The sequence below is a fragment of the Salvelinus namaycush genome, chromosome 42 (genome assembly GCF_016432855.1).
Source record: "Salvelinus namaycush isolate Seneca chromosome 42, SaNama_1.0, whole genome shotgun sequence".
Classification (NCBI taxonomy): Eukaryota; Metazoa; Chordata; class Actinopteri; order Salmoniformes; family Salmonidae; genus Salvelinus; species Salvelinus namaycush.
Genome location: NC_052348.1, coordinates 14452611 through 14514744, shown reverse-complemented (window position 1 = coordinate 14514744; position 62134 = coordinate 14452611). Strand labels below are relative to the sequence as shown.

The window sequence follows — 62134 nt, the reverse complement described above, 5'->3', positions numbered from 1 at the left end:
GATGTAACATTATCAACATTCTCACCATAACAACTCTTTGAAAAGGAAATCCTGGGGAAGTAGTACTGAACTCCATAGCCATTGTATGTCTTCCAATGACACTCACTAAATATCTTCTAGTGCTCTAGTCTATCAAGTCTATATCAGGGACATATGTCTCTCTCCCTAGTCTTGTTTATACCTGGAGCTAACAGGCGTCCTGTGTCCTGATCTTGTCCACATTTTTTCAATTGTGACTCTTATCGGTCTCCTGTGTCCGTATTGTGACCATATTTTCCTGGTCCTTCCCTGTATGCAAATGATTTGACAGATATTATTTCGAACAAATATGTATTTATTTATTTGAATTCACATATTAATGACAGTCAATGGTGCCACCTGTCAATGATTTTAGAGGGGGGGATAATAACCAGTTTCCCTGTCCAGATCCATCTATGCAATGCGTGCTTGACTTCCTCCGGAGGTGGGCTGGAAGATCTGATCACAATGTGTCTTGATAGTTTACACCTGTCTAAAAATGTGGGCACAATCAAGCGGTACCGATGTACCAAGTCTAGAGCCAACAGGAACCTGAACAGCTTATATCCCCAAGCCATAAGACCGTTAAATAGTTAAATAGTAATCAATAGCTACCTGGACTATCTGCATTGACCCCTTTTGTACTAACTCTTTTGACTCATCACATATGCTGCTATTACTGTTTACTATCTATCCTGTTGCCTAGTAACTTCCCTACCCACATTATATGTACATATCTACCCCAATTACCTCATACCCCTGCATATTGACTCGGTACTGGTGCCCCGTGTACACTGAGTGTACAAGAACACATTGATCTTTCCATGACGTAGACTGACCAGGTGAATCAAACCAAATCAAATTGTATTTGTCCCATGCTTACTTACAGGTGAAAGCTATGATCCCTTATTGATGTCAGTTGTTAAATCCACTTTAATCAGTGTAGATGAAGGGGAGGAGACAGTTTATAGAAGACCCGGAAGTAAAAGCCCCGTAAGTAAGCTCTTAGTCAATACCTGTTGTTCACAAAGCATGTGACATACAATTTGATTTGATTTAAACGGGGCGTCTCTCTCTTTCTCCCTCCCTCTCTGAACAGTAGCTTAACAGACTTTTCAATTCAAGTAAACTTTAGGGAAAACTTTGGCCGAGGATCCACATTGGCCCTTGTGCTGGCTTTCCCCAAACATTTTCTCAACATCCCTCTGTACACTTTACCTAGCTAGAGAAAAAACCTTCTGTGACGGTGGACATTTGGTGAGTCAAATCAAATTTTATTTGTCACATGCTTCGTAAACAACAGGTGTAGAATGATAGTGAAATGCTCAGTGACGTACATGAAAAGAAGCACTTCCCAGCACTGGGCCACAACAGACAGACAGACAGTGGGGGCAACCTATGTCAATGGATAGTGTTCTTTTACTAAGCAACCATCACTTGCTTATACTGTTAATACTAATAGTGGAAGGATGTTACGCTATTGATTTACACTCGTAGAACAGTAGAAGACTGTCCGGCTCGACATGTCAATCTCAGAAATCTAGAAATCTAAGGCCAAATAGACTAGCTCCTGTAGACAACCTCTGTGTGCTCAGATCTAACATTACGAGGATACATTTAAGGTAAGGTCACTGTTCCACACCCTGGCAGAAGGCCTCAATCTGTCTCCATTTGTAATCATCCTGCAACAACCTATCATTTCCTTTCCTGCTGAATCAAGGATTGTTAGTCACATAGAAATAGAATGAATAGATTCTATGACTATTTTCTACGGGTTGTTATTCAAGAAGAAAAATTCTGCTCTATGCTACATCGTCATCCTAAACGTTATCATCAAACAGACACTGTGACGAGGTTTTCAGACATGCTATAAACTTTAATAGACATATAGATATTTCTGAAAAGAAACAAAGATAGCCCTAGGTTTTATTTACAATACATGATCAAAATCAAAATCGTCACATACAGCGGCAAAAACAATTGTAGAGAACTTAAATAACTTTGTTTGCGTAACTACTTAAATAATGAAAACGGTTACTCTATTTTATTCACACCACGCCGTCTCAGCAGCTAAAATGCAAGTTTCACATTAAGTGCTAAAATTATAATATCGACTTTACAGCATGAGTTCCATTTGACGCATTATAGACCAGAGAGAACACTGGCGAGACAGAGGTTCAACAACTGCTGTCATTGAAGTTACAGAGGAGAAAACAAAACAGAGAGAGAGAGAGAGAGTGAGAGGAATTGGAAAACCCTGAACACTTCTAACCATGCTTAGAACGGGAACTCAAAACAAAATATGATCATAGAAATAAAGACATTCCAATTGTGTGGGGGGCAGGCACTTAAAAAAGACAACATTGGCACAAGATGTAAGAGGTTGCTTTGCTCTTTGCTCAACTACTGTCAGGAGACTCAAGATTAATATGGTATCAAGGAATTTGCAATGGCACTATATCAAATGAACCAATCCTGATCAACGTGTAGATTAGTGGCGTTATGCGATGTGTTTTATACAGTCTTCAGAAGAAAGACAACACATCGATGGGCTCCAACATAATTAGAGTCTTTTTTTAATTGTCGTTTGGCTTGCCGAAGACGGTTTACATCCCTGGCTTTGAGATGAGCAAAGTCTTCTTTATGCTGTTCATTTGTTAAGGGATCACAGTTCACCACAAAGTGGATCAAAGAAGTCTGGGTTCATACTTGACACATTTTATCATTCCATCTGTCTTATCTGAACGTCTCACAGTATGTAGAGAAGAGCGTCTGGTGTGAAACCATCTTTCATCTGATCTACCTGGAGGAACTCTTCTCATCCGACTGTGAACAGGCTCCAATAAGTTGGTGGCCTAGCGAAACTTGGATCATTTCTAAAACAAAGACCAAACACCGACCATTATGCTGCAGTTGAACGCCACAGACAGAGGCGTACTACGGGAAGGAAACACAGAGCGAGCCTTGTGTTGTGTCTCAGTGATCGGTTCCAAACTCTTCCATTCAGGTGTAGACATGCATGGCCTTTAACACACGGTGCTGATCTGTACTGCACGTGTCGCTGTGTGTCTTTATACAGTGGAAAAACACTGCATACATTTCGTGTTAGCAAAAAAAAAGACATGAAAAAAGAAAACACGATTTTTTAAAGCTTAATGCAAAACCACTTTCTACAAACACCGTCCTCTCCCATACATTATCACAGTTAAAAAAATAAACCCTCTATCAAAACAATAGTAATGCTATATTATTTAGCAAGGCTAAGTAGTACTTAGTTCAGCTCTTATTGTATGAAATATACATCAGCTTCTGTCCCTTTATAACTACCAATGAAGTTGTGTAGCGAGTGTGTGTGTGTTCAGTGTGAGAGATTAAGAGTGAGATTTGACCTGCTGCGTGCCACTGTGTTAATGTGCGACAATGTCACTGCTGTATGACACCGTACTAGTCCCAACATAATCGTCTGCCCTTGATTGTGAAACACAAAAAACATTACATTACAGTGCGTGGAGTTGATGACTCCATTTCAAATGTATGAAACTGCCGTTGACATTGGGAGTGCAAAGCTATGAGCTCTATCCTAACAATGTCATAGACTCTGTCCCTAATGGCACCCTTGTTCCGTATGTAGCTCACTATTTTTGACGTGGGCCCATAGGGCTCTGGCCAAAAGTAGTGCACTATACGGGGAATAGGGTGCCATTAGGGACACAGACATATAAACTCTATAGATCTATAGACACCTGTTGTGTTCAAAGACACTCATTCTTCAGCTATGGATCCATTCTGTACATTGGCAGCATGTCAAGTGAGCGATGAACAACAAATCTATACCGCTGTATCATAACGTAGCTTTTTCTATGAAGATGTGCCCACAAAACATCACCCGGAGAAAACAGTGGGTCAAAATAACAATCATTATTATTACTGTGACATTGGTCTATTGGTCGTTCATATTAGCGCCTTTAAACAAGATAGTACAGGACTCTGTATGGGGCTCTATACACGGCACAGTAAGATTATCAGAAACTCTTCAGTCAGTGTCAGTATTATTGCATTGCTGATGCTGAAGAGATTGGCATGTTCATTTAAAGGCTGTATATAGGCTGTGTTTTGTTGGTGAAGGCAGACCCAAAGCTAATCCTCAGTATTGGCCTGTCCACTCTCCAGTCCTGGGGGATAAGTTAAGTCACCACGCCTCCGCCCGCCTCGCCGTGTTTCAGCTCAGCCGACTCCCCTTCGCTCTCTGTAAGGCTTCAGTCAAAATGGCCGCTGTTTATTTGTTGTTGTGTGGAGAGAACCGCGATGGGGTCTCCCTCTGTTCTCAGCAGGGGTGCAGTGCTAATATCAAGTCATCTGCATGGGGCTTCCCTAGAGAGAAGGAGAGGAACTTTCTCCTGGAGAAGAAGAGTATAAAAGAGCTTATGTAGCCACAGTGGAGGTCCAACCATTAGACCATCACGTTGCTGTGTCTGTCTGTGTGATGGTCTCTGGAGGGATGCTTGGCCTGGATGCCTGGTGTACGTAGCCTACCGGAGCTTATGGGCAGGAAGATGACCAGAGTCTGGGTGTTGACGGGGACAGGGTACGTCCAGACAGGGGGGTGTGTCTCAGGGGGGAATCACGGAGGAGGGAGGCTCTGCTTGGGCTTCTCCGGTGGTTGAGTAAGGGGGCCGAGGGGGGTGCGGTGGGAGTGGACCCCCTCCCCATGCCCCTATACCATGTAACTAGTGAGGTTCAGCAGGTACGAGGTCATGTCTATGATGTGGTCCAGGATGCCGTCCTTCTCCTGGTCGCTAGGCATGCCCCGCTCGCCCTTCTCACACTGGGCGCCCGAGTATCCGCTCTTACACAGGCAGTTGTGGGGCTCAACACACACGCCTCCGTTACGACAGGCCGGCTCGCATTTAGCTGTGAGAGAGAGCGAGAGAGAGAGGATATCTTGACAAGCGATAACAAAACATCCATAAACACTTTGTGGGTCCACTATGGATCCAAAGTAGTCAATTTGATAAATATCAATATTACTCAAGATATACAGTAGAATTCTTCACATGATTGTGTAACTCTTGTTATACAGTAGGTCTCAGCTACTCTGCAGAGGGTTATTATGTAATGTTATACTAATATTCTAGGTTATGGTTGAACACTTCAAACAGCACTTTCCTCTGACTCACCCACTCTGCAGAAGGGTCCCTCCCAGCCGGTGCTGCAGCAACACTTCCCGGTGGGGGTGCAGTGTCCGTTCTTACACTGCCGTGAGCAGGCCGTTCCCAGCAGCTCCGGGGCCTCCACCTGTCTCTGACACTCCTTAGGGACCGCGGGCCTGCAGGGGCCACACAGGGAGGGCAACGGTCACACACTCTAAAGGCTCATGCACACTGTTCTGAGGCATTACATACGGATATGTGGCCTTTCTTTCACACACCATATTCTCACACATACACACACACACACACACACACACACACACACACACACACACACACACACACACACACACACACACACACACAATAGAGGCAGCAGCAGTGGTGCCATAGCAGCAGAACACTTAACCATACACAACAGGGAAGAGGAAACGGCTCCACCAGAATGTGCCTTTACATAACATTGATGTGATGGAAAGGAGTCATGGGGAGAATGAATGTTTGAGTATGGAGAGACTGTGTGTGACAGGGTTCTTTCTGGAATATTCAGTTTCTGGAATGTTGTTAATGAGTTTGAGTATAATAATTCATTTGGAGCATCAGAGGTTGGGAGGCTGGAGGAATGGTGGACTGACTGAATGGCTGGACCAGGGTTTTGTTTCCACTGAGGACGTGTGTGTGTGTGTGTGTGTGTGTGTGTGTGTGTGTGTGTGTGTGTCTAGGCCACCGGGAACAGGCCACCGGGAACAGCCATTCGCTGCTGCAATTCAGCATGACAGGAGACTCAAACACCCCACACACACAGATGTAGCACACACCCGCAAACATATCCAACCACACTGCCAACAGGCAGCATACTAAACAGACATATTGTGATCATCTCATAACAAGACAAACATTGAAAACACGCACTGGCCCAAAGGAGGCTTAGAGTATGATCATTTCATATCACGCTACAGCCCGGGCTCAAAAACGTGTTCTACGTGATGGAATTCAAATGTGAAGTGCCTGTTAGCTTGTGTGCGTTTCTCTGTGTGTTCATCGACTAATGAAGCAAGACAAGCCTCAGCCAGGCAGTGTATTGACATATCCATCAGACACACACACACACACACACACACACACACACACACACATACACACACACACACACACACACACAATGGTAGTGGTATGGAAAACAGAGAGCCTGGTGGGAGTGCTGTGGAGTGGCCAGTGCATGTGTGTAGAGTCTGTTATGATGATAATGATGCTGGACTCTCTGCCTGCTGGACTCTCTGCCTGCTGGACTCTCTGCCTGCTGGACTCTCTGGGCGCTGTAGAGACCTAATGCTGTAGATAAATAACGCTGAGAGAGAATGCTGTAGAGATAATGCTGTAGAGACATCTAATGCTATAGCGAGATAATCCTAGACAGAATATAATGCTGTCGCGAGATAATGCTGTCGTGAGATAATGCTGGGGAGAGCTCTAATGCTGTAGAGAGAATGCTGGGGAGAGCTCTAATGCTGTAGAGAGAATGCGGGGGAGAGCTCTAATGCTGTAGAGAGATAATGCTGGGGAGAGCTCTAATTCTGTAGAGAGATAATGCTATAGAGAAATAATGCTATAGAAATCTAATGACCAATGGACAGACAGGAGCCACAACTGAATGTGATATTGGGGTCTGGTTGTGAATGAACTGACTTACTGACTGTGGTTGGTTAGGGCTCAAAGGAGGTGCTCCTGGCCTGTGTTGTGTTGTGTGAGTGAGTGAGTGAGTGAGTGAGTGAGTTAGGGGGTCCTGGTCAGGGTTCTGGGGGTATGTGAGTGGGGCGTCGGACACCGTGGCTGGGAGAGTGTTGTTCTGACAGCCACATTGACTGATGGCAGTCCCGGGGCAGTACCAGAGCCTAGAGGGGGTCTCTAGGGGGGTGGAGGGGTGGGGGGCGATTCCCATGCTCCGCTCCCCTCAGCACCCACCCAACCCTGTGCCTTTTCTCATCCACACTCTGGGCCTTTGTTGTGACAGGCTGCACGTAGTTAAAACTGAGAGAAGGAGGGACAGAAAGAGAGAGGGTGGGAGAGTGATGGAGTTGGGAGAAAGAGACCAGGGTGAGAGAGAGAGAAAAGGGGGACAGCTAGTCCCTGGAGGATTGGGGTACAACACTGTTAATAGTGTCAGGCGGGCAGGGGTCAGCCACGGCTATTGCCCCTCATCAGTTTGTATTAGTGCCATGGGTGGCCATGGTCCCGGGTGAAAACAACACCTGCCGGAGCGCCACTTGACAAAGGCAGCTGGGTCAACAGGCACTGTGGGAATGTAGAAACTCGACGAGGACACTTGCATAAAACACAGACTGATGAAGACTGATAAATTAAAGGAGGGCCGCTTATTAGTTTGAGTGTCCACGGGGCTGGTCCCAATGATTTATATATACACTAGATGACTGATAGGGGGCGCTGTTTTGAAGCCCCCTGAGCCTCCATCTTGGCACTCCCTCACGTTGTATTTTTTTTGGGAAGCTTTAGAAATGCATTTATTAATGTCTACATTCGTTTTTGCCACATTCATTCTATTACAGACACCTTAATGCATAATCTTAAATTATATTATGTGAGCTAAACATAAAAATTTAAAATTTAAAAATATATAAAAACATTTTCCTTAAAGTATATATATTTTTTATTACTAATGTTACTGTCCCCGCTACAACAAAAAAATACTTCAATACATGTAATTTTGACCTTAAAACATTTAATTGAAATACTGTAGAATTCCATTAATTCCTATGGAGGACTGCTCCTCCTGGGGGGAGTGCCAATATGGCCGACCGGTGGCTTCAAAAACCTCTCAATGGCCAATACATATCATCAGCCATCTAGGGTTTGTATACATTATTGGCTGGTTTCCAACACTCTTAGAAAAAAGGGTTCCAAAGGGGTTCTTCGGCTGTCCCCATAGGAGAACTCTTTTTGGTTACATGTAGAAACATGTAAGGTTTATTTTAGAATCCTCTGTGTTCTACCTGGAACCATACAGCGTTCTTCAAACGGTTCTCAAATGTGGACTGCCGAAGAACCCTTTTAGATTCTAGATAGCTTCTTTTTTTCAAAGTGTAGTCCTAGTGGCAGAATGGAGGAGGGAGGCGAGGTGGTGGTGGGGGGGAGGGATGTATGGAGCTCTGCTTGGCTCAGCTGCCTCCCTTCCCACCTCCCCCTTTGTTCCAGAACAGGAGACATCAGCCAGGGACCATATGCTGAGCCTGTTCCCTGATCAGCTCCCTCTTATTCACAACACAGCCCTCTTTATAATATCTCACCGCCTCAAAAGTCACCCCAGATTAAATCATACAGCTGATTGATATAGGGGATGCTATTAGTGAGGGATACTCTAGCGACTATCAGATTTATTTCACTTAAAGCTTTGATAGTGATGGGTGGCTGGTAGCCTGGGAGTTGGTGGGGAGGGTTTTGGGATGGAATGTGTTGGGGCTATGTGCTGGGGCTTGCTTGATTGGCATGAGGTGTATGTGAGAAAAAAGCCCTGGAGTGGTGTACATTGTGCCTCCCAACAATGGCTAAATCAAACGGCCCAGTGTGAGTCCTTTGGCTGTTTTGTCATCCGGCTCCATTGTTTGGGGGCTTCTTTGTGGTTTCATCCCTTGTTTTAATTGTGTCAGAAATGTACTGTGTATTGTAGGAGCCAGGGCCATTCAGTAGAGCTGTGGAGCAGCTTTGTCAAGGGCAGGACCACAGTAGTGCAGCAGCAAGATTTAGGAGGGACATCTGAATAAAAGAGCTGGCTTTTTTAGCCAGAATATATGGAGCTGGGAGCTATCGTACCACACACACTGAACACACACACACACCTCCCTGCTCCTTCTCCCCAGTACTTCCTGTAATTTGTGACTTCCATAGTGACTTCATAAAGGAGGTCCCAGAGCCCTATTCTATGTCCACTGGGTCTTCTCAACCTCTTTACTCAACACAATTCAATCAGAGGACTGCACCTGACTCAACTAAACCCTAAATTGTGTGAAAAGTATATCATGACACAGGAGAACCATTTCCTCCCTCTTTGGATAAAAGCCTGTTTAGGTGGAAAGACAACTGCTTTTATTACCGTTATCAGCAGGAGTTCTTACTGTTTCAACTGTCTCTCTACGAAAATGATTTCTCCCCCCATTCAGGTTCCAGATGGAATCGTGAGGACTGGATAGAATTTGGTTTTGAATAAAACGTGGTTCTGTCCCTTCCCTTCTTATACGCGATAAACAACCTGGCAGTTACATACTGTACAGCTTTACAATGTGGCCAGTGACATCCCCCACATAACCAACCCACCCAAAACCTGGAGGCGGTGTGTGTTTGTGTCTCTCCTCTCTCAAGGAATAAATCCTCCTCCTCCTCTGCTTCTAAATGGATGTTAGCACCAGAAATAAATAAAAGTCTCTCTCTCTCTCTCCCATGGGGACCTCTGACTGCGTGTGGCAGGGCAATTGAGATAAGACATATTCAATGAAGCATTGCATGTCTCAATCAGACATTATACTGATCTAATTATAGAAAGAGGGGAAAAGGAAAACATTAAAAACAGAGCTGAAACCCGTTGAAGCCTTGGGGAAGACGGCATATCGTGTGTGTGTGTGTGAGTGTGATGCATATGGACTAGGTTTGAATCCTGGGCAAGGCCGCAAGGTATTTTTAAACAGCTCTGTCTCCTTCCACAGTAGAGCCAGTAAACAATGCCACATGATCCTACTCTGCCTTGCCTCTGTGTTGTATATTTAGAAATGAAATCTCACTCAGTACAGAATTTCCACGACAGTGTCCACATGGGACAGAGACAACGTATAATGATGTTACTGAGACGCATGGTGGCCTATTTATTATTGGACGGTACCCGACTGACAAACAAATACCTACAAATGAAGTCAGCGCGCTGCCGTGACGTGTGTTTACCCCAAAACATTGCAGAGGGGTTTAGGTGATTTTCCTCTTTCACTCCCCTCCCCAGCCTTCTACCTCCTAAAGCCCCCCTCCTCTTCCCCAAACATACATGTAATGAAAACACCATGTGGGTGGATGTTGTGGGACCCCCGGACCACCACAGGCTCGCCTCTCAGAAATACAAGTCTTCTGTGAAGGAGGAGGGTGAGGGGGCGCCAGGTACCCCAGAAGGGGTAGAGGAGGACGGGTGGCCCACCAGACGTGATAACGCAGCAAGGTCAGAAACGTTAGCTGCCCCCTTCCCTCCCCCTCTCCATCCTCCCTGTAATGAGATACTAATAGCGAAGTGAGTGTGTGTGTGTGTGTGTGTGTGTGTGTGTGTGTGTGTGTGTGTGTGTGTGTGTGTGTGTGTGTGTGTGTGTGTGTGCGTGCGTGCGTGTGCGTGTGTAGAAGCTGGACTCCCAGCACCACACAGGCCACTATACAGACTAAACAAGCCCAAAATATGGGTGGAAAGAATTGTTGTTTGGGAAAAATGTGTCCATGCCAAAAAACATAACTAAAACGTTGAGCGGGGCAGCAAGGGGCCGGAGAAACATCTGTGGCGTAATTAATTGTGACTTGGTTGGTATTGTCATCACCTTAGCAATAATTAGCCAGGGATCTGTTTCTATTGTCCCACACACGCAAGCGCACACACACACACACACACACACACGCACACACACACACACACACACTCCAATAAAGTGAAATGGACTTAAGGAAACATTATTCTATCGCCTTCCTAGACTTAACTCCCACTGTAAGCCCAGTGAAATGTTTTTAGATGCTCCACATGCCTCCCTGCCAACTTCACTTAAGCTGAAGAACCTACATGAGGATCTCTAGCTCTCCATTCCAGCTGAAAAGGGGGACTGGATGATTTCTGGGTGGCTGAGGGTGGAAAGACACAGCTTGAAGAGCGATTGGTTTGAATTAGAACGTGAGAGGATCTGGTTGTGTTCCATGTCATTTCTCATAATTCAGACTATATATCAGTGACATTCAAGGCCTACACATGTCTCAGATGTTGGCTACGGTGGAGGGGGACTTCATACACCCCATATACGTGTGTATGGTGTGCTGGGAGAAATGTTTTTCACATGTACTAGGGTTGACGCAAACATCATTTGTTAAAGATTCATGATTATCGAAAATATTGAATAGAGTAAAACACATGGTAAAATGTTTAGCACGCATACAACAATGATTAACAGGCAACCATCTCCTCTAGTAATATTTATCACCAGAAACTCCAGCACATTATCAGCTGTGTGCGACCTGGATTGTTGGGACGCAGCGGGGCACATTTTTGGGACACAGCATCCCTTCATTAAAACCCAAACCACCAGATATTCCAGTCACATGTAACAAATCTCTCCCTACGACTATGAGGAAAACATTACCACTCGTCGACAGGTGCCCTCCGTTCTCTCCAGGAGTGTATAAGCAGCCCTGTCAAACGCTACGAAAATACCCAGCGAGCCACGTGTGCTCGCTTTCTCTCTCTCTCCTCGCTCTCTCTCCCCTCTCCTCACTATCCTCTCTCTCTTTCTTCTCTCCTATCTTCCCTCTCTCTCTCTAACAGGGCCCGCTGGTAGTGCTGGTGTTAGAAACGGTATGCTTACTCTCCAATTACCCCGCTGAGATTTGTGTTGGCCCGGGGAACCGGCCGTTGTGTGATGATTTGTTTAAGGGGATAAGAGCCCTGGTGTGTGCGTGCGTGTGTGTGATGTATTGGAGAGGTGTAGAAAACAAGGGATGGAGGGAGGTATGACATTCCCTCTCCCTGTGAAGTTGTGATCCTGCACTACCACTATATCTGCTATGTGTAGGTATATGGGCAGGCCACAGACACACATGCACACACACACAAAGAAAGTTGTGTTCTTTACCTTTTAGGGTCCACTAGCTTGTAGAGCTTCCCACTGTGTGACTGTGCCATGCTTTTACTGGTGGCCAGGATGTACACTTCACCTGGGGGTGAGGAGAAGAGGGGTTACATGGGAAATGTAGTCCAGGCATCAGCCCTATCTAGAGAGAGCAAATAAGAGAAGAGGAGATAAAGTGAGAGAGGGAGAGAGGGAGAGAAGAGAGAGAGCGAGAGAGAGAGAGAGCGAGAGAGAGAGAGAGAGAGAGAGCGAGAGAGAGAAAAAAAAGGGCAACCAGTTAAGAAGCCCTGTTGCCACAAGAAAAGGGCAACCTGTGAAGACCAGCATTGTAAATACAACCCATATATTTATGTTTATTTATTTTCCCTTTTGTACTTTATCTATTTGCACATAATTTGATATTTGTAATGTCTTTATTATTTTGGAACTTTTGTGAGTGTAATATTTACTGTTAATTTGTATTGTTTATTTCACTTTTGTTTATTATCTAGTTCACTTGCTTTGGCAATGTTAACATACAGTTGAAGTCGGAAGTTTACATACACCTTAGCCAAATACATTTAAATCAGTTTTTATAATTCCTGACATTTAATCCTAGTCAAAATTCCCTGTCTTAGGTCAGTTAGGATCACCACTTTATTTTAAGAATGTGAAATGTCAGAATAATAGTAGAGATAACTATATATTTCAGCTTTTATTTCTTTCATCACATTCCCAGTGGATCAGAAGTTTACATACACTCAATTAGTATTTGGTAGCATTGCCTTTAAATTGTTTGACTTGGGTCAAACGTTTCGGGTAGCCTTCCACAAGCTTCCCACAATAGGTGGGGTGAATTTTGGCCCATTCCTCCTGACAAAGCTGATTTAACTTAGTCAGGTTTGTAGGCCTCCTTGGTCGCACACGCTTTTTCAGGTCTGTCCACAATTTTTCTATAGGATTGAGGTCAGGGCTTTGTTGTCCTTAAGCCATTTTGCCAGAACTTTGGAAGTATGCTTGGGGTCATTGTCCATTTGGAAGACCCATTTGCAACCAAGCTTTAACTTCATGACTGATGTCTTGAGATGTTGCTTCAATATATCCACATCATTTTCCTCCATCATGATGCCATCTATTTTGTGAAGTGCACCAGTCCCTCCTGCAGCAAAGCACCCCCACAACATGATGCTGCCACCCCCGTGCTTCACAGTTTGGATGGTGTTCTTCGGCTTGCAAGCCTCCCCCTTTTTCCTCCAAACATAACGATGGTCATTATGGCCAAACAGTTCTATTTTTGTTTCATCAGACCAGAGGATATTTATCCAAAAAGTACAATCTTTGTCCCCATGTGCAGTTGCAAACCGCAGTCTGGCTTTTTTATGTCGGTTTTGGAGCAGTGGCTTCTTCCTTGCTTAGCGGCCTTTCAGGTTATGTCGATATAGGACTTGTTGTACTGTGGATATAGATACTGCTGTACCTGTTTCCTCCAGCATCTTCACAAGGTCCTTTGGTGTTGTTCTGGGATTGATTTGCACTTTTTGCACCAAAGTACATTAATCTCTAGGAGACAGAACGTGTCTCCTTCCTGAGCGGTATGATGGCTGCGTGGTCCCATGGTGTTTATACTTGCGTACTATTGTTTGTACAGATGAACGTCGTACCTTCAGGCATTTGGAAATTGCTCCCAAGGATGAACCAGACTTGTGGAGGTCCACAATTTTTTTTCTGAGGTCTTGGCTGATTTCTTTTGATTTTCCCATGATGGCAAGCAAAGAGGCACTGAGTTTGAAGGTAGGCCTTGAAATATATCCACAGGTACACCTCCAATTGACTCAAATAATGTCAATTAGACTATCAGAAGCTTCTAAAGCCATGACATCATTTTCTGTAATTTTCCAAGCTGTTTAAAGGCACAGTCAACTTAGTGTATGTAAACTTCTGACCCACTGGAATTGTGATACAGTGAATTATAAGTGAAATAATCTGTCTGTAAACAATTGTTGGAAAAATTACTTGTGTCATGCACAAAGTAGATGTCCTAACCGACTTGCCAAAACTATAGTTTGTTAACAAGAAATTTGTGGAGTGGTTGAAAAACAAGTTTTAATGACTCCAATATAAGTGTATGCAAACTTTCAAATTCAACTGTATGTTTCCCATGCCAATAGACCCCTTAATTAAAATGATATTGAAATTGAGAGAGAAACAGAGAGAAAATAAGGGAAGAGGTCCCTGCAGTGCTGCACTTGCCATGGGACTTGTGAGAGAGTGAGTATCACGGGACAACTGAATACTCCTGACTGGAACCAGGCGAGTCATTTAATGAGGAGCAAGCCCACAACACGGCTCCATAAGAGGACAAATTGTAAACATGTGTCAATGGGGCCCTGTTGTGGGAAGCCAGCCCAGCTCAGCACAGCCCTCCACCATTCCCCTACCCCCGTACCATTTACAAATCATGAACAAAAGCAAAAATCTTCAACTAACACCACGCCAAGATACTGGCAAGTCCCATGGTTAACCCTGTGTGCCCGTTGTATGCCAATATGGATAATTAGTTTTCTGCAAAACATGAGCTCACAGTGAGTTCGTTTGTCAAACGGGGATACAATGAATTGGGTTCAGTGGGTTTGTTGATGTAGCGAACCTCACCTAAGATGGTATGACTGGCAGGCTGGTAAACAATAACACAGATCAGAAACATTCATCACCAGGTGGCCAACTACATGCCATATCAGTAGGCTCTTTGAGGCCTGGTGCTATCGTATGGAAATGACCATATAATCCTTCAGGAAGCAGGGAGACTTTAATATCCTGCTGCTGGAACGTGCCATGGAGGAAAGGTGACACGGCGGGAAGGGATGGAGGTATTAGTTCCCCTCACACAGCGTGTGTGACCTCTGTTGGTTTTCTGGTCCAATATCATGAATATCACTCGAATAACGGCTTGAATTTCAGACTCCGCGGACATTTTTCCCCTCACTTCCTAATCTCGGAAAATCAATTGGAGCAGTCTTGTTTCTCAACCCAACCGAGTGGAAACATGTTGAACATTGACATCGCACTCCAGGGATGTACTATGTAAATACATGTACCATTGTTCCATATACAATGCCCCAATGATTCTGAACTAGAGTTTTCCACAGTTTTGACATCTGTCATTGGGTGTAAACACGCATTTCAGGAAGGCTTGACACTCTGCAATCTATCTTCTGCATCCAGACCCTTTGTTGACAAAAGCTTTCACTCATAACATCAGCTCAGATGTAGAGAGACACCCAGAAACACACAGAAATTGACATATAATAATGTGGCTATACATGTAGGGGCCAGTCTTTAGACTAGAGAGAGTTGGGCTGGATCCCAAATGGCACCCTATTCCCTATTTAGTGCACTACTTTCAACAAGGCCCATAGTGCTCTGGTCAAAAAGTACTGCACTATATTGGGAATAGGGTGCCATTTGGGAAACAGCCTTTGTGCTGGTTCTACTGACCTAGTTGGTCCTCTCCAAAGCCCAGGATATGTCCCACCAGAGCGGAGCCACAGGAGCTGCTGGTCCCCAGACACAGAGCTTTCTCCTGCCACTGGTCCCTCGCCGCCGCTGAGCCCTTCTGGAGGATCCGCAGGTTCCTGAAACGCACACATACGCACACACACGAGCACACACAAAAGCACAGCGCAACATCAGTACACTGTTACAGTAATGCTAGCATTAAGCACAGGTCAGGGGTCAGCAAAAACGGCACATTGTTTCCTTCCAGGTCACAGCACAACAGTCTTGTGTTTCAGTGCCTTAGTGTGCATGAAGTCTTCTGGTTTCTAAATAAACATGATGCCAAAATCCTCCTCGCCCTTTCACAACAACGTGCCCCTCAAAAACTGAAATGAGACTAAGTAGCTGCGAGTCATTTTTCCAAACACATTGCCATGATGTCTCAATAGCGTACTTCCTTCAGCGTCTTTATTTCCTTTGTTTATTCAAGAGGCGAGGTTTGACTTCAGCAAGAGAGGAAGATTAATTATCAACCAATGAAACGTGTGAACAACACGAGGCCGTAGCCAAACGGATCAACCAACCGGGGCAGGAAATCACGTCTCCATTTACAGTGAATGAGCCTGAGCAGTAGTAGTGTCAGTAATGTGATAGTAATGTTTTCCCCCCAACGTGGATGGAACACTGGGTTTATGTTGGCACGGTGACCATGGACAGAATCAGGGGATGGACGTCAATTGGCATAGTGTTTACCTCAGAGTTACGTTCACCATAGCAAAGTTGGCTTACTGAACACAGCTGTTTGTGTTTGTTCAATTCAAAGTCAATGAACACTAGAACCGTTTGAGAATGTTCCAAATGAGAAAACAATGACGTTTGATTCAAACTAGCTACACATTTAATCTAGATCATTTGACGATAAATAAAAACCCTGTTATAATATTTACAACTTATAAGCTTACCCGTTCTTGTCTCCGAACACATAGCTCCCGTAGAGCCTTCTGGACTGACAGCCTCTGTAGATGAACCCTCCCACAGGTGCTGCTCCTCCACTGGTCGCCAGGTCAATGATGGACGCCTCGTTCTCTACAGAAACACACAGATACACAGGCCTCAGATCAGTATTATTAAGATGGACACCTCGTTTTCTACAGAAACACACAGATACACAGGCCTCAGATCAGTATCATTAAGATGGACGCCTCGTTCTCTACAGAAACACACAGATACACAGGCCTCAGATCAGTATCATTAAGATGGACACCTCGTTCTCCACAGAAATACACAGGTACAGGCCTCCGATCAGTATCATTAAGATGGACGCCTCGTTCTCTACATAAACACACAGGTACAGGCCTCAGATCAGTATCATTAAGATGGACGCCTCGTTCTCTACATAAACACACAGGTACAGGCCTCAGATCAGTATCATTAAGATGGATGCCTCGTTCTCTACATAAACACACAGGTACAGGCCTCAGATCAGTATCATTAAGATGGACGCCTCGTTCTCTACATAAACACAGATATACAGGCCTCAGATCAGTATCATTAAGATGGACGCCTCGTTCTCTACATAAACACAGATATACAGGCCTCAGATCAGTATCATTAAGATGGACGCCTCGTTCTCTACATAAACACAGATATACAGGCCTCAGATCAGTATCATTAAGATGGACGCCTCGTTCTCTACATAAACACAGATATACAGGCCTCAGATCAGTGTAATTAAGATGGACGCCTCGTTCTCTACATAAACACAGATATACAGGCCTCAGATCAGTATCATTAAGATGGATGCCTCGTTCTCTACATAAACACACAGGTACAGGCCTCAGATCAGTATCATTAAGATGGACGCCTCGTTCTCTACATAAACACAGATATACAGGTCTCAGATCAGTATCATTACAGAGGTTGTGCCCCAAATGGCACCCTATTGTCTTTAAAGTGCACTATTCTTTTAACCAAGGCCCATAGAGCTCTGGTCAAAAGTAGTGCCCTGTACATATAGTGCACTATACACAGTATATAGTGCCATATGACACTTGTAGATCTCTACAAGCTCCAAAAAACGAATTCAGAATGATTGTGGTATTTTAAGTCAATTTGTGTATCCCTCCCAAAAAAAATTCTTTTTGGAACATATAGCATTTGTCAAAAGTTATTATTTTCAGCCTAAGATAGCTGTCATTTGACAGCTTGACCAAAATATGACTAGCTACATCTTAGATATTACACTCATATAATATGGGCGTTGCAGGGAGTTTACCTCTGTTCTAAAAAAGTTCCTAATGGGTTCTGTGGCTGTTCCCTTAGGAGAACCCTTTTCGATTCCAGGTAGAACCCCATCTTGGGGTTTTACAAAGGGTGCTTCTATGAGGACAGCCGAAAAATCATTTTTGGTTCTAGATAGCACCTTTTTTTCTAAGAGTGTACAATAGTATTCTCTGTGGTGGCAAACATGGCACCATGCCTTCACTCTGCACCTGGAGCTGCCATGGTCAGACCCTAGCATAATGACTGTGACTCCCTGAGACCTGGAGCTGCCATGGTCAGACCCTAGCATAATGACTGTGACTCCCTGAGACCTGGAGCTGCCATGGTCAGACCCTAGCCTAATGACTGTAACTCCCTGAGACCTGGAGCTGCCATGGTCAGACACTAGCCTAATGACTGTGACTCCCTGAGACCTGGAGCTGCCATGGTCAGACCCTAGCCTAATGACTGTGACTCCCTGAGACCTGGAGCTGCCATGGTCAGACCCTAGCCTAATGACTGTGACTCCCTGAGACCTGGAGCTGCCATGGTCAGACCCTAGCCTAATGACTGTGACTCCCTGAGACCTGGAGCTGCCATGGTCAGACCCTAGCCTAATGACTGTGACTCCCTGAGACCTGGAGCTGCCATGGTCAGACCCTAGCCTAATGACTGTGACTCCCTGAGACCTGGAGCTGCCATGGTCAGACCCTAGCCTAATGACTGTGACTCCCTGAGACCTGGAGCTGCCATGGTCAGACCCTAGCCTAATGACTGTGACTCCCTGAGACCTGGAGCTGCCATGGTCAGACCCTAGCCTAATGACTGTGACTCCCTGAGACCTGGAGCTGCCATGGTCAGACACTAGCCTAATGACTGTGACTCCCTGAGACCTGGAGCTGCCATGGTCAGACACTAGCCTAATGACTGTGACTCCCTGAGACCTGGAGCTGCCATGGTCAGACCCTAGCCTAATGACTGTGACTCCCTGAGACCTGGAGCTGCCATGGTCAGACCCTAGCCTAATGACTGTGACTCCCTGAGACCTGGAGCTGCCATGGTCAGACCCTAGCCTAATGACTGTGACTCCCTGAGACCTGGGTGTGATTTATGCTCACTCTAATGAGTCCTGTTTTCTCTGTTGGTGTAGGAAGAGAAAAGGAGGTCCATGTTTACTGCCATCTGTCACGAGTCCATTAGTACGTAGTGGAGGGTGGTTTCAATTACTGTGACTGAGGCCTTGCCTTGTTAAAAACAACTTTGCTAAACTGGATTAAAATGTAATGTCGATGTAGGGCTTTAAACGCCACAATACCTCTTCATTAACGTTGAAACTGAACGTATTAAGTGATGGTTGAACTAAATAGCACAGGAGGTTGATGATGGAGTTTTAGTGTATTTTTGGGACAACATGAATGTAAATCGTTATGTAGTCATTATGGGAATAATGGACATTATGATGTGAGGAGTTCTCACCCCTATTAGGGTGTAATCAGAAAGGTAATGAACTCCACCTCCATCATGGCAATAGTATAATCGGGGCCGGGGTCTGGGGTAATTTGGCCCAATCAGTGATCGTCCTGGGTGAGAGGTGGCCAATGGAATGGGTGGGGGCTTTAAACTAGGCTGAGGGGCTGGGTGGGGGTTAGGGGGGGTTGTTTTGTGGGTGGCTGAAATAGCACTCATTGTGTGGTTATTAGAATCAAACAAACAGCTCTACATGATTCAACCAAACATAAGCACTAATTTCTTCATTGTGTTAGAAAGAGTGTTCTGGTGTCGATTATGCTCTTTTGACGTGCACCAAGGAGAATATGAACCCCAGGTCCTCATGGCTCTGTTTAGTGCGCTTTCAACTATACTAACACATCATCAAGATATTCATCGTGGCTGACAACTATAAATCCTAGTCATGGGCACAAACTCACATTCCCCTGGCAACGATATGCGAGGACGAATCGTTTGTGGATCACAATAACTTCTGATATTTTTTTTTTTACTCAGATACACTGTGTACTGAACAAGTTGGAGGCTGACCAAATACCGCATTCTCACAATAGGAAAGAATCCAGTTGTATTCCAAAAAAACAGACATCGTTTTTCTCGTGCAGAACACACAGTAAAATGAAAGGTTATCCAAAAAGGTAATTTGTGAGGAATTCCATCAGATTCTTCCACACGTTCCCAAGGTGAGAGAGGACATGAAATGAGACTGTAAGGCAGACAGAGCTATTTTCATAACAAGCAACATTAATGTCCCATTGATGTATTCCAGACAGACCCCTAAAGGGCACTCTCAGGCTCCTAAAGGTCCCAAATGGCAGCTTGTCCGCTATAAAGTGCACTCCTTTTAACCAGGGCTCATGCACTCTGCTCAGAAGTAGTGCACTATATAGGGAAGAGGGTGCCATTTGGGACACATCCTCAGTGTTGTTAGGGAAAACCATTAGAAGAAGGAACTCACCGTAGTCTTTCCCCTTAGTGATCGCCAGTATTCTCCCTGCTGACGCGTTCCTACCGCTGGCGTCCGTGCACAGGATCAAGAGACTCCCGTTGTTATCCGTATGATGCCGGTCCACGGCACACCTGGGGAAAGACGGGAATGAACGGATAAACATTGGAACGTCATGACACTGTCCATCTGCGATGATGTGTCACTCCCTGAGTATCAACGATCACCTTGGGGTGGTTGTGCCACATGATAAAACAGTGGCATGCGGGGTACTGTAAATCAATAGCTGCATATCTCACACACCCAGCTACAACTCAGTAAGATTGATGAACACGTTCTAATGAAGCTCATAGCCTAGTCCAGTCAATCCATGATCAACCTTTTACCATGTGAAGACACAGAACAACCGGATCACGGAGTGATCTGATCATGTCCACGGTTGAGAAGATACACACCAGAAAGGAATAGGTGCAACAGTCACTCACAGTTAACTGTCACTCACAATTAACTGTCACTCACAATTAAAAACGACATACTATATACTAATATTAATATATGAGAAGATACACACCACATTGTGAAGTATTGGGGAGATTCTCTGGGTGGGTACAGATATCAGGTATGTGAAGTATTGGGGGGATTCTCTGGGTGGGTACAGATATCAGGTATGTGAAGTATTGGGGGGATTCTCTGGGTGGGTACAGATATCAGGTATGTGAAGTATTGGGGGGATTCTCTGGGTGGGTACAGGTATCAGGTGTGAGAAGTATTGGGGGGATTCTCTTGGTGGGTACAGGTATCAGGTATGTGAAGTATTGGTGGCATTCTCTAGGTGGGTACAGGTATCAGGTGTGAGAAGTATTGGGGAATTCTCTAGGTGGGTACAGGTATCAGGGCTGTGAAGTATTGGGGGGATTCTCTGGGTGGGTACAGATATCAGGTATGTGAAGTATTGAGGGGATTCTCTTGGTGGGTACAGGTATCAGGTATGTGAAGTATTGGTGGGATTCTCTGGGTGGGTACAGGTATCAGGTATGTGAAGTATTGGGGGGATTCTCTGGGTGGGTACATGTATCAGCTGTGTGAAGTATTGGTGGGATTCTCTAGGTGGGTACAGGTATCAGGTGTGAGAAGTATTGGGGGGATTCTCTAGGTGGGTACAGGTATCAGGTGTGTGAAGTATTGGTGGGATTCTCTTGGTGGGTACAGGTATCAGGTATGGCCATGGAACATTTCACTCACCTGCCTGGGTCATGCAGTCCGTGGGCAAATATTTCTGGTGGCTGGTTGGTGCTGTTGAAGTAGGGGTTGTTCCTGGGTATGGAGTAGGGAGCCGTGCAGCAGTCTGTGTCCACGTCCACCCTCAACACAGACCCTGTGAAATCACTGCAGACAGCACACACAAGAAAGGACAACTGGTTAGGTGGAGGTGGAAAAACTGTAGCTACTATCTTGGTTTACTGCTACCATATTGCTTCATCTTGCCAAATGTTAGAAGACTTACTGTCCTTTAAGTTTTTGGGAAATGGCCTACAGTGGCCTAAAAAATACCAGCAGAAAGATGTCCATAGAAAGATGTCCATAGAAAGATTCCCATAGAAAGATAACCATAGAAAGATAACCATAGAAAGATAACCATAGAAAGATGCGAATAGAAAGATGGCCATAGAAAGATACCCATAGAAAGATAACCATAGAAAGATGGCCATAGAAAGATACCCATAGAAAGATACCCATAGAAAGATAACCATAGAAAGATGGCCATAGAAAGATAACCATAGAAAGATGGCCATAGAAAGATAACCATAGAAAGATGCGAATAGAAAGATGGCCATAGAAAGATGCGAATAGAAAGATGGCCATAGAAAGATACCCATAGAAAGATAACCATAGAAAGATGGCCATAGAAAGATTCCCATAGAAAGATAACCATAGAAAGATGGCCATAGAAAGATTCCCATAGAAAGATACCCATAGCAATATGGCCATAGAAAGATACCCATAGAAAGATACCCATAGAAAGATACCCATAGAAAGATACACATACTAAAGATTCTGACAGAATGATCCCCCACAGACTAATCCCCAAATAGCCTACACATTGCCCTTGACCTTTGACCCCCTGACCCCTGGGTCTCACCTGAGGCCGTCCATCTCCTCCATGTCGTCCAGGGTGATCATGCCATCTCCCAGGACGATGTGCAGCAGGCCGTCAGGGCCGAACAGCAGCTGTCCTCCCAGGTGCTTCCTGTGCAGCTCTGCCACTTCTATCAGCATCCGCGTGGTCCTACTGTCCACCAAGTTCGGGTTTTTCCTGATCAACAAAATTAAATCGAAAAGTGTTCGATCAAATGCATTGTTTTTTATGTCTATGAGAGGAACCTAGAGTGTATCGTTTTATATCTCTATGAGAGGAACCTAGAGTGTATTGTTTTATATCTCTATGAGAGGAACCTAGAGTGTATCGTTTTATATCTCTATGAGAGGAACCTAGAGTGTATTGTTTTATATCTCTATGAGAGGAACCTAGAGTGTATTGTTTCATATCTCTATGAGAGGAACCTAGAGTGTATTGTTTCATATCTCTATGAGAGGAACCTAGAGTGTATTGTTTCATATCTCTATGAGAGGAACCTAGAGTGTATTGTTTCATATCTCTATGAGAGGAACCTAGAGTGTATTGTTTTATATCTCTATGAGGAACCTAGAGTGTATTGTTTCATATCTCTATGAGAGGAACCTAGAGTGTATTGTTTTATATCTCTATGAGAGGAACCTAGAGTGTATTGTGTTATATCTCTATGAGAGGAACCTAGAGTGTATTGTTTTATATCTCTATGAGAGGAACCTAGAGTGTATTGTGTTATATCTCTATGAGAGGAACCTAGAGGGTATTGTGTTATATCTCTATGAGAGGAACCTAGAGTGTATTGTTTTATATCTCTATGAGAGGAACCTAGAGTGTATTGTTTTATATCTCTATGAGAGGAACCTAGAGTGTATTGTTTTATATCTCTATGAGAGGAACCTAGAGTGTATTGTTTTATATCTCTATGAGAGGAACCTAGAGTGTATTGTTTTATATCTCTATGAGAGGAACCTAGAAGGTATTGTGTTATATCTCTATGAGAGGAACCTAGAGTGTATTGTTTCATATCTCTATGAGGAACCTAGAGTGTATTGTTTTATATCTCTATGAGAGGAACCTAGAGGGTATTGTGTTATATCTCTATGAGAGGAACCTAGAGGGTATTGTGTTATATCTCTATGAGAGGAACCTAACAGTGTATTGTCAGAGGCTGGCGTGACGCTTCAATACATTCCATACCAAGGGTGGACAGTCTTAGGGGTCATAGTGTGTGCATGCTTTTTCTCCAACCCAGCCCTAACACACCCCTGCATTAACCAAAATGAGCCCTAAACATATGTTGACACTATTGGGGCCTACTACACGTATTGAGACCAAAGGTAAAGAACGTTTGAGACCTATATTTAAAGGATGTCCTGATTAAACAGAGAGGTGCTCATGTAATGTCTGGATGGAAAAAGAGCAATTATGTACGTGAGTAAGATGATACCACTGCAGGAGAAAATGCTGACATGTAAAAACAAGCTAACTCACCGACAACACGCCAACGAGAAGAGTGTTTAATGAGCTTGTTGTCTGGAGACATTGGGTTTTAGATTTGACGCTTCATTAAAGCTCAGAGTTAGGACGTTATTACGATGTTGGGGTGAATCTCAACTCAAAGCTGTAACTCAAACCCATAAAGTGATGACTTTCCAAGTCCAGAGAAAAGATTTGGCTTCATATTAACAGCCACAAAAGGTTTAATGACGTGTTATTTTGGGCAGGGTATTTAGACAGAGAGTTTCTTATTATTTTCCTTCAGGGTCGTTGCTCTGCCAGGAAGAGATTGACTATCTCACACTGAGTGACATACAAATACCAACGCCATGGCTCCTCCTCAAAACGCCAGCACCTCCAAGATTATAACAGTTTGAAAAATGAAGTCTTTAAACCGTGCCATACAACAGTGATTATGATAATAAAAACGTAATACTTTAACTAGTATAGTTACGAGAAGTTTGTTTTGTTAATCACGGCTTGTTGTGCAACGGAGCTCTGGTATATCACCAGCAGAGCCACAAACATCTACAGTTGTCATTAGCAGCTTTGTAGAATTATACGCCGCCATTACAGTTTTCAATAAAAGCAAAAGCTGTCGCCGTCAGAAAACACGTTTCACGTGAGAGACTTGACTTGGCAGCGAGCCGACACGGGCTGCATTCAAAACTCACTAGAAAATAAACATTTCCTGTTCATCAACTGTACTTTATACTAGTGATGCGGGAAAAAATTGTTGTGTTACATATCGGGATATTATTTTTGACGATATATCGTATTGTTTTGACAATATTGCAATATTATTTGTGCGCTAGTTGGCTGTACCTGCTCCAAAACTCCAGGATTTTTCCCTCATAGCTTGTTCTCCATGTTCTTTTGAAATAAGGAGCCAATATGTTGTCAGCACTTTTATTTCCATGACTGATCAAAACAGGTTTTCTCATGGCTCTCTATTGTCCCTCTGCAGCATACATATTGTGAGCAATATGTTTGGAACATCGAATAACATTGCAATACAATTACAGTACGAATCGCAATACATATAGAATCGTGAGAATCGCAATAAATACCATATCGGCACCTAAGTATCATGATAATATCGTATCGTGAGGTCCCTGGCAATTCCCAGCCCTACTTTATACCTACAAACATTTATCTCGGGAATATCGACACTGAAATCCATCTTATTTAGGCTTTGCTTGTTTCTGCATCGTCATTGGTTGAACCATGTGTGGTCAATGAATGTATCTAGAGGGTGGTTTGGTTTGGTTTCTCCCATTTTACCTGGAGACAGTGACCGCAGGACATAGATGTCAATTCAACGTTTATTCAACTTTGGTTCAATGTAATTTCACAGATTTTACCTTGAGACGGTGTACTCGACCACATGCAGGACGTTTCTGTATTATCAGTGGTTGAACCGTAAATGGTAAATGTTTGGCATGGGTTTCTCCACTAGTTACCTGGAGACGGTGTACTCGACCACGCGCAGAATGTGGTCGTGCGGTCCGATGGCCCAGCGCTCCTGGTTGGTGGTGTAGGAGACGTACAGCTTGCCGTTCTTCTTGTAATTGGGGTGGAATGTGAGACCTAGCAGACCCCTTTCATCTCCTGCCTGCAGTCAGAGGACAAACACAAAGGACCAACAAGTTAATTATCTGCCTACTTTTTCTTTCTTTCTTTCTTTCCTTCCTTCTTTCCTTCCTTCCTTCTTTCTTTCTTTCTTTCTTTCTTTCTTTCTTTCTTTCTTTCTTTCTTTCTTTCTTTCTTTCTTTCTTTCTTTCTTTCTTTCTGCTGCTTGTGCTGTAGTAACTAAAGTCAAAGCCAACCCACAGCCACAACATTGTCTCTTTCTCTACTTTTCTCACTATATTTCCTTCTTTCTCTCTGTCTCCTTCCATCTTGGTCTCTGTAGATACCCAGTGCCCACCCCTCCCAACCAAATCCCCCTCTTCTGTCCTCCCCACATACCGTACCTCCACTACCGCCCTCATTGACTACTGCATTACAAACCATTATAAAACATTTGACTCCAGCCAGTGCTCCCCCTCGATCCCCCTCCAGCCCACCCCACCCCAGCCCAGCCCTCTCTCTCTCTCTCTCGCCAGCTTGTCCTCGGGGCCCCTGCGACGCCCAGGCCATCCCGGCGGCCTCCATTGTCCGGTGATTTGTGTGTGTAATCTTTGGGGGATATCCGTGAATGCTATGCTGAGTGGCTGAAAGAATTTATTAGCTCACTCGTAGTTCATAGACAACAAAAAAGTGCAGAGTCCTTCAGTCCCCCCCGTCCCCCCCCCGCACCATGCAAAATTTGAGGATAGAGATGGAGGGGGGAAGAGAAAGAGAACCTAAACAAGGACAGGGCTGCCAGCACCCAGTGTCTTGGCAACATGTTTAGAAACCATCTAAATTGCTTGTGTAATACGTAAACCTTTGTCTCACCCCGGAGGCAGCTACATCAGTCACAACTCTGGTGGTCCTCCCATCATAGTTAGCTGTAATAAGCAGCTATAGCGTTTCAGTCCCTAGGCAATGCAATCAGGTCTTTGTGTTTCTCTCTCTCCCTCTCTTAACAAAAGAATGAACAGAATGCCAGGCTTAGGTGTTAACAATGTTTAAAACGTGCCCCCTTACATTTTTGGCCGTATGTTGTTGTCCCCCCCTCTCCAAAACAGCTCAAGCCCCATTCCTCCCTCAATAACAGAAGCATTGATGCTGGCTGGCGTGGATGCAAAAAAATCGACCTCAAAACCCCCTAGAATGGCTACCTCACTGAAGGAGGCGAACCAGCAGCGGCATCAACATCAGTCAGAATCAAAGCCGATCTGCCTGCGTCAACCTCTTGGAATTCCCTCTCAAAATATTTAAAAAGGAATTTAGGCAAAGAGAGCGAGGAGGTCTGGCCTTTGTGTTAGTCCTACAGTGTGGAGGCATTAGCAGAGGTGTAGCCCCGGGTCACAGGCCAAGCAACACAGATCATAAATTGGTTCAAGTGTACTGGATCCCCCAGAAACTGTTTGGACGGCGAAGGGCAGAACCCAGTCAAACATTCCAATGGAATGTGATGTCCGTGTCGGCAGCCCTGTTCCGTACGAGCTAGGCCTACAGTGATCCGACACCGGGGTCCTTTCAATACCGCCGTTAAGATAAAAAAAATGCGAACGTTGACGAATAAATAAGAGTTCCTCTCGACGAGAATTTATGAGAACTACTCCATGTAAATTCCGTGTTGCTCAAAATAACAGGATTTATGTGGGGTTGGTAGTGAGTCCAATAAACTGCACATTGACAGTAATGAGTGGGAGATGATTCTAGTTTGCCACAGACAACCATTCCCGTCCCTCACCTTAAAATTATTGACCCATATGTCAGATTTGGGATGCAGTGACCCGAATTCCCCACATAAACACTGGGAAGGAGCGGGTCAAGACAAGAATTCCAAAAGGAAGGAGCCGTTTGATCTTCAGCTAAAAGACCACTAAAACACAGCAGCGGTAAACGAAATATGAAAAATATTGAAATATTAGCTCTCTCGCTAATGACTGCTTGTCATAACCAGAAGGCATACGGACGGCAGCAGAGCTAACACCAGGTCATAAGAAACAAACACTTGGAAACTAGGACTGAGTTCCAAATGGCACCCTATTCCCTACATAGCGCACTACTTTTGGCCCAAGCTCTATAGGGAACAGGGTGCCATTTGGGACACAGCCCGATTCAATCTTAACTCCTGATTAGGAGAAGAGAAAAAATACCTTGGCAGATGGATCGCTATCAAATTACTGCCAAAGCTACAGCAGACATATTGTTGACAACGTAAGTAGGCAGCTCTGCTCCAAGTGATAGACAAAAGAGCTCATTTGAAGTGTTCGTGTGTTGAGTATTAGTTCCAGTTAAAATATAAACAAAGTGAGGTTTCACTATCTTCCAGCTCTACTGTGCGGGGTTATTTAGAGGAGAGGTACTGGGTGTACTGCAGTGGAGGCTGGTGGGAGGAGCTATAGGAGGACGGGCTCATTGTAATGGCTGGAATGGAATCAATGGAACGGAGTCAAACGGGGTTTCTATATGTTTGATCTGTTTGATACTGTTCCATTAATTCCTTTCCAGCCAGTACAATGAGCCCATCCTCCTATAGCTCCTCCCACTAGCTTCCTACGGGTCCTCTGACCACCCCCTTTTGTGGTCATGGGAGAACAAAGCCTCGTAGCGGGGGGGGGGGGACAATGGCCATTGATGATGTCATCGTAACACCTCTGTCAGGCCCACCACAAATCACTTCAACGCCTTGACTTGAAAACAAGCTTCCCTCCTTTTCTCCTTAAACTGCTCTTCTCCTTCTCTCTCCTTTTTTTACGACCACCATCATTCTTCCTCCCAGTGTGGTAGTGGGTTCTGGTGGAATCTCACGGGGCTGTGCCTGTCTGTCTGTCTGTCTGTCTGTTGATGCTCCACCAACACCTGCCTCCAGATTCACAGCGTAGGCCGGACTTTATTCTTCCGTTTTTGGCCGTTTTTTTGGTGTCAAGAGCCAGGCGAGGCAGAGTTGTAGTTCTCACCAGAACATCAGCAGCATTCCATAGAGCTGTGGAACGGGAGCCGGAGCAGGGAGCGGAACATAGTGAGTGGCTACCGTTTCCAATCCCGCCAGGCAGCTGCCTTTCTGTTCCATGATGCATGGTTTGGCTCCCTGCATTGTTAGCCCAGCGCCTTTTGATCCTCATTGGCTCTGGCAATCCCCACAAAAATACATTCCACCACGAGGAGAGCTGATTGGAGAAAAACAATGCAGTCCCTTTTACCTCAAAGGCAATCTGAAATTTTCACACTCATTCAGCCCCCCACCTCCCCCTGGTTACTCCAGCACAATGAAACCAGGGAGCCAAGTCAAATCCCCCCCCCCTCCACCTGTTAACACACATTAATCCTATGACAAGGTCGGAGCTTAGACCAGAGATCACTCAGTCTCATAACGAAGGGAGAGAGAAGAAAAAACTAAAGAGACCAAACCACCCAGCCCAATCAGATTGGATGCAAAACCACTTTTATAATGGAGGAGGCAGCCAGGCAATTTCCTGTATCACACGACACGTCGGCCAACAGAGTAATGTTTTGGGTCTACGACTCCATCTTGATAAACTACGACTTTCACTGAACTTTCTCTTGACGTATTCCAGCGTATGTTCCTCTTCCCATTACATAAATAGGATAATAGTAAGATTAACATTGCTGCCCCCCCTCCTTCAGCTTCAGCGCTTCAGTTCTCAGAGGGAGTCAACAGTAGGAGTAAGAGCTAATCTATCATCCGCAGGGCACTTATCTCAGACAGTCTGAGAGGAACCTCTACTCTCTCTGGCTGAGTTAGCCTGACAGTCTGAGAGGAACCTCTGCTCTCTCTGGTTGAGTTAGCCTGACAGTCTGAGAGGAACCTCTACTCTCTCTGGTTGAGTTAGCCTGACAGTCTGAGAGGAACCTCTACTCTCTCTGGCTGAGTTAGCCTGACAGTCTGAGAGGAACCTCTACTCTCTCTGGTTGAGTTAGCCTGACAGTCTGAGAGGAACCTCTACTCTCTCTGGTTGAGTTAGCCTGACAGTCTGAGAGGAACCTCTACTCTCTCTGGTTGAGTTAGCCTGACAGTCTGAGAGGAACCTCTACTCTCTCTGGTTGAGTTAGCCTGACAGTCTGAGAGGAACCTCTACTCTCTCTGGCTGAGTTAGCCTGACAGTCTGAGAGGAACCTCTACTCTCTCTGGTTGAGTTAGCCTGACAGTCTGAGAGGAACCTCTACTCTCTCTGGCTGAGTTAGCCTGACAGTCTGAGAGGAACCTCTACTCTCTCTGGTTGAGTTAGCCTGACAGTCTGAGAGGAACCTCTACTCTCTCTGGCTGAGTTAGCCTGACAGTCTGAGAGGAACCTCTACTCTCTCTGGCTGAGTTAGCCTGACTGTCTGAGAGGAACCTCTGCTCTCTCTGGCTGAGTTAGCCTGACAGTCTGAGAGGAACCTCTACTCTCTCTGGTTGAGTTAGCCTGACAGTCTGAGAGGAACCTCTACTCTCTCTGGCTGAGTTAGCCTGACAGTCTGAGAGGAACCTCTACTCTCTCTGGCTGAGTTAGCCTGACAGTCTGAGAGGAACCTCTACTCTCTCTGGCTGAGTTAGCCTGACAGTCTGAGAGGAACCTCTACTCTCTCTGGCTGAGTTAGCCTGACAGTCTGAGAGGAACCTCTACTCTCTCTGGCTGAGTTAGCCTGACAGTCTGAGAGGAACCTCTACTCTCTCTGGCTGAGTTAGCCTGACAGTCTGAGAGGAACCTCTGCTCTCTCTGGTTGAGTTAGCCTGACAGTCTGAGAGGAACCTCTACTCTCTCTGGCTGAGTTAGCCTGACAGTCTGAGAGGAACCTCTACTCTCTCTGGCTGAGTTAGCCCAACAGCTGTAGATGCAGTGTGACAGAGCACAAGAACACAGCATGAGATATTTGTCTCACAGTGAATATATTTTATTGCGCGTCCGCGCCCCTAGCCCTGTCACACAGGCTAACACACTTCAATAAGAGTGTTAGGCGAACCCACACTGCTCAAAGCAGATGTCTTCATTCCAAACCGCTTTCGCCCCATTGCCTTTGCAGCTGGCTGATGTAAGCAACCAACAACGGCGTCGCTCTATTTGCACATAGGCAATGTGTCACCATGAATGAAATCAAAGCCAGCATATTGTCAGCCTCCGCTGGATACAGGGAGATTAAGTATGGATGTTGGGCTGCGTTCTCTCTCGTTCAACAGCATCTGGAAGTGGTTCCCGCTTGAAACAGAAAACCCAAAACAAGTTAACTGTCTGAGCACCTCAGTTAACGCGCCGTGATGGCTTCATAGTCAGCATGACACTATCAGGTGTTGGTACTGAGCTGAGACGTGCTGGACACGCCGTGTGGTACAGTTGGTAGTGACGAGTCGTAAAGACAACAGCGCCCTGATCAGGACTGTGCCACACGGTTTCGCACCGTGCACGCCGAGCCGCCTTCACCACATCTGAGCCACAGCCTGGCAGTGGTGGCGTAAGCCTCCGTTTAATCACCAAGCAGCTGGGAAACATAATCAGTCAATCAGTTGTTAGAGATGAGAGTATCTGATCCAATGGGCTTGGAGGATGGTGACTGTGACACCTCCGGGACAGATGGACAGAAACAATGTCAAACAGGGCAAGTTTGAGAGAGGACTCTGTGTGAGAGGACTCTGTGAGAGAGGACTCTGTGAGAGAGGACTCTGTGTGAGAGGACTCTGTGAGAGAGGACTCTGTGAGAGAGGACTCTGTGAGAGAGGACTCTGTGAGAGAGGACTCTGTGAGAGAGGACTCTGTGAGAGAGGACTCTGTGTGTGGGAGAAGGGGTGACAGGGAATGACGGAATTAGCAGGCTTCCTACCGGGAAGAGGACGCCAGCAAGTGCGTTACACACACACAATCAAGTAATGACAGGAGGGGAAGGGGAGATTGGGTGTCAGGGAACACCCACGGTGCAATGAAGAGAGGAGAAGGAGACCCTCCCTTGCTCCCTCCCTCCGGCAGCATTGTGTCTGAGAGGGTCATCTTAATTGTCACGGGAGGGGGATCGGCCGGGCCGGCAGAAGGAACCACAGAACATTACAATCAAAGCATGTGGCAGCTAGGGGAGCCAGGGCAATGATAAACCCTTATCTTCCCCTCTCAGTGAGTCTCACTCCAGCCCCCCTTTCTCATCTCCCACTTCCCCTGAGGCTCCTGGGTGTTCTATCTGTATAGAGGGAACTATGTCCTGTTGATGCAGTGAGTAAACACCTCAGCCCCCCCATGGTAGCCCCCTCTGGAAGCCCCCCCTAGTAGCCCCCCTGGTCCCCTGGTGCTGGGGGCCCCGTGCGGCCAGAGTCTTGTAGCAGCCAACATCACAGAATAGGACTCTGGGGGGCCTACCGGCCGGCCTGCCGGTTCTCTAGCCACTCTCTAATTGTCATAATGATTGTTTTATCCGCTAGCAGTTAGGTTTAATGATGATAAGACAGCAGGAGGGTCGTCCTTGGCTCCCTGTGGGCCTGTTTGCATGTCCATTCGCTGGGGTCCGCTTCACTCCCTGTAATCTCCGCTGTCCTCTTTCTAAAGGAACGGTGGGAGGCATGCGTGATAGATAAACTTCCTGTCCAAAAAGTGTGCCCCCTCCTCCTCCTCTTCCCCATTTCCCTATCTCTGGACACTATCAGTTCACTCTCAAATTCAAAACCTACAGCTGTCGCCTTGGATACGGATAAACATCATCGGGGGCCATATGTATTAAGAGTTGCCTTTTAGCTCACATAATGACTTTGATTACATGGACAGGGGGAAAGATGATCCCAGATCAGTACTCCTTCTCTGAGACAGCTCTTGATGTAACTGTCAGTGAGCAGGGCTGGGGTCAGTTCCATTTCAATTCCAGTCAATTCAGAAAAGAAAAAACTAATTACAATTCCATTTCCAAATGTTCTTCATTGAAAAGCGTTGAAGAGAATTGGAATGTCATTGTACTTCCTGAATTGTCTAGAATTTAAATGGAATTGACCCCAATCCTGTCTGTGACACATAGCTAACAGTCAGTCTCCATGCAAAGTTATGTGGTAAGAGCTACGATAGCATTAACAGGTCCTAGCAGGTGAGAAATTGAAACTGAACCTGAAATGACATGGTAAATTATAGGCCATTTCAAAAGCTTAACAATCCTACACGGCTATAAAGATGATGTTTCCAACTACTGGACCTGACGCTGCATGTCTATGGTGCACACTACTGAGGTTGAAATGATGCCTACATAGAATACCGCTCCACTACACCGATCCTCTCCCCGGCTTCCAAGACGACGTCGATGAAAAAAAAGACGACTTCCTATTCAAATGTTGCCCAGAGGCTCTGCCAACACAAAGCTACGGAGGAGCAGGCGGGCTGGCGGGCGGTGATGATTGTATTTCTTCTTGATTCGCTCTCGTGGGTGTGCTGCTCCTCTTCTCTCTTCTCCCTCTTCTCTCGGAGAAGGTTCCAAACCAAACGGCAGTATAACATATCTTTCAGGGGGAGGCCAGCCAACCCGAGCCCCAGCTCCAGGCCCCTCTCTCCTCTTCTCCTCCCCTGTTCTCTGGAAGTTAGATTTCCATGATGATGTGGGAGGTCAGAGCAGACCAGACTGAGTGAGTAAATGTCAGATAGGTGCTAATTCTTTTCAGAAGTACCAGACATGCCAATGGTTTCCTGTCTCGAGGAAACTGCAGCGGAGAGGGACGGGTGACGAGTACTTCTCGTGTGTTTGTGCACTGTGAACACAGTTCATCTCCTTAGACCCCTCGTTATTAGAACGGTCTCGACAGACACCAGATGTTTCTTTAGCAACCGAGGGTGGAGAGGGAAAGAGAGAGGGAGGGAGAGAGGGAATAGAGAGGGAAAGAGAGACTAGAAGGAGAGAGAGAGAGAGAGAGAGAGAGAGAGAGAGAGAGAGAGAGAGAGAGAGAGAGAGAGAGAGAGAGATGGTGCAGACAGGGTTGACCACTAAAAGACAGATACAGCTGGTCTTCCACTGTTGTGAGAGGGGCTATTGCTGTGTGAAATCATATCATACGACACCATTTATCAAAATAAAGTATTGGCCAGTGACGTGTTAGTCTGATCGTTTTTCATCTTGTGGGATTGTACAGTGCTAACCTATATGGAAACAGCTTGGTGGGGGAGAGTACAGAGTAACACTTAAAAAGCCATTTATCCACCTTATACGTATTAGCAGCACATTAGCAATGTTCTCAACGTGTGTGCTAAGCTCATTGAAAGATAACAACGTGTGAGTTAGCCGTGTTGGGACAATTAATAAATAGCTGATGGTTTTGTTTAATTGCTTAATGAAGTGTAGGACTGGCGAGCAGACTCCAGGGGGGGGTTAAGTATGGAAGGAAGGGTCTTGGTTGGTCGGAATTATCAGACGAGAGAGGTAGGTCTTAGAAGTAGAAATGTTTGAGGAGTGTCCAAGACTGTGTTCCACTCTCTCTCCCTCTCCTCAATGTTTGCAACACAGAAATAAAACCATGTAAGTGTTGCTTTCCCTCTGTGTCCGCTCACTACATTGATAGTAAACCGTTTTGGTGTTAAAACTGGTGTTAAGGTACATTTACATTGGGAAGACACGGGGCGACCAAGTACCATCGCTTATATGTGAATTAGAGTTTGGAGCAGTCTTCAGGTGCCCCGATGGGTCCTGGTCAAAAGTAGTGCACTATGAGAGAATAGGGTGTCATTAGGGATGCGATTGTGTTCCTCACTGACCTTGAGTCCGGTCTGCACCAGCTTGTGGATGTCCAGGAAAGGCTCCTTCAGCAGCTCCATGTTATGGGTCAGCACCCGGACGAAGCCCTCCTTCTCCAGGACAAAGAGGCGCTGGGATCCGTCCCCACAGTGCACCACGGCTACTGGCTGCCTCAGCCCACTCAACACCACCTGGGCACAGTAGCAGTTGTGCTTGTGCTTCCTGGGCGGCCGGAAGAGGAACGAAAGGTCAAGTGTCGCCGACGGATAATCCCGTTGTGAGAGGAAAGGAAGGAGGGAGATGGAGAGGAGAAAGAGAGAGAGAGAAGGAGAAAGAGCGAGAGAGAGAGAGTGAGCGTGAGAGACAGATAGAGAGAGCGAGAGACAAAGCATGAGAGACAGAGAGAGACAGATAGATAGAGAGAGAGAAGGAGAAAGAGAGAGAGGGTGAGCGTAAGAGACAGACAGAGAGAGAGAGAGAGAGAGAGAGAGAGAGAGAGAGAGAGAGAGCGAGAGAGAGAGAGAGAGAGAGAGAGAGAGAGAGAGAGAGAGAGAGAGAGAGAGAGAGAGAGAGGAAAAACAGAAAATACCCCCCACAATATACATACACTGATTGAGTTGACTTGACAGTAAATGAATACCAGTGATTTACAAAGTAAGAGTGAAGCAATAGCATGACACGATGGGAAGGGTTGAGTAAGAGTTTAGACACTTCCATAGGCAATGACTTTGATTCATGTGCATTGGGCACACACACATACATACGTCACTCCACGGGTGAATTTAGTGGAGCAATGCTTAAATGGGGGATGAGGGGTCTCCAGCTGTGCAACAAGTGTTGCGGAAAACCACAGTTCACATTTGATGTGGGAAACAGAACATTCAAACTCCATTATACAACATCGCGACGGCTAGCTAACACATGAAGGCGGTGACGCTGATTCTCGCTCCTCACACACTTGTTTCAAGACATTCCCAATCGCTGGGCGTAATTTGCCATTGAGAGTCTGAGTGAAGGATGGATATTCATTGGAGGAAAAAGGGTGTCAGTTCAGTTATCTCGCCCCGTCAGTTTCCTGTCTGGTGCTATGCTGTCATCGTGACGCATGTGTCAAGTTCATACACATAGCAGATGTGCGCCCTCTCTCTCTATCTCTCTCTCTCACTCCCTGGCTCTCTCTCTCTCTCTCACTCTGGCTCTCTCTCTCTCTCTGCCACTCTCTCTCGCTCCCTGGCTCTCTCTCTCTCTCTCTCTATCTCTCCCTCTGCCTCTCTCTCTCGCTCCCTAGCTCTCTCTCTCTCTATATCTCTCTCTGCCTCGCTCTCTCCCTCAGGCCAGTTTTGAAGTGGGAGGTCTGATTAAGACGTACGATGTTAGATGACATCGGTAGTTAAAACCTGGCCCTCTCTCCTTGCTCATCATCTCTTGGCCGGCCCCAGGCGGAAGATGAGAAGGGGAGAGTCAGCTCAACAAGACTCCCTTTAGATGAGCGGCTGCCAACAGAAGCTCTATATCTCTCCTCGGCCATCCCGGCCATCCATCCTAGAGTTCAGTGCAATTACAATTACAGTGCTCTTTAGCATAGCAAGGGGTCATTACTAGAAACGACTAGAGTAGAACCCCATCAACCCCAGGAATGCAGACAGCACTTAGCTAGACATCATAGACAGACAGCATCAGCATAGTTTCTCTGGTCTGATCTGGTCTGGTCCGGCTCGAGATAGCAGGACGGTCAGTTGGTCACATGTCCAGCAGCAGCGCTCTCAGCTCGCGTCAGGGGGGCTAGAACGGGTCTACGTCCCAAATGGCACCCTATTCCCTATATGGTGTACTACTTTTCACCAGGGCCCATAGGACTAGTGCACTACGTAGGGAATAGGGTGCCATTTGGGACGGGCAGCTCAGAGGCTCTCTCTCCACCGGAGCAGACAAAAAAAAGGTGAAAGTTTGTCTATGACGTACTGCTAGCTAGCAGTGAGGGAGGGTTGGCCTGCAGGGTAAGCATTTCCATTGTGTGGCCAAAGCCTGGCCCAATGCACCCTGAACAAACGGCAGGCTTTGGTGATGACTGGAGAGATGGGTGACGGGTAAAGGGGGGGGGTTATCCAGACTTGGCATTGGCATGTCTCCCATGACCCTGGTTCATAGGTACATATCGCCTAGGGCGAGACCGGTGGTGGTGGCCAGTCAAAGTGACACACTGGGTTCAGAGTGTGGAGATGCCACGATACACACTATGGCCTCTCTTTCCTCAACTCACTGAAAGCGTTCTTTTTGGATGGTTAACTCAATATTTAAAAACCATACCTTAAATGCACTCTTCCTAACGTATACAAGTAAAAGAGATTTTGAAAGTGAAACGTTACAAACCTGTTGATGTCTTCGACTTTCTCATCTCCCAAGTAGTTGGAGTCCTGTCCCCGTGTTTGCTTTCGGTGGAAATCTGGGAAGCACAGGCCTCCGTCCCTCCGTCCGTAGTATTGACAGAACTCATCCACATCGGCTTGGAACAGCTCTGAAAAATACCATGGACACAGACAACGGCCCGCAGGCAGAGAAAGACGATTCAATTCAAGTGACATCACACCTCGTTCAAACCATGATGCAACATCATCCAACTTACCAGCGAGCTGAAGCTAAATCCCCTCCTAGTTAGTCGCCCTTAATTCATGTTTACGCAGCTTTAGTTCCTTAAGTCTTCATACAGTTGTTTTTGAGAGTTGGGCTGAATGAGCCAAACCGAATCCTGGCTCGGCCTGAACAAGTGAAGAAAGGCTTGGCCAGACAGGCCAACTGGGTTAGAGCTGAGCAGAATGTGAGGAATATGCTGCTCAGACTGTTCCTCAGGTCTTCAACTCTGCAGCAGTGCACCACTGAGGCCCCATCCATCTTTACCTTTATTCTTTGACCCCTGTTGCTAAGGCTGTTTGACCCCTGTTGCTATGCCTCGCAGCTCTACCTCACGTGGGTGACTGCTGTGGATACCTAATAGCTTTCCAGATATTTGGAATATTAAGTAAAACATAGGCTGAAATTCTCATACAATTAAATTAAAGCACCAAATGGCACCCTATTCCCTATATAGTGCACTACTTTTGACCAGTGCCTATTTGGGCCACAGCCTAGATGCTTTCGCCCTCCTCAGCCCAGCGGCAGGCATATAGGCACAGCATGTGAAATGTGAGAAACTCTAATTCAAAACTGACCATGTTTAATTAACAGCCCAGTCTTCCAAACACTAACTTTGCACATTTTTAGGAGGGATAGAAATATGCTGTCTGCCTCAAAACCCAAATCAAGAAATGATGTTCCCAAATGTTGATTGATTGTGTTCCACTGCTTGCTTGTGCTTTGGGGAAGTTCAAAGCAAAAATGTCCCCATCACAGGGTTATTTCCCCAGACCACCTTGATTTCTCTTGGAGCTGCTAGTTGTACTGGAGCTGAAGTTGGTTCCACACCAGGGTCTGGGGCACAAAGTAATCTGGGAATATATCCTCATTAGACACAGCAGCCCCAACCCCGCATGATTGGCCACCTTCAGAGACCCACAGTCACAACATTATTCCAAGATTCTAGGAACCCCCCCCTCCCCTTTCCTATTGTGCTAGCAGGGCAAAACCACTAACAGGGTGAAAAGAACGCAAGCAAGCAGCGTATCTTAAAACCTGCGCGTGACCTAAAAACAACCGTGCCAATATTGTTTCCCTTAACACAACCCTCAGAGGGGCGGAGGAGGAGAGCAAACACAGCAGTGATAAAAACACAAACAGGACTGTCTCTCCCCTCTTTCATCTCGCTCTCCGGCCCCCACACATCCCTCCCTCCATCCTGGCCCCCCACACCGACCACAAGGCTGACCACACTACCACTGGAGGTGATAGGATATCCCACTAAACATCTAAATACAACACGGAGATCAAACACACACTCAGAACACACACACACACAAACACTCCCAGGCCTATGCCACCCACCTACTTTGTGCCTGCAGTTATCTTAACCATGCTGGTCCCAGGACCTCAGATGCAGAGGGGAGAGACAGAGTGGGGGGTGGAGGGAGGAGGGGGAGGAAGGGGTGGGAGACCTCTAGGTTAAAGTGAGACTCAGGCCGTAAATGTCTTTATGGAGAAATGAGGGCTAAGTACACAGCCTAATGGGGAGCTGGAGAGGGAGTTTCACGGGAGCAGGAGGACATTTAAAGACACAGTAAAGACTACCGTCCAGGTTTAATACTGTTGGTCAGCACTTTGCATGTGTTGATGCAGAGTACAGTTCTGGAAGGGTTCTGAATTTCATCTTTAGTGATATATACTGTACATGAGCCCAAATAACTCATGTTTGTCAGTGCTTTATATTTGAGATTTAATTAAACATGTTCTTAAGAGGCAATAGTGATTACTACAAATGCAAATTACAGTTGAACAGAAAACCAACAAATTGTAAAAAAAATAGCTTAACCCCCCCCCAAAAAAAATACATAAGGACACAAATCCAGAAAGGGACTCTTAAATCCATAGGAGGAAAAACCTCTGTCAGTATCCAGAATGATATGTACTTAGAGGGCCATCTAATTTTAGACAATTTATGGTTAACTACTTCCATAAACATGTGGCACCGAGCACTGCATTCTCTCTCCCTCTCTCTCCCTCCACAATATGTACCAGTTTTATTGTACTGGCCTGGGGGGAAAAAGAGAGAGAGAGAGAGAGAGACAGAGAGAGAGAGAGAGAGAGAGAAAGAAAGAAAGAGCGAGAGAGAGAGAGAAACAGAGAGAAAGAGAGAAAGAAAGAGAGAGAGAAAGAGAGAGAGAAAGAGAGACAGAGAAAGAAAGAGAGAGATAGAGGGAGAAAAACCTCTGTCCACATCCCAGGCAGTGAGCTAGCCTATAGTTCTGCTTCCATCTGGTTGTCTTCCAACACAACCTGGGTGGCCACCCAAAGTACTTGACATCTTGATGCACTTCAGCAGCTTTACATATACACAACCTTTGTAGAAAAATAAATGTGTCATTCGTCACCACATATGCTGATCTGTGTAGAGGGGGAGAAAGGGAGGGAAGGATTGATGGGAGGGGGGGTGACTGACTCCTTCTCTGGCTCAAGCTCCTGGTATGAAGCTCTGGGTTTAACTCTAAGCTTTCACTGCTGTCTGTCAGCTCACTGGCTGCTGTCTCTCTCTCTCTCTCTCTCTCTCTCTCTCTCCATCTCTCTCTCTCTCTCTCTCTCTCACCATCTCTCTCTGTCCATCTCTCTCTATCCCTCTCTCTCTCTGCCGAATACAACAGGAGTTGACCTTACAGTGAAATGCTTACTTACAAGCCCTTAACCAACAACGCAGTTTTAAGAAAAATAAGAGTTAAGAAAAATATTTACTCAATTAACTAAAGTAAAAAATAAAAGAGCAACAATAAAATAACAATAGCGAGGCTATATACAGGTGGTACCGGTACCGAGTCAATGTGCGGGGGTACAGGTTAGTCGAGGTAATTGAGGTAATATGTACATGGGGGGGGGGGGGGGGTTGATGTTGATAGTGCTGGTAGTGGTGTAGAGCCACCACATGTGTGGTTGAAACTGTTCTCTGTTCAGCAAATCGCGAGCAGATTTAATCTGCCGTGGCGACACAGATAGGAAGAGGAATTGGCTGGGGGCAAGCAGCGGCCGTTTGATCACAAGGAATGTGCACTTCACTGGGAGGCACGGCAGGCAGGTAACAGCCCTTCAAAGGCCCTACTTCTGAGGACAGGGAGCTTTCAGGGAGGGCGGCCTATCAAGCAGGTCTCCTATCATCTCACAATACCATCCTATCCAGGAGGAAACGGCATGTCATGTCATCTCCTCGCTTATTCCACATCGGGAGGAGACTCCCTCCAGGGCTGGCGTTGCCTTGCCTACACGTACGGGGGAGCAGTTCGAGGGCCGAGGCGAGGCCCAGGTCCAGCGAGGCAGCTCTGATTGTGTTTACGTTCCATTGAATTTATCACCAAGGAAAACAAACTGATGGTGTGAGTGGCGTTTTTTAAACAGGCCGTAGTTTGTGTTTGTCTGAGGCTGTGTGTGAGGAGCTCCCTTGGTGGCGCGAGGTGTCAGAGCCGGTCATGTCTAGACCGTAGCCAGGGTGCTTACAGCTTACACATCCCCAAACAGCACACAGCACCGTCAGGGGGCTTCAGCCAGGGCAGCTCAGGAGGGCTTGCCAAAGAAGGACGGGGCCAGGGAAGGAAAGGGCCATAAAATCAATAATTTTCAGCTCTCTGGCAGATTGTAGGGGCTTTGTTTAGGGCGTGTGGTTACGTGTGTGTGTGTGTGTGTGTGTGTGTGTGTGTGTGTGTGTGTGTGTGTGTGTGTGTGTGTGTGTGTGTGTGTGTGTGTGTGTGTGTGTGTGTGTGTGTGTGTGTGCGCGCGCGCGCGCGTGCACATGTGTGTGTACACAATTTATGTCTAAATTCCATAGATTGAGGAAGAGTTTGAGTAAATGTGAGTAAAGAAAAGTAATGTTCCTTAAAACACATCTACAACCAGTCCAAGTGGGACTAAAAATACTGACAATGCTGCCACACTCAGAAATCTATCAAAAATCCACAAGTATTTACACATTTGTACAACTCGGCTAGCGCAATAAATAAATCCTGTCCACCTGGTGCAATAAAACAACGTCTTGTACCGGGTTGGTTTCACCTGCAGTCTGAGGGATGAGAGAGAGAGAGAGAGGAGAGAGAGAGAGAGAGAGAGAGAGAGAGAGAAGAGCTCCTGATTGCCAGGTCTAAAGTGTGTAGTCAGACTAATTAACAAAGTGCTAGGCTGATGGCTGCAGTAGGCAACGTCTGCCAGGCAGGGTGGGTAGACTGAGACGAGGCTCTCCCAGTGTTTGGGGGCGTGAGGCAGGCAGGCTCTACCACCAAGTGGAGGTGAGGTCAGATGAGGTAAGCCTACATAAATAAATATTCCTTCTTGAGTCCTTACGCTCCACTGCGTCTTGCATAAGTAAAACCAAGCTACCTATATGTTCAACACTGTTTGCTGACTTTGAATTGGGGACCTTGAGGAGACCTGCTCAGAAATGTAATATTGCCTTATTCAGACATTAGGCTGTATGTAGTGTGTCAGGAAGTCAGTAAGAGAGAGAGAGAGAGTGAGATTGAGGGAGGGAGAGAGTGAGTGAAAATGAGAGAGTGTGAGAGAGAGAGAGAGAGAGAGAGAGAGAGAGAGAGAGAGAGAGAGAGCGAGCGAGCGAGCGAGATTTGTGTTCATATGTGTGCCTCACTCCGCCTATACAGTGTAAGCACTGACTGAGGTAGTGATGGTACTATCATCATCCTTCTTGGTTACCTGGTATATCTTAGTGGTAGGTGTAGTAGAATGGTTACCTGGTATATCTTAGTGGTAGGTGTAGTAGAATGGTTACCTGGTATATCTTAGTGGTAGGTGTAGTAGAATGGTTACCTGGTATATCTTAGTGGTAGGTGTAGTAGAATGGTTACCTGGTATGTGTCCGCGGCAGGTATAGTAGAACTCTCGGCAGTAGTCCTGGCAGAGGCGTGGCAGGTGGGGCTCCCTGAGGGGGACCTTGTCCGACTCGGGGGAGTGGAACAGCACTTGGGCGTTGGGCGAACAGTGTGCACACTTGATCTCCTCTAGGAGACGGCTGCACTCCGTGTTATTGGTGGAGAAGATCTAGGGGGAGGGACCACACGCAACAAGGAACAATGACTGATTAAAATACGGACTTAGTGAGCATTAATGTTTTACACCTCAACATGGCTTGTAATTTGCTGGCATGTCAGCGATATTGTATAATTAAGCAATAAGGCCCGGGGGATGTTGTATATGGCCAATATACCACAGCTAAGGGCTGTTCTTACGCACGAACCAACGCAGAGTGCCTGGATACAGCCCTTAGCCGTGGTATATTGGCCTTATACCACAAACCCCTGAGGTGCGTTATTGCTATTATAAACTGGTTACCAACTTAATCAGAGGAGTAAAAATAATTTTTTTGTCATACGCGTGGTATACGGTCTGATATACCATGGCTTTCAGCCAATCAGCATTCAGGGCTCGAACCACCCAGTTTATAATAAACATTATTGTAAGACATTAGCATGGAGATGATATAACCTAACTTTAATTATCCACCGCTGCAGCTTTATTGATGGTACACTGAAAAAATATTCTCCAGAGAAACTAAGCCCACACCAAAATTAGACTTGATTACCTTTTAATGTCACTTTTTAAATCCAGAATACGCGGCACTTTCTGAGAAAAAGATTATCTCCCTCACAACTTGTTTACCTAAGTGTACAAACAGTTAAGTTCAAATTACATTTCATATGTCAGGGCGGCTGGGGCCAAAATGGATGGAGCCGAATTAGAGGGTTTGAAGCGTTACTTAGGTCGCTAAACAAAAGTAAACAGGAGATTTAGACCCCAGAAATTAGCAGGGATTATTTACGTAGCAAATTAGGTGTAATAAAACACAACGTAATCTGTCCTGCATCCAGACATGTGTGCTGCTTAGGCAGCAGGCAGCAGGCAGGCTGGTAGTGCTTTGCACTGTGTGAGGTCCGTCCGTGTGTAAACACCAATTTAGAGATAGACAGGCACATCATTCCCGCACTGGTATCAACAAATTAGCAGTCTGTCCTAGTCAATTAGGCCTACAGACCTGGGTCCAACATATGGACACCCTCTCTCTCTCTCTCTCTCTCTGCTCTCTCTCTGCTCTCTCTCTCTGCTCTCTCTCTCTCTCTCTCTCTCTCTCTCTCTCTCTCTCTCTCTCTCTCTCTCTCTCTCTCTCTCTCTCTCTCTCTCTCTCTCTCTCTCTCTCTCTCTCTCTCTCTCTCTCTCTCTCTCTCTCTCTCTCTCTCTCTCTCTCTCTCTCTCTCTCTCTCTCTCTCTCTCAGTTCAACAATAACCTGACTAGGTCTGGAAGAGAAAGCTGCTTCTTAAGGATACGGCCACCCTGCGGTCGTGTTCGAGACCGTTTTGTGACCACAGGTTGAACACAGGCCCTTTGGTTGTTTTATAGCCCCTCAGGACCACGACTAGAGATGGCCAAAGAATGTTTGTTCTACTCCTCTTACCGGGACAGTGTAAAACACGGGTGATTAGGACTTGCCAGAAGCACACACAGAGGTTGATAAACCCGGCTATAAACAAGCAATAAATATACTCATACTAATACCATACTAATAAAGAGGGCAGAGCAGCTAAAAGCCGTTAGCCTTTAGAAGTGTTGACATGTCAGCATTAGGCAGGGTAGGCTTAGCTTGGGCTAAAACCTGGTTGTCCATGTCTGTGTGTTTTACTTACTCTCGGTCTCTGTAACTGAGTGGTCAGGTGTGGCTCAGTTGGTAAGAGATTGATGCCAACAACGGCAGGGACGTGGGTTTAATCCCTGCAGTATACAGATACTAAAACCAATCCACTCACTGTATTCTAAGTCATTTTGGTTAACAGTGTCTGCTAAGTGGTACTGTATATGTTACTATACTATTACTACTACTAACCCCTCCAAATCTATGTGAGTACTACCGCCGTGGGCATGCCTAACCGCCCGCCCTCCTGCTCTAAATTGCCCATTGATTCGGCGTGCCATGGGCTAGCACACAGTCCATGGAGAGGAGCATTTGTGGGCTCTCAGCCATACCCTGTGCCCATATGTTGCTGGGATGGGCTCCAATGTTGCCATCACCACAAACCAGAACAAGAGGACCTTTGTTTGTTGTGTTTAGCAGCAAAATTTCACCACTGACTCGCAACTCAAAAGCAGAGAAAGATAAATTCTCAGTCAGTAGGCTCGATCCCGGGTCTGTACAAGCGCTATTATAGCATTACTGGGGGAACAGAAATGCAAGGGACACAAGTCTCCGAAGGTAAACAAACCGACCCACACACACACACACACAACATCCATCTGTGTGACATACCTTGGCATGTGGGGGGAAATGTGTCGTAACACATCAATAACACAAGATTGCCAGTTCACATGAACAGCCCAAATGCAAAATGCATTTCCATAAGCTCCTTTATGGTGGTCGTTGTCCTCCTCACAGAGACTTGATCAAAAAGCCAACGTGTAAGTAGCTCACTGTAGAGGAGCAGCTGTTACAGGAGGACTCATTTCTTTGATAGGATCTGCACAATGGCTTTTGTCAGTGAAATTGCCGGAACAAACATATCAATGCACAAAGGTCACACTTGAAAACATTTGCTTGTCATTCAATCTTAGACAATGTGGGCTGCACAAGCCTCATAAGGTCTCACCATCAGGAATCACAGGGAGAGAGAGAGACCACCACACATAGCCCCTATAGAGAAAAGTGGCTGTGCTGTAGGCAACACTAAGACTGGTGTTAAAAATCTTAAACAAAACACTTGCCCTTTGGGAATAGGTGTAAGTTAGTGAGGGGTGGGTGTGAGAGGAGGGAGTGAAGGACACATAATACCCTCTCAGCAGCCTTAACACTTGGACAGAGTGGAGGGACTGAGGGGGGAGACTGATGTTCTCCAGCTTCACCCATTAGTGAAACTAACAAACACAATGGTGTTGTTGTTATTCTTTTGCCATAAGCAAAAAGAGCTCTGTGTGTGGGCAGTGTAGCAGGGAGGAGAAGTTTTGTTCCGTTCAGGGTTTTTCCTCCTATTTGCATGACTTGAGCAAATTAAATGACGCAATGTGGCTTTTTGTCACAACACAAAGTGAGATACCACCCAGCCGCATATGTCGATTCGTTGGGAGCGGTTTACATGAGAATACGGCGAATTCTACCGTGAACTCCACGTAGCCTATGAAGACTGTGTTAAAGATTTATCCATGCAGTTAAACATGACAATAATGAATAAATGGTATATAACGGGCATCAGCGTAGGCTATGTACAGTAAACGCACACATTCTGTGCAGGAACTGATTGGAAAGAATAAAAACATAATAACATGCAACATTGCTGCAAAATACATTCTAAGTGCGCTGACAAACATGCCACACGTGCGCATAACCGCGGTGTGGGATGCAAAGAATAACTTAGTAGAATTGAACGATAGTCAACCGTGCTGACTCACTTGGACTGCGCTCGTGTGGTGTTATTTTGTAGCTCGGGGATGAACGTAAAAGGTTATAACATAACCATGGTAACACTGTAACGCTTTGGACACGCTCGAGATCAACAATCAGGAGGCTTATATCATTTCCCACTTTTAAACAACATAGTTGGCTGATAAATCATGTTAATTTGTTTTTACAGTTTTATGGATTTTCTACATATTTAATGTGACTGATAAAGAAACCTCAAAAACAGCCTAGAGTAGCAGGACAACGCCAGAATGTGTAAGTAGGCTACGGTTGAATTTTCCCCTCACGGTCCCACCTCCCTCATATATCGTTAATTCTACTACTGTCAACAACAAGTCGAAATGACACACAACGCAGTAAATACATTCCCCGGGGCGTTTGGCATTAGCCTACAGACAGCTCTCACAATGAAAGAATGCAACGAGCCCAACATACCCTGGCATCACGCCGGTGGACTATCTGATAAGCAGCACGCCTGGTTGGGCAGCATGACACACGAGGGTACAACCTGTGACAAACTTCCCCGCTGCTTGCACCGCTGTCCACTGACAGTTTTCGTTCTCTCTTCTTCAGTCGCTTGGGCATGCTCCCGTCGTAACATCTCCTTCTCCTCGGGCTTATTTCCCCCTTCTCGCCAAATTTCGAATCCCCACATTCCCAAACGTTGACTGCAATAGCCAACACGAGTACAAATTTCAAATGCCTCATATTGAAAAAACGTTGGAACCAAAAGATATGAGAGAAATCACTGTTGAAAGCAACGGTGCAAACCTACAAAATACTCTATTCTCTATATGTATATATGCTGTATCACAGGTAAACGATTATAATAATTTAGTTTAATAAAGATGTACGCATAAAGTAATCAGAATTAAATATTTGCTAAAGAAAAAAATGTTATTTAAAATAAATTAATGGTAGTGCTGGTTATGATGGCATACCCCAGAAATACAAATGTTTCTCTCGTAAAGAAAACAAAGCAAATAATAAGCAAACTCTGAGAATTTCAGTAAGCTTAATTTGTGTCCTTCCTTCTGATTTAAAATCCGTTTCAGCACAGTGCATTGGGTCAAAAAAGTAAGCACAAAATTGTCTCTCACTAGATCCTCAGAGCGCTCACGTTTCCCCTTGCTCTTTCCTCCTTCTTTTTAACCAGCGCGCGAGAAGAGGAGCGAGCACAGTGACGTAAGACAGCACGAGTGCGCGCACTTGGCTGTACACTACTGTGGAACGGAACGATGAATACCTGACTGTCAGCACTGGACGGGCTGTCGTCAGTGATAGCCTACAGAAGAATTGAAGAGGTGAGATTGAGAAGTCAAGTGCACTTGAGAATACATTCTAGAAGTGATTCTTTCTAGGATTGTAAAGTCTATTACATATGTCGTTTCATGTGTATTCTGCATCCCCTATCTATAGCACTTACTTGATTATATATTTTGGGAATGTGATCTACATAATGGCAAGCATTAGCCAACACTAGGTTACATATCTTAATGTAAAAGTAAACACAAGTAAATCCCCCCACCAATTCTCTGAAACATTAACATACACTATTTGTATTTGTATTTATTATGGATCCCTCTTCCTGGGGTCCAGCAAAATTAAGGCAGTTTATACAATAAAAAAAAACATGACAATACATTCACAGATTTTACAACACACCGTGTGCCCTCAGGCCCCTACTCCACCACTACCACATATCTACAGTACAAAATCCATGTGTACGTGTGTACGTGTGTGTGTGTGTGTGTGTGTGTGTGTGTGTGTGTGTGTGTGTGTGTGTGTGTGTGTGTGTGTGTGTGTGTGTGTGTGTGTGTGTGTGTGTGTGTGTGTGTATGCTTATGTCTGTGCCTATGTTTGTGTTACTTCACAGTCCCCGCTGTTCCATAAGGTGTATTTTTATCTGTTTTGTAAGTCTAATTTTACTGCTTGCATTAATTACTTGATGTGAAATAGAGTTCCATGTAGTCATGGCTCTATGTAGTACTGTGCGCATCCCATAGTCTGTTTTGGACTCTGGGACTGTGAAGAGACCTCTTGTGGCATGTCTTGTGGGGTATGCATGCGTGTCCGAGCTGCGCGACAGTAGTTCAAACAGACAGCTCGGTGCATTCAACATGTCAATACCTCATAAATACAAGCAGTGATGAAGTCAATCTCTCCTCCACTTTGAGCCAAGAGAGATTGACATGCATATTATTAATATTACCTCTCTGTGTACATCCAAGGGCCAGCCGTGCTGCCCTGTTCTGAACCAATTGTAATTTTCCTAAGTCCCTTTTTGTGGCACCTGACCACACGACTGAACAGTAGTCCAGGTGCGACAAAACTAGAGCCTGTAGGACCTGCCTTGTTGACAGTGCTGTCAAGAAGGTAGAGCAGCGCCTTATCATAGACATACTTCTCCCCATCTTAGCTACTGTTGTAACAACATGTTCTGACCATGACAGTTTAAAATCCAGGGTAACTCCAAGCAGTTTAGTCACCTCAACTTACTCAATTTTCACATTATTTATTACAAGATTTAGCTGAGGTTTAGGGTTTAGTGAATGATTTGTCCCAAATACAATGCTTTAAGTTTTAGAAATATTTAGGACTAACTTATTCCTTGCCACGCACTCTGAAACTAACTGCAACTCTTTGAGGCCGGCCGGGCGCAGTGCACGCTGACCAGGTCGCCAGGTGTACGGTGTTTCCTTCCTTCCTTCCTCTGTGTTGTGTTTCGGAGGACGCATGGCTCTCGACCTTCGCCTCTCCCGAGTTGCAACGAGGAGACAAGCGTGTAACTTCTACCAATTGGACACCACGCAATTGGGGAGAAAAAAGGGGTAAAGAAAAATACATTTAAAAAAGAAAAGAAAAAAGAACACCCTCTGTGTCCTTTTAGACAGGTAACTCTTTATCCACAAAATAGCAGGGGGTGTAAAGCCATTGTAACCGATGTGAAATGGCTAGCTAGTTAGCGAGGTGCGCGCTAATAGCGTTTCAATTGGTGACGTCACTCGCTCTGAGACCTTGAAGTAGTTGTTCCCCTTGCTCTGCAAGGGCCACGGCTTTTGTGGAGCGATGGGTGACGATGCTTCGTGGGAGGCAGTCGTTGATGTGTGCAGAGGGTCCCTGGTTGTCATTGTTGATAGACAACAATAATTTTTTGCACCTCTTCCACACTCACATTACGGAATTCCAAATGACAATGCTTGTCTTTCATCATTTGGTCAGATATACTTGGATGTGTAGTGTCAACGTTTGCCATCAGATGAAGTGGTTTGAGCCTAATTTTGGTGGCCAAGGAAGCTGGCTGGCACAACTGGCCCCCAGCTGTGAAGCACTTTGGAATTCGGAAGTGAAGTCCCACCTGATTGAATATTGATACATTGCGTATCAGTCAATATTTAAAGTAATTAGACTTGGCAGTATTACCCCAACATCAGCCGTTTGCTGCCTACCCTACGTCTGTAATTAAAGGTATTGCTGTTCCTCTGAAGACCACTGATAAGACAAAGCCAAACCCCGGACAAATCCTCTTTCATTCGCCTCTCTCTTCAGAGAGATTACACGATAGCAATCCGAAAGGCAAGGGGAATGTCCTGTGGCAATTACTACAAAAAAACTGTGGAAACACACAGAGGAGCTGGAAATCACTTCCATTACCGCACCTGTTCTTCTTTGGGGGTCCGGCAGCCAGGCCGGCACTGACCAGAGCCCAATAGGCTGCTTATCTACAGGAATCTAGAGCGATCCAGAGGAATCCAGCCTGATTTGACTGTGGGGCAATTATGGAAATGACTCTGTGTTGCAATGACCCGAGCAGAGCCCCTGCCTGACAGATTTGACCTGAAGAATTACCCCCCTTCTTTCCTTCAATGCATTCTGAAGCTGTCCTCGCAGCATTCTTTTGTGTTACCCCACTGAACATTTTTGGAACCAAGTTTAGCCGTGGCTTACAGTGCGGTACAGTACACAGTAATAGAAAGTGGACTGGCTGGCTGAGACTGGGGGGGCTGTTTGACGTGTTGTAGAAGAAGAAGCACCACAGCAGGTCTGAGAACAGCAGAATGACATCCAGACGCATTGTTGAACAGCGTGAAAACATGTGGGATGCAGCTGTGGGACGCCGGGGCTACGTGTAGAGAGGCAGTAGAGAGAGAATCACAGGGTAGGGAGGGGAAGACAGACCACAGCTATAAGTTAACAATGTGTCCCGGAGTGGCAAGAGGCTTGGATCTACACATACAAACAGCCATGTTCAACTATCTTGTTATTTTGTTGTCGTGATGCCTCCCACCCTAATTCCTTTGACATCTTAGTATATCTATCTGAAGGCCTGTCGCCCTACCATTTTATTTGGGCATTTTTATTGTTCAGAAATGTGGTGGGAACTCTCTTTGTTCGCAGGACTTTATCCTACTAACTGTTCCAAATGTCCGAACTGAATTTGGTAAGAGGGCTTTTATGTACTCTGCGCCATCGGCTTGGAACGCCTTACAAAATACTTTTAAACAGGAAGAACTTGTCCTGATTGGTGTTTTTGGAGACTGATTCCCTGACCTGTCAATGTTTTTAATTAGCTGTTTTATGATTTTGTTATACTCTTGTGAATTCTATGTTTTTTTACGAGGTTACCTATAGTTTTTCATGTTGTCTGTAATTGTTTTATGACTTGGTGCAGCCTATCTTGGCCAGGACGCTCTTGAAAAAGAGATTTCTAATCTCAATGAGCCCTTCCTGGTTAAATAAATGTTAAATTAAATCAAATTTAAAAAATAAAGCTGTTTTAACTTAAATTTGTTAGGTGAAACCATAAGCGTGAACAACTTGGGAATACCATAGTCAAGAAAACCCCAGTCTAATGCAGTTCGTATTGCTTGTGTTTTTATGTTTACATGAAATGGGAAAGATTCATTTGATTTAAGTTCAACATTCATTCATAAACAAAATATTGACCCATGAGAAAGCAGGGTCAGTTGGGAAATTCTCGTCCGCTTTGTCTCATTCCGCATGTGATCCGCAGATGGACGGAGGTAGGAATAGAACATCCCATCAGGTTACGGTTATGGTCCTCCTCCTCCTCCTCCTCCTCCTCCTCCTCTTCCTCTTCCTCCTGCCCTTCCTCCTCCTCTCCCTCTTCCTCCTCCTCTTCCTCCCCCCTCTTCCTCCTCCTCCTCCTCTTCCTCCGCATCACGGGGATATAGCATTGCTTTCGTTTCTGTGTCATGGACAGTAGGGCACACAGTTGCAAAACATTTCTTTAAAGTCTGCGTATCCACAATCTCCCCGTTTCAAAATGTTTCAAAACGTTTCAAACCCTAAGTGAACCCTCTTCCAGGCACCGCTAGCCTCACACCTCACTCACTCCCCATCCCTCTGTGAACAGTAGGCTACCTAATCTGGACACGTTCAGGTAAAAGCCTACCTCCTCTTCAAACTGCCCCTCCCCCACACTCCCCTACTGAACACAGCCCTGCTGTAGGTCACCCTAATGAGAAACATGACCTGATGACAGACAGGACTCTGCTTTCACTCACTCCCCATCCCTCTTCCAGGCACCGCTAGCCTCACACCTCACTCACTCCCCATCCCTCTTCCAGGCACCGCTAGCCTCACACCTCACTCACTCCCCATCCCTCTTCCAGGCACCGCTAGCCTCACACCTCACTCACTCCCCATCCCTCTTCCAGGCACCGCTAGCCTCACACCTCACTCACTCCCCATCCCTCTTCCAGGCACCGCTAGCCTCACACCTCACTCACTCCCCATCCCTCTTCCAGGCACCGCTAGCCTCACACCTCACTCACTCCCCATCCCTCTTCCAGGCACCGCTAGCCTCACACCTCACTCACTCCCCATCCCTCTTCCAGGCACCGCTAGCCTCACACCTCACTCACTCCCCATCCCTCTTCCAGGCACCGCTAGCCTCACACCTCACAGCTCGTTACTACTCCTAAAGCCTCTCTGGTGGCTAACTCTTAGCTGTGGGTCCCATCCAGCCCAAGCTGGGTTCATCTCAGGGGCTGCAGTGTGTGTGTGTGTGTGTGTGTGTGTGTGTGTGTGTGTGTGTGTGTGTGTGTGTGTGTGTGTGTGTGTGTGTGTGTGTGTGTGTGTGTGTGTGTGTGTGTGTGTGTGTGTGTGTGTGTGTGTGTGTGTGTGTGGCTGCCAGTTAGGGGGCTTGTAGTCATCATCATAGACTGAATCCCAGTGTGAACTGTAAGCACAATGAGAAACAGATGCAGCAACACATGCTATGACTAGAACAATCCTTCTCCTCTCTCTGTGTGGCTGTACATATGAGTGTCAGCTGTATTCGTCTTGTGATGAATCTCGTTGCTCTCTGTTCGTCGTTATCATAAGCATATGTAGTTGGAGAGTGCCACACATTTTTGGTGCTTTTCTGTGCTTTTCTTGTTGTAGTAGTGGATGGTGCCAGTGAGTGAACTCAGGTGTTTTGCTGTGTTCTTTGTGTTTTGAAGTTGAGGTGTCTAATGAAGTGTGAATTAGGTGTTAAGTGAGTTTGAAGTAAAAAGTGACAGTTGACTTTTAAAATGTCAGACTGACTGGCTATTCTATCATTCCATCTCAGTCGTAGTATGGCTGGTAATGAGAAAGCCTCATTTGGAACGCTTTCATTCATCTCCTCTCTCCCTTACCTACCTTCCACCACACAGAAGCACGGTGTGACTCTCACACCTGCTCTAATGGCCCAGGGTTTGGCTGCGCTAAGCTTTCTGGACGCACCGAGCGTGGAAGGTGTTCACAATGCCATTAATATTCCTGACAACAGATTAATGAGGCTTTCACCGTCTGTTTATGAACGCTTTAGCTGGAGGGGGAGAAGAAAGAAAACTCTGATCCCGTAGAACATTTACAGCAGTGTGTGTGTGTGTGTGTGTGTGTGTGTGTGTGTGTGTGTGTGTGTGTGTGTGTTAGTGTGTGTGAAGCGCACAATTTCCACTTGAATGGATCTAAACACATGAGGACGTTTTAAGTGGAGTGACTTACGCGGCGGCGGGACTCATCCACTGTGGGTCAGTGGCGGCAGCCTGGGCCGCCTGCCCGGAATCAACAGCCTTTAAATCACTGTGCTTCAACCATCACACCCGGGACCACACTGCCTTCCCACCAGCTCCCCCCTGCCCTGTCCTTCCCACCCTGCTCTCTCTGTCCTGTACATCCCCAGCAGAATGTCCTTAGCCCTGATGAGTCTGGGGATGCTTAAGCTAAAGTACACACAGGGCCGTGAGTAACTGAAGCCACCCAGGGGCTCTGCATGCAGCCCGCTGGTTGGTGGCACGAGACACCACCAGGTTGTTGCGCAAGTCGAGAAGATCAAGTAGTCCTGAGACTGTTTACATGACACTCGATGCCTCGAGCCCCCCCCCTCCCCCCTATCCGCCACCATGTCAGGGACATATTGTAGCAGAGAGGCCTCAGAGAAGGAAATTAACCGTAGCAGCATTGGATTGCAGTGTTCCTTACAGGAAAACAAACCTACTGTTAAAGGGACTGAGCAGTGATTTTGTCCAACAGGGACGTTCACAAACAATGACCCCATAGGCTGTTGTCTGACTTGACCCGTGGTGGGCCAAACCAACCGGGCCGGGCGGTACTCCTCCATCACAAATATAATACTTTCTCTCTTGTCTAATGATTTGATATGCATGACATTCCTTAAAGAGAACGTCTCAATGCTACCCCGCCTTTCTCATTGTCTCAACGATACATTTCTCTTCTATAATTGTTTTTTTTACCCCTTTTTCACAGTATCCAATTTGTAGTTACGGTCTTGTCTCTTCGCTGAAACTCCCGTACGGACTCGGGAGAGGCGAAGGTTGAGAGCCGTACGTCTTCCCAAACACAACCCATCCAAGCTGCACTGCTTCTTGACACAATGCCCACTTAACCCGGAAACCAAAGTGTCAGAGGAAACACCGTACACCTGGCGACCGTGTCAGCGTCCATTGTGCCCGGCGCTCCACAAGACTCGCTAGTGCGCGATAGGACAAGAACATCCCTGCCGGCCAAGCCCTCCCCTAACCCGGACGACGCTGGGCCAATTGTGCACCGCCCCCATGGGTCTCTCGGTCGCAGCCACGACTCGAACCCAGAATCTCTAGTGGCACAGCTAGCGCTGCGATGCAGTGCCTTAGACCACTGTGCCACTCGGGAGGCCCTACATTTCTCTTCTAATTATGATCCCGACAGTTCTAGAGAAACTGAGTAACCACAGGTAGATTTCATAGTGTTACTTGAAAGAAATACACGTCCCTCGCATAATGCCTTGTATCTTTTTGTCTCTCTTGTTCAAACTCCCCATCCTAGGAAGTGCCACATCCCTACAGGCTAGCGAAGGGTTCATGCAACAGATGGATGTCTTTTCTCGGTCCAATTAATTGTAAATGTTTCCAGTAGGGGTTAACAACAGCCACAAAGTAGAACCATGTATGCCCCATCCCTCCCTCCTGCTCCCCCTCCCTCCTTCACATATGTGTGCAAATTGCAGATTCATTACAGTTTAGCATCAGTGCACTGCAAATTAATGGGAGGGGAAGAGTGGTAAGTGTGGTGTGGTGTGGGCAGCAGGCTAGCAGCAGCGTTGATGGTGGTCCTTGACTGCGTGTCAATGCTCCCTCTCTCCTCTCCTCTCCAGTACCCCACGCGCCGCTCTACTCGGCCCATTTGTTCCTGCTTGGCCTCTGAAGCTCTCTATCAGGTAGAGGGTTCAGTCTAATGAGTGCTCCTCTCTCTATCAGGTAGAGGGTTCAGTCTAATGAGTGCTCCTCTCTCTATCAGGTAGAGGGTTCAGTCTAATGAGTGTTCCTCTCTCCATCAGGTAGAGGGTTCAGTCTAATGAGTGCTCCTCTCTCTATCAGGTAGAGGGTTCAGTCTAATGAGTGTTCCTCTCTCTATCAGGTAGAGGGTTCAGTCTAATGAGTGCTCCTCTCTCTATCAGGTAGAGGGTTCAGTCTATCGAAGGTTCCTCTCTCCATCAGGTAGAGGGTTCAGTCTATCGAGGGTTCCTCTCTCCATCAGGTAGAAGGTTCAGTCTAATGAGTGTTCCTCTCTCTATCAGGTAGAGGGTTCAGTCTATCGAAGGTTCCTCTCTCCATCAGGTAGAGGGTTCAGTCTAATGAGTGTTCCTCTCTCCATCAGGTAGAGGGTTCAGTCTAATGAGTGCTCCTCTCTCTATCAGGTAGAGGGTTCAGTCTATCGAAGGTTCCTCTCTCCATCAGGTAGAGGGTTCAGTCTATCGAGTGTTCCTCTCTCCATCAGGTAGAGTGTTCAGTCTATTGAGTGTTCCTCTCTCTATCAGGTAGAGGGTTCAGTCTATCGAAGGTTCCTCTCTCCATCAGGTAGAGGGTTCAGTCTAATGAGTGTTCCTCTCTCTATCAGGTAGAGGGTTCAGTCTATCGAGGGTTCCTCTCTCCATCAGGTAGAGGGTTCAGTCTAATGAGTGTTCCTCTCTCCATCAGGTAGAGTGTTCAGTCTAATGAGTGTTCCTCTCTCTATTAGGTAGAGTGTTCAGTCTAATGAGTGTTCCTCTCTCCATCAGGTAGAGGGTTCAGTCTAATGAGTGTTCCTCTCTCCATCAGTTAGAGGGTTCAGTCTAATGAGTGTGCCTCTCTCTATTAGGTAGAGTGTTCAGTCTAATGAGTGTTCCTCTCTCCATCAGGTAGAGGGTTCAGTCTAATGAGTGCTCCTCTCTCCATCAGGTAGAGTGTTCAGTCTAATGAGTGTTCCTCTCTCCATCAGGTAGAGGGTTCAGTCTAATGAGTGTTCCTCTCTCCATCAGTTAGAGGGTTCAGTCTAATGAGTGTTCCTCTCTCCATCAGGTAGAGGGTTCAGTCTAATGAGTGTTCCTCTCTCCATCAGTTAGAGGGTTCAGTCTAATGAGTGTTCCTCTCTCTATCAGGTAGAGGGTTCAGTCTATCGAAGGTTCCTCTCTCCATCAGGTAGAGGGTTCAGTCTATCGAAGGTTCCTCGCTCCATCAGGTAGAGGGTTCAGTCTAATGAGTGTTCCTCTCTCTATCAGGTAGAGGGTTCAGTCTAATGAGTGTTCCTCTCTCTATCAGGTAGAGGGTTCAGTCTAATGAGTGTTCCTCTCTCTATCAGGTAGAGGGTTCAGTCTAATGAGTGTTCCTCTCTCTATCAGGTAGAGGGATCACTCTAATGAGTGTTCCTCTCTCCACCAGGTAGAGGGTTCAGTCTAATGAGTGTTCCTCTCTCTATCAGGTAGAGGGTTCAGTCTAATGAGTGTTCCTCTCTCTATCAGGTAGAGGGTTCAGTCTAATGAGTGTTCCTCTCTCAATTAGGTAGAGTGTTCAGTCTAATGAGTGTTCCTCTCTATCAGGTAGAGGGTTCAGTCTAATGAGTGTTCCTCTCTCTATCAAGTAGAGGGTTCAGTCTAATGAGTGTGCCTCTCTCTATCAGGTAGAGGGTTCAGTCTAGTGAGTGTTCCTCTCTCCATCAGGTAGAGGGTTCAGTCTATCGAGTGTTCCTCTCTCTATCAGGTAGAGTGTTCAGTCTAATGAGTGTTCCTCTCTCCATCAGGTAGAGGGTTCAGTCTAATGAGTGTTCCTCTCTCTATCAGGTAGAGTGTTCAGTCTAATGAGTGTTCCTCTCTCTATCAGGTAGAGTGTTCAGTCTAATGAGTGTTCCTCTCTATCAGGTAGAGTGTTCAGTCTATTGAGGGTTCCTCTCTCTATCAGGTAGAGTGTTCAGTCTAATGAGTGTTCCTCTCTCTATCAGGTAGAGTGTTCAGTCTATTGAGGGTTCCTCTCTCTATCAGGTAGAGGGTTCAGTCTAATGAGTGTTCCTCTCTCTATCAGGTAGAGGGTTCAGTCTAATGAGTGTTCCTCTCTCCATTAGGTATTGGTTTTGTCTTGATGGGTTTTGTAACTTTTTAACTGGTCTTTAACAAAGCATTGGCTTTGGACTGAACACTCCTTGGTAGATATTCAAAGAGAAAGCCCTGAAAGTGAACGGCATACATTCGTTAATGGTTTTAATGTTCCTGGACCGGTTTGTTGCTGTTCCTGGAAAGGAGAAAAGTCAAACAGTTCTGGTCTTCTGAAATGGCATTGTTAGCAAATACTTGTGTAAATACTTGTTCATATACACGGTGGGTGAGATTTCTGTTGACACAGGTTAAAATCTAAGCAATGTCAGTACCTTCTCTAAGCAATTTGTACCTTTCCTTATTAACTACGCTGTCTGGTTTATGCTCTGAATTCTTGTTGGGGCGGCAAATGTGGCTGCGTCAATTCTCTGTTAATACTCTATAAACACGGACTTATCATTTGAGGCAACTAGTCTGAAGTGTTGCTTTATCTCCACTTATATTCAACTTTTATAGTTCAAACAAAAAAGTTGATATGAGCCTCGGAGAGATAAATAAATGGGAGCTCTTATTTAGATTAAGGGAAGTGGACACGGTTTTTATTCACCATTATGGAAATTGTTACTCTCAAGGTGGTCCTCTCCGTACAAGGGGAGATCGGTTTGATAGTACAGTGGAAGTTGAACCTGAACCTTTCCCCAGACGTCTGTGATGTGGTGGTTTTCCCAGGAGCTCGAGGTTCCATTGTGAAACCTTGGTTTACATGGACTCTCTGTGCGGGGTAGTTTTACAACGGAAAAGGGAATGAAGCAGCCGCTCCGGAGGAAGAGAAGAAGACAGTTCGGTGGTTTGAAATGTTTCCTTTTTCATCCCCGTTACCCCAAGGTCACGGTTTGGGATCCCAACTGAGTTTTATTGTTTCTGGGAATCGTTTTCAAGGTCTCATTTCAGAGTAATATTTCCTCGTAGTCTGGCTCTCTCTTGTTCTTTTATATCAAAAACCAAATTGAAAACCTCCCCTTTTGTCTGGGATCTGATTACCAGCAGTGAGTCATAATCATAATGCAGCCATCCAGCTTCTCACGTCAGGATGTTTTTGTTCCAAATCCCTTTCGGTTAGTCCCAGGTAGGTCTGCTAGGAAACATGGCCCGGTTGTTACAGTATACATTTTCATATTGCCTACCTAAATGTAATTCAAACTGCAGTCTAGTATTTTGTGTTTTGGCGGCTACTGCAACCCATGGAAAGTATTTGGCTGGCTTTAGCTTTGATGCAACAGATAGAAAAGAGTCTGAACATATGGTTTAATACAAGTGTGTGTGTGTGTGTGCATGTGCGCATGTATGTGCGCGTGTGTGTGTGTGCGTGGTGTGTGTGTGTGTGCGCATGTATGTGCGCGTGCGTGTGTGTGCGGTGTGCCACAACTGCTTGTGGTTCATCTTGCTGGTTCATTCAAAACACAGTGACATCTGAAGTGTCTTTGTAATTTATGTTTATTCATTTACTTCCCAGACTCTTTGCTCCGGCCAGATGCTACGCCACACCCACGGACGCTAGTTTCTTCTCCCAGTGAGTCTGTATCTGAGTACATCCCCTAGCCTTTACTGAATGCGAACATATTCGGGGCCGTATGATTGGTCCAGAAACCACATGGGTTGGGCCAGAGCCAGAACACACGTGGGTTTAGCGGCAGTTTGAAAATTCATCATTCATCATCATTTGATACTCTGATTGGTTAGAGATGATCCAATCACTGATTTCTTTATTTTGTACAACACCCCTCGTGCCCCTCGTCATCACAAACAACTTCAATGATGGTAGTCTCAGACTAAAGTATGTAGCGAATGACAGAGCAGAAGAATTCACTGTGAGTCATCAGGCTAGCTCTTCCTCACCTGTTCTTTTAACTTTTCATATGTCATCTAACTACTGCTTAATGGCTACAATGTCACGCACATCTGTGTGTTAGTCAGGTCCGTCCGTCTCTCCTCTGGCCGTAAGGTTCTCATTAACCGCTGGGTGATGGCTGTGTCTGTGTCGGCCCCACTGACTGAAGGGTTGAGTCAGGGTGATTGAGCAGTCGAGTCGCAGGCCTCAGGCCTCTCTCAGCAGGGTCCCATCTCCTCCAGAGTAGTGGGGTCACCGCCCTGTCTGCCACCGCACGTCTCCCCCTCATTCCTCAAGCCCTCGTCACACACAGACAGAGAGATGGACGGACAGACTGTTCCACAGAGCAGCAGACACACAGACCCCCCCGTCCCGTCCCACACACACACACACACACACACACACACACACACACACACACACACACACACACACACACACACACACACACACACACACACACACACACACACACACACACACACACACATCCCCATCAACCCCTCACTACTCCCATGGCCATTCATAGTCAGGCAACAAATTAATTAGGGCCAGAGACAATTACCATAAACAGAGGCTGCATGTTTTTCTGCTTTGTGTGGGAAATGTTATTTTGTAAATATTTTTAGGGAACAGAGTATAAACCAGGACAGTGCACAACCCAAGTTTATCTTCAGCTAATTGCAAAGATACAGTGTGGTGGGGTATTCGGTTGTGGTCCCTACTGTGCTGCATTCCAGATGCTGATATCACTAGACCAGAGGACCACCAAAGACTTTAAGTATACTTTATTGACTTAAGCTGTATAAAGACTCTGATAAAGAGCTTCCTTCCACTGGTCATCCATCTTGTGTCTTTGACAGAGCGTCTTGGTCTCGGCAGTGTCAGCAGGACACTGTCTTCTTGTTGTGGAGTTAGAAGATGAGACTCTGTCTGTTCAGGGCTGTATCTACAGAGGGTGGTTAGCTGCAAGGCAAGCACAAAGACAGACAGCAGCTCTTTTAAGTGAAATCTCAATGGTTACTTAGTGTGTTGGAATTATTTCCTTAAATTCCTCATACACCATGAGAAACAAATGCGATGCTCTGCAATTGAATGTCGTTGAATGAAAATGCATGAAAAGCTGTGGCGACATCTTGTGTGACATGGATGTTTATAAAACTCTGTGGTAATCTCAAAACGGTTGAAGTTCTTGTTCCACGACTGGCAGAGGAGGGAGCGCCACTGCCAATAGGGAAGTGTGTTTCATTTAGTGTCACGCAGCTCCACAGCCGCTGCCAAAACCATTCCGCTGTACAAAGCTGTGCTATAGACTAGGCACCCTATTTCCTATTTAGTACACTACTTCTGACCAAGGTCCATAGTCAAAAGCTCTGGTCAGAGGTAGTGCACTATTTAGGGAATAGGGTGCCATTTGGCACGCGGCCAGACAGTCCCAGTGTTGATTACAGCACTCAGACATGGAAGACTTCACCTCTCCACACGACATGGCTCACAGAGCCTGTAGAGGCAGCTGGAGAAGAGGACCACAGAGGCCATTTACCTGCTCCTGATAAATCCAGATACATCTCAGTGACTAAGTCACCTTGTCTCGTGGACTAAATGACCAGCTCTTAAGATGATTTAGAAACAAACACTCCTTTTTTGCTTTGCTTGTCCTTAGGGTGCTTTTTAGTCGTTCAGTCTTTATTGTTATTCTTTAGTATTTTATCCCTTTATGTTTGTTGTGTAGTAAATATTTTGGTTTTTATTTTCATTGTTTTTATTAGTTTGTTTTCCTGTGAAGCACATTGCGTTGCATTCCATGTCTGAAATGTGCTGTATAAATAAAGCTTGATTTGATTTTGATTTGAAGTGTCAGTTTTTCAATGTAAGGCCATCATGCATAACTATACAGTATGTAGACAAGGACTGCAGAGCGAAGTAAACAGTATATCCAGACACTTCAACTAAAGCAGATTTAAGGGTTAAACCTGCACACAGAGCTCAAGTGTTTGGATGCTATTGGTGGGTTTCAACTGCAACAGCACACTGTCCAACTCACCATACAAATATTTGGAATCTTTAAGTAGTGTTATTTGGCAGTCTCCTTCCGTCTCCCCCTCAAAACAGCATGGAAACTGCAGGTTGAGAAAGATAGTAAAGAATGAATGGGAAAAAATCCTTGAAATGCATCTGAGTGTTGCGCTATGGTGCGCAAATGATTTATGATCAATCGTCCTAGTTCTAGCTGTTGGCGGCTGGTGCCGGCGCATCTCACACGCATTGTTCAAGACGACCAGGTCAGCTTTCACTTGGATATCAAAATTCATAGACAGAGAGAACAGCAGAGAGAGCACTCTGCTCCACGGTGGGCCAAGTCCACGTCCCCGTCCCAAATGTCACCCTATTCCCTACATAGTGCACTACTTTTGACCAGAGCCCTATGGGTAGTGCACTATGAAGGGAATAGGGTGCCATTTGGGATGCAGACCTCATGCACCACAGGAATATAAAGCCAAAAACCATACCACATGGCCCTGTGTCTTGGCTTAGAAAACCATAAGAACATTGAAAAATCAAAGACGTGTTTCAGAGGGATTATTGATGATTGATTCCTAGTGTACTATACAGTGCACTACTTTTGAACAGAGCCCTAGCAAAAGTAGTGTACTAAATAGGAAATAGGGGGCCATTTGGGATGCACCCTCTGGCTGTGTCTGGGGGTCACTGATGAGGAGACACTGTGAACCGAATCACACACTGTCTGCTTTGCGCTCTCTGTCTGACTGGTTGTGTCTGTTCATTCTGTCTGCATATGAACCGCAGGAAAAGGCTGTTTTCATAAGTTCAAACACTGCCATAGTCTTATGTTCAGGCCATAGACTTATATGGTACAGGCAATGGTTGGTTTACTCATGCAGGCACAGCATACGTAGACACATTGTAGGATATTGTGTTTGGAATACCTTTTCTGCTGTTTGATGTATTCAAACAGCGGTAGGTAGCGGTATCTTACCCTCTATCTACAGCGCTGGTGGTACGTAATCTCAAACGGACAAAATATTTCTCTCTCGTGACTTGAAAACAAAATACTAAATGAACATATTATCTATGGTACTATGATGCATTAATACACAGAGGATGTCCTGATAATTGTTAAGAAGCATTGTTTGGACTGGTGGTGTGTCACAGCATTGGAAGACTGGCTAAATATTTACTGGTGGTGTTGGGGCTTCACTGGGCCTGTGCGTCTGGTCCTGGGGGTGATGGCTGATGTCATTGGAGGACACACACACACATACACATACACACACACACACACACACACACACACACACACACACACACACACACACACACACACACACACACACACACACACACACACACACACACACACACACACACACACATTGGCGCTGGCTTGCTTGCACTGACCCTTTTACCATTTGGGGCCTTGGACTGATATGAGTGTTATTGACCCAGGGGCCATGTGTGGCATGTTTGGGATCTGCAGAATATATCCCTTAACGTATACAACACAGCCAAACAATACTATCCATCAGTCAGGTCCTGGGGTAAACAAGGGAGCAGGCGGCCCATGGTGGGGGAGCCAAGGGTCACTGGAGCTGTTTGATTGTCTAATTGGTGGGCGGCTAGTCTAGTGTGTGTGTGTGTGTGTGTGTGTGTGTGTGTGTGTGTGTGTGTGTGTGTGTGTGTGTGTGTGTGTGTGTGTGTGTGTGTGTGTGTGTGTGTGTGTGTGTGTGTGTGTGTGTGTGTGTGTGTGTGTGTGTGTGTGTGTGTGCATCGCTGCTCAAACACACACTATGCCTGCATGGCAGAGAGAGAGAGAGAGATGGAGAGATGAAGCCCTAATGAATACGTGTTTGTTCTCCAAGGCCCCACACACTTATGTTTATTTGAACATGGATAGTGTTCCTGATCCTGTTCTATCCTCCGTCCTCCGTGTGTTTTCCACCTCCCAACACGTGCATCCCAGCACAGTGATGGGGCTGAGCTGAACAGCATCAGGTGGCAACGCTATCCAATTGAAAAAAAGATAAAATGGTCGCATTTGTTTTTTATATCAGCTAACACAAATGCTAAACAAACTTTATCTAGGAGTGCGAAGAACCCTCTCAGTAATGAGGACGCGGCGTACGTTTTATTTGTTGTGTCATCGTCATGGCTGACAAGAGCAGTTGTCTATCTGGTGCCGTTGGC

At 45.9% G+C, this 62134-nt stretch overlaps 1 protein-coding gene across 1 annotated transcript; it reads right to left on the bottom strand.

The window, feature by feature from the left end:
* Nucleotides 1-1869: 1869 nt before the first annotated feature.
* On the bottom strand, nt 1870-46324 carry LOC120034941 (hedgehog-interacting protein-like). The gene is made up of 13 exons (XM_038981655.1): nt 45639-46324; nt 41613-41805; nt 36502-36646; nt 34152-34353; nt 25314-25465; nt 22363-22536; nt 21465-21608; nt 20235-20356; nt 16471-16594; nt 15509-15645; nt 12038-12119; nt 5196-5344; nt 1870-4929 (listed from the first exon to the last, which is right to left on the bottom strand). The coding sequence occupies exons 1-13, from the start codon at nt 45909-45911 to the stop codon at nt 4733-4735; spliced, it is 2094 nt and encodes a 697-aa protein (XP_038837583.1). The 5' UTR covers nt 45912-46324; the 3' UTR covers nt 1870-4732.
* Between the last annotated feature and the right edge of the window lie 15810 nt (nt 46325-62134).

What these genes read in the sequence shown, in the direction of transcription:
- LOC120034941 (XM_038981655.1), bottom strand. Translation starts at nt 45,911, where the DNA reads ATGAGGCATTTGAAATTTGTACTCGTGTTGGCTATTGCAGTCAACGTT. An exon ending in CTGCCGCGGACACATACCAG is followed by an intron (nt 36,647 to 41,612) that starts GTAACCATTCTA and finishes GGTATTTTTCAG; the next exon opens with AGCTGTTCCAAGCCGATGTG. An exon ending in AAGCTAGTGGACCCTAAAAG is followed by an intron (nt 5,345 to 12,037) that starts GTAAAGAACACA and finishes TGGCCCCTGCAG; the next exon opens with GCCCGCGGTCCCTAAGGAGT.